Raw genomic sequence first — 72089 nt, 5'->3', positions numbered from 1 at the left:
AGCATTGCGAAGAGCTCGGGAATCGTATTGTTCATCCCTTGCATATTATAGTTCATCACGAAGCCTTTATAGCTTGGTGGCAGTGATTGAAGAACTCTGTCAATGACACTATCATCAGGAAGATTAACTCCCAGCTGAGTCAAGTGGTTATGGTACCCAGACATTCTGAATATGTGTTCACTGACAGAACTATTCTCCTCCATCTTGCAACTATAGAACTTGTTGGAGACTTCATATCTCTCAACTCGGAAATTTGCTTGAAATATTAACTTCACCTCCTGGAACATCTCATATGCTCCATGACGTTCAAAACGTCTTTGAAGTCCTGATTCTAAGTCGTAAAGCATGGCACATTAAACTATCGAGTAATCATCACCTTTAGTTGGCAAGACGTTCATAACATCCAGAGTTGCTCCTGCAGCAGGCCTTGCACATAGCGGTGCTTCAAGGATGCAATTCTTCTGCTCAACAATGAGGATAATCCTCAAGTTATGGACCCAGTCCGTGTAGTTGCTACCATCATCTTTCAACTTAGCTTTCTCTAGGAACGCATTAAAATTCAAGCGAATGGTAGCACGGGACATTGATCTACAACAACATAGATATGCAAAAAGTATCAGGACTAAGTTCATGATAAATTAAAGTTCAATTAATCATATTACTTAAGAACTCCCACTTAGATAGGCATCCCTCTAGTCATCTAAATGATCACGTGATCCATATCAACTAAACCATGTTCGATCATCACGTGAGATGGAGTAGTTTTCAATGGTGAACATCTCTATGTTGATCATATCTACTATATGATTAATGGTCAACCTTTCGGTCTCAGTGTTCCGAGGCCATATCTGCATATGCTAGGCTCGTAAAGTTTAACCCGAGTATTCTGCACATGCAAAACTGTCTTGCACCCGTTGTATGTGAACGTAGAGCTTATCACACCCAATCATCACGTGGTGTCTCGGCACAAGAAACTGTCGCAACGGTGCATACTCAGGGAGAACACTTATACCTTGAAATTTTAGTGAGGGATCATCCTATAATGCTACCGCCATACTAAAAAAATTAGATGCATAAAAGATAAACATCACAAGCAATCAAAATATGTGACATGATATGGCCATCGTCATCTTGTGCCTTTGATCTCCATCTCCAAAGCACCGTCATGATCCCCATCGTCACCGGCTTGACACCTTGATCTCCATCGTAGCATCGTTGTCGTCTCACCAACTATTGCTTCTACAACTATCGCTACCGCATAGTGATAAAGTAAAGCAATTACATGGTGATTGCATTTCATACAATAAAGCAACAACCATAAGGCTCCTGCCATTTGCCGATAACTTCTAAAAAACATGATCATCTCATACAGGAACTTATATCACATCATGTCTTGACCATATCACATCACAACATGCCCTGCAAAAACAAGTTAGATGTACTCTACTTTGTTGTTGCAAGTTTTACGTGGCTGCTACGGGCTTCTAGCAAAAACCGTTCTTACCTACGCATCGAAACCACAATGATTTTTTTCAAGTGTGTTGTTTTAACCTTCAACAAGGACCGGTCGTAGTCAAATTCGATTCAACTAAAGTTGGAGAAACAGACACCCGCCAGCCACTCTTTATGCAAAACAAGTTGCATGTCTGTCGGTGGAACCGGTCTCATGAACGTGGTCATGTAATGTTGGTCCGGGCCGCTTCATCCAACAATACCGCCGAATCAAAATAAGACATTTGTTGTAACCAGTATGACTATTATGGCCCACAACTCTTTGTGTTCTACTCGTGCATATCATCTACGCATAGACCTGGCTTGGATGCCAATGTTGGGGAACGTAGCATGCAATTTCAAAAAAAACTATGATCACGCAAGATCTATCTAGGAGATGCATAGCAACGAGAGGGGGAGAGAGTGTCCACGTACCCTCGTAGACCGAAAGCGGAAGCGTTAGGTTAACGCGGTTGATGTAGTCGAACGTCTTACCAATTCAACCCGTCTAGTACCAAATGTACGGCACCTCTGAGTTCAGCACACGTTCAGCTCGATGACGTCCCTTGAACTATTGATCCAGCAGAGGCTCGAGGGAGAGTTTCATCAGCACGACAGCGTGGTGATGGTGATGGTGATGTGATCCGCGTAGGGCTTCGCCTAAGCACTACGACGCTATGATCGGAGGAGTAAACTATGGAGGGGGACACTGCACATGGCTAAGAGAATAACTGTTGTGCTTTGGGGTGCCCCCTGCCCCCGTAAATAAAGGAGGGGCGGACGAGGCTGGCCACTAAGGGGCGCGCCAAGTGGGGGGAGTCCTAGGACTCCACTCCTAGTAGGATTCACACCCCCTTTTTTCCTTTCTCATGGAGGGGAAAGAGGGAAGGAGAGGGAGATGGAAAGAGGAAAGGGGGCCACGCCCCCTCCCCCTTGTCCAATTCAAACTCCATTGGGGGGCGCGCGCAACCCTGTCGGCTCCCCTCTCTTTCTCCCCTATGGCCCATGAAGGACCATTACTTCCCGCCGGGGTTCCGGTAACCCCTCGGTACCCAAATAAATATCGAAAACGTCCCAAAACCATTCTGGTGCCCGAATACCTTCGTCCAATATATCAATCTTTACTACTCGACTATTTCAAGACTCCTCATCATGTTCGTGATCTCATCCGAGATTCCGAACAATCTTCGGTCACCAAAACACATAACTCATAATACAAATCGTCATCAAACGTTAAGCGTGTGGACCCTACGTGTTCGAGAACTATGTAGACATGACCAAGACACATCTCCGATCAATAACCAACAGTGGAACCTGGATGCTCATATTGGTTCCTACATATTTGATGTCGCTTGAAGCTACGTTAGTATTTCCCCAAAGAGGAAGGGATGATGCAACACAGCGGCGGTAGGTATTTCCCTCAGTGATGAAACCGAGGTTATCTAACCAGTAGGAGAACCAAGCAACACAACGTAAACAACCCCTACACACAAATAACAACCACTCGCAACCCGACGTGTTAAAGGGGTTGTCAATCCCATTCGGGTAACGACGCCAGAAATTGGTGCGTGGACGGGAGAAAGTTGTAAATATTGATAGATCGAACGCCAAATAAAATAAATTGCAGCAAGGTATTTTTGTATTTTTGGTTTAATAGATCTGAAAATATATGCAAAGGAAAAGTACACTACAAGAAATATGTCAACTAGTGACCTTCTGTCAGTGACCCTGGAAGAATTGGTCATAGATCTATGACCATTTCAGACCAATTGGTCAAAAGCTGTTCGGGGGCTCCAAACCCTAAACTATAACGACCATTTTGGTCAGAAATGCCGTAATTTCCTTACATGAAATGGTCATAAAGCAGATAGCACTGGTCTGCTGCCTTATTTCTAGCTGATCATGACCAATATAGATGGTCATAACCTTGTAAATTGTGGTGGGTTGTTATGACTAGGCGCCACCTCATCAGTTTTGCCTATGTGGCATGTCCATGTGGCAGTTTTTGCCCTAGGTTGTGAAGCAACCTATATTTCTGTCATTCCCAAAATTCCCAAAAAAATCTCATAAATTCTTTGGGTCATATCTTCATCAAATATGTAAAAATCCTTCCTTGCCTAGTTCAAAACTAATTCAACAATATTCATTTTCCTATTCTATTCACAACAGCACTTTATGAAGGAAGTGCTATTTATATATTCTTGATTGCCCTTGGAATTTTTGGGCACTCTTTCCTATCCAAATCATTACCGCATGACAAAACTCAGCTCCATTTGCCTAGCAAATCTTCCTCGGCAAATTTCCAAAGTTTTTGTCCACCTAGAAGCATTGTGAAGTAAGTACCTTTTTTATATATCGAAATGACATGAAATTTATATAGTTCCTTCATATGCCCAAATTATCACCCTCCTCCAAATTGTAGCTCAGTCAAGTCATCTATGTGAGCCTAGGTTCCATTTATATTTTATGGCCAAATTGGAATGTTGCAAAGCAAGTGTTATATAGACCCCTCCTATTACCCTCAAACTTTTCTGGCACTCTTACATACCCAAATCATTGCCACATGATAATATTCAGCTCAATTTTCCTAGTAAATCTTTCTCGGGAAATTTCCAAAGTTTCTACCTCGAGAGAAGCTTTGTGAAGTAAGTACTATCTAGGCTTACCCAAATGATCTCAAAATTTACCAACTCATGACCATACCTATGTAACTTACCTACACCAATTTTTAGATCATTTCATTCATCCAATATCTCTCACTAGTTTTCGCAAGTTTCTGTCCATAGAAGAGCATTGTGAAGGAAGTACTACTCTGGCATGTCCAAATGGTATCAATTTTCTACAATGCTTTCCTATGCCCAAATAACCATCCTCCACCAAATTTCAGCTCAATCCATTCATTATTTTGAGCCCAGCTTCAACATTCATATTTTGTCCACCATGGTACTTTGCAAAGCAAGTACCACCTAGGATCCTCCTTTTGAGATAAAAATTTGTGAAGACATTCTCCTTAGTAGATGATCATCCTCAGCCAAAACTCACTCCCATTGGCCATGTGCATTTCCTATACCGCTAATCAAACACTTGGCTGCTAATTCATCTTTGAGCATAGGTCAGCCTCCTCGTGAGATTCTTCTGTTGTTGACATGCTTTCTAGGAAGCCTAGGCATGTCTGAGTGCCCAATCCACTAGACATGCCTAGCCTTCCCAGAAAGCATGTCAACAACAAGGTCACGCGGTGACCACGCGGTGGGCATGCTAGTTTACGCGCTTTGGAGTTGGGGCCCTGGGCCACATCCATACCTCGACGTATCGCCACCAAACCATGTATTTATGATTAAATAGATACTTATGTAACTAGAAATGATTTTTGGAAAAAATAAAGAGCAAACAATAAGGTAGATGCAGTTCAAAATTGACCCGCTTCCTGCTGAATTGGTAGAAATTTGTCTTTTTCACAAGTGGTGGATCAAAACTTTTGATACCAAACCATTTTGTCAATTATGCATTAAATATGGCCTAATATTTTATAAAAATGATTTGGTCCAATTTTGCAACAAATATAAGGTAGGTCCTTCACAAAAAGAACTCAATTCGGGCACTCGGAAAATGGAAAATGAATTTTCCGTGCAAAGAAAATAAAAAGTCCCTTAGGCAACATTGTTTGCCATTCGAATATGCACCCTTGTGCATAATATGAGATCATTTGAACAAACTATGCCATGAATGTCGCCATAAGATTGATCATTTGGCTTGAAAGCCATGAATCTTCACGCATGATAGCTCATTTCTGAGAACACTTTTTTAAAATAATTGCCGTATTACAAGTTTATTATTTTTCCTGGAAACTTGGTCACATATAATGACACAAATGCGAAGGTTTTCCATTTTTTTGATTTTTTTTGAATTTTTTAAGCTCGTTTCAAAATGCGGTCAAAATGGTGGGCTTGACCGTTCCTAGCTAGTGGTTGAATCTTGGAAAAAAATTGGTGTTTCTATGATTAAATAGATACTTATGTATCTAGAAATGATTTTTTCAAAAAATAAAGAGCAAACTATGAGGCAGCTGTAGTTCAAATTTGACCCGCTTCCTACTAAATCGGCGGGAATTTGTCTTTTCCACCAGAGGTGGATCAAGGCTTTTGACACCCAACCATTTGGTCAATTGTGAATCAAATATGGCCTAGTATTTTAGAAAATTTATTTGGTCCAATTTTGTAACAAATATATGGTAGGTCCTTCACAAAAAGAACTCAATTTGGGCACTCAGAAAATGGAAAATGAATTTTCTGTGCAAGGAAAATAAAAAGTCCCTTAGGCAACGTTATTTGCCATTCCAAGATGCACCCTTGTGCACAATATGAGATCATTTGAAAAAACTATGCCATGAATGTGGCCATAGGATTGATCATTTGGCTTGAAAGCCATGAATCTTCACACATGATAACTCATTTCTGCGAACATTTTTTTAAAATAATTACCGTATTACAAGTTTATTATTTTTCCTGGAAACTTGGTCACATATAATGACACTATGCGAAGGTTTTCCAATTTTTTGATTTTTTTTGAATTTTTTATGCCCGTTTCAAAATGTCGTCAAAACGGCGGGAATGACCGTTCCTAGCTAATGGTTGAATCTTGGAAAAAATTTGATGTTGGCTCTGATTAAATAGATACTTATATACCTAGAAATGATTTTTGGAAAAAATAAAGAGCAAACTATGAGGTAGCTGCAGTTCAAATTTGACCCGTTTCCTACTGAATCGGCGGGAATTTGTCATTTTCACCAGAGGTGGATCATATCTTTTGACACCTAACCATTTGGTTAATTATGCATTAAATATGGCCTACTATTTTATAAAATTGATTTGGTCCAATTTTTTGACAATTTTTTGCTAGGTTATTTAAAAAAACTCATTTTTGGCACTTGAAAAATGGAAAATGGATTTGGCATGCTGCATCCTTAGCAATGAGCAATTTGCGGTGGAGGTGCTAGAAGTGGTAAAGTAATTTGCTGGAACCGGCAAGATGGGTTGCTGGAACTGTTGATTGAGGATGCTTCATCCCCGGCGGTGAGCAGCCTCGGGAAGGTGCTAGAATCGGTGAATGCTACAACTAGAGCATGTTGGGGTGATGCCAACGTTTAAGCGACAGACTACGGTTGTGCGCGACGGTGCAATGGCGAGAGGGTCAACTATGTGTTCTATCTGATAGAGAACGAGCAAGATGGGGAGGAAAGTATAACGTGGGGGTGAATCAAATGGTTACACACGAAAAAATCATAGGGTCGTTAGGCGACCGACCCAAATTTAGGCCGATTGACCGGCACCTAACAGCCGCCTTTTGGAAAATGGTATGGTCCAATATTGCAACACACATTTGTAGGCATTTTAAAAAATGAGAGATTTGGGTCCAAAATTTTGATTTTCAAGCGTGAGCCAGCCAGCCAATGAGAAGCGAGGAACCACCTCCACGCGGATCACCAAGTTGGACACGATCCGAGCCATCCATCACGCGCCCATCCAACGGTTGATCCTCTCCTGAAAAAACCAAAACCCTAACCCACCTACCCACCCACCCTTTCTCCAAATCCGATCCATCCCCACCCTCCACTCCCTCGTCTCCTCTCCGCCTTCGTCTCCCTCATCTCCCACCGCCGCCATCCCCACCCACCACCGCCGCCATCCCGACCCACCACCGCAGCCCCCACCCACCGCCGCCCCCTCCCCTCGCCTTCATCCCTCATATCCACTAGGCTAGGCACGACCATGGCGTCCCCCTCCTCCTTCTCTTCTAGGGTTAGGATTTCCACCTAACCCTCCCCCGATCTGGCAGCCACGTTGCTCCACCGGCGACCTTCCTGCCCGTCTCCGGTCTCCCCCACCGGCAGTCCCCCCCACCCCCGATGCCCTCCCCCCGGGCGGCACCACACCCTCTTCCCCTCTCCCACCTTCTCTCTCACACCTTGCCGCCGCCACCGGGATGGGGATCTTCGACCTGCTCGACCTGGCCGATGGCACCTCGGGCAACGAGGTCGTCGCCCGCGTCGTCAAGAAGGTCATCCCGCCCGACAAGCCCACCAGGGCCAGCAAGAAGGCCGCCAAGTACAAGCACCAGGACCAGCCGCCACAGCACCACCAGCAGCAGCACTACCCCGAGCCCAGGAGGTAACGTCCCCCGATCTGACCTCCCCCTTCTTCTCCGACCTCTCTTCTCCTCAATCCCCCTCACCACCCTCGTCATTTTTTCAGGGGACGCCATGTTGATGACGGAGACCAGCCGGACTAGGGAGAGCAGGCGGACCCCCATGGCTACCAGGAGGAGACCTACGCGGATCATGAGGATTGCGATAGGTGACCATCTCATTTCCCCATCTATCTTATTAACTGATGACATCTAGGGCTCTGACATTATTATCTTCCCTATGTGAAATACATGCTCAGATGTGTGTCTATTGTTCATGTTCAAATGTGTGGCCTGCTTGTTTCTCGCAAGATAAAGATTGCCCTATGCATGCCATTATTATTCCTGAAACTTGCACGGGACAGATGGATATCCTGTGATGTTCATGTTTTTTTGAATGCATCTCTGATGTATTTTTTGATGTGCATCCTGTGACGTTTGTCTAGTATGCATGGTCACTCGAATGGCATGATCACCTTCCAAAATCTAAATCTAAATTTTGTCTAGTATCCAATGATCCTGTTAACACATGTTGATGCTCATTTTACTCATGCACATGCTCATGATCTTCTTAGTTAAGACTGTAACTACTCCATTTGATTGCATGATCTCTATTTGAATGCATGCTCATAAGATTGTAACAGGAGTTCAATATCACAGTGAACATGCTCATGAGCTCTATTTGAATGCATGTTCTTCTGTTGCTGCAAGTTCTATGATATGTGAGTTCCTTTTGTTGCTGCAAGTAGTGACACAATATGCCGTGTGCAGCGGGCTCCGCATCCAAGTCATGTCCATCCTCCGCAGCAAGGAGCTGGGCCAAGGGAGCAAACAACGACACTGGTTCCTTCAAGGATGTGTGCTGCTGGTCGAGTCTTGTGGAGAAGCAAGGCGAATCGGGCATTGTGTCAATTGTTCCGCTGTGGTAAGAACAAAACACCACTCTCACTTGATGTTCATGTATTACTACAGCAAAACATTCTTACATGGTGATTGTTAGCGACACAACAATTATCTCGCATAATAGTGTCATTCTCTTCATAGTTAACAAATGCATCTTGTCCAACTGAGTAAACTGGACCCAACTTGTACAGTAAAGTGAACTAAATGTTGTCACATTCTGTACATGTTACTTTCTATTTGGTGTCTGGTAATTATATCTATGAAAATTCTACTTTGTAAAGAATAAATATTGTGTTATGGATCACAAGCTAATTTTTGTTGACATGAATTTGTTATGCTCCTTATTTTGACTTGGTTTCACCCACGTTGCTTTTCAAAACATGAGATTGATGAGTGTTTCTTGTAGGCAACATTGATTTAGGATTGATTTAAGATTTTGTGAGTATGCCAAGGTTCTGCGAATATGCATTGGAAACATCTAGGTCTCTAAAACATCTAGTCATTAATTTGAAGTTGTTTGAATCTGTTGCTTTATCATACATTCGATCCATAAATTTGCATTTCTGTTAAATTTTGTTAAATATATATTTTCTAGATTATCTATACACTAAACCTGGAGGTTTGAATATCTACTCCAGGAATGAAGATGGTACTCTAATGCCTTTGTGTTCACCCTTTTACAGGACCTCCAGGCCTAGGAAATTTCAAGCTCGAAGCGGCATGTAGCCCTAGCAGCAAAGATTTGTTCTGTTTGACTGTAATAAACTGTAAATATTATAGTACTGTAATAGTAGGCATATCTGGGTTGTAATAGACTATGCACAGATTGTAATAGACTATGTACAGGAGCTCCAGGCCTAAGAAATTCTACATTTTTTCTGTTCTATTTAAAATATTGATTATTTGTGTGATTTGAAGACGTGTAAAATGGAAACCTGATTAGTGGGCCCATTTGTGAAAATAATCTAAACAATGCTCATATTTTTTACATGTGGGACCAATATAGGAGATTATGACAAATGGGACCCATCTGACTTGTGGGACCAGATTAAAAAATATATACTAAAAACTAAAAAGGCCATGGCCCAAAATATAAAAAAAGGCCAAATTGTTGGGCCAGGCCCATGTAGCTAGAGAAAATTAATAGAGAAAATATATAGTAAAAAGGCCGAATTGTTGGGCTAGGCCCATGTAGAAAATCAAATTGGACCGGGTTGAATCTTGTGGCACATCAGATTGCCACGCTGGATGCCTACGTGGCCTGGGGAGGTTGCTAGTGACCAAAAAGCCACAGTAGACATATTTTGGTCATAAACGTATACGACCATTCCAGAAGAAAGGTCGCTATAGTCAGTTTACGACCGCCAGCTTTTGACCTTATGTTTTTGGTCACAAAAAGGTCACAAATTGAAAACAGTGACCATTTAGTGACCAATAGTGCTGGTCACAAGTTGACATATTTCTTGTAGTGGTAGATCGCAAAGGCAAATATGTGAGAAAGACACCCGGGGGCCTTAGGTTTCACTAGTGGCTTCTCTCGAGAAAAATAGCAAACGGTGGGTGAACAAATTACTATTGGGCAATTGATAGAACTTCAAATAATCATGACGATATCCAGGCAATGATCATTATATAGGCATCACGTCCAAGATTAGTAGACCGACTCCTGCCTGCATCTACTACTATTACTCCACACATCGACCACTATTCAGCATACATCTAGTGATTAAGCTCATGGAGAAACGGAGTAATGCAATAAGAACGATGACATGATGTAGACAAGATCTATCTATGTAGAGATAGACCCCCATCGTTTTATCCTTAGTAGCAACGATGCATACGTGTCGGTTCCCCTTCTGTCACTGGGATCAAGCACCGTAAGATCGAACCCACTACAAAGCACCTATTCCCATTGAAAGATAAATAGATCTAGTTGGCCAAACAAAACCCAAATATCGGAGAAGAAATATGAGGCTATAAGAGATCATGCATAAAAGAGATCAAAGAAACTCAAATACTTTCATGGATATAAAAATATATATAACTGATCATAAACTCAAAGTTCATCAGATCCCAACTAACACACCACAAAAAGAGATACATCATATGGATCTCCAAGAGACCATTGTATTGAGAATTCGGCTACTAACTATGGACCCGAAGGTCTACAAAGAACTACTCACGCATCATTGGAGAGGCACCAATGGAGGTGGTGAACCCCATCCAAGATGGTGTCTAGATTGGATCTGGTGGTTCTAGACTCTATGGCGGCTGGATCAATATTTCGTTGACTCCCCTAAGGTTTTGGGAATATTGGGGTATTCATAGAGTAAAGAGGCGGTCCGGGGGGCACCTGAGGTGGGCACAACCCACCAGGGCGCGCCTGGGCCTCCTGGCGCGCCCTGGTGGGTTGTGCTCTCCTCGAAGCACCCCCCTCCCAGGCGTAGCCAGGGCCCATTAGGTGTCTTCTGGTCCACAAAAAATCTCCGTAAAGTTTCGTGGCATTTGGACGCCGTTTGGTATTGATTTTCTGCGATGTAAAAAACAACAACAGGCACTTGGCACTATGTCAATAGGTTAGTACCAAAAATGATATAAAATGATTATAAAATGATTATAAAAACATCCAAGATTGATAATATAACAACATGGAACAATCAAAAATTATAGATACATCGGAGACATATCAGCATCCCCAAGATTAACTCCTACTCGTCCTCGAGTAGGTAAGTGATAAAAACAGAATTTTTGATGTGGAATGCTGCCTAACATGTCATATTATATTCTTTTCTTTATAGCATGGACATTTGGACTTTTATATTGTTCAAATCAATATTCTAGTTTTCACTTGATAACTTAAGTACTCAAGCATATCAACAAGCAACCACATCTTTCAAAATACCAATGCTAAAATAAGCTATCCCTAGCCCATCATGCTCAATCATTGATCCATTCATAAAACACACTCGCATATTAACTACACCCAATACTCAAGTACGATCATATCGCCTCCTAGTTGGTGATTTAATAAGAGAAGATGGAGAATCATATTCAAAAATAAAAATTGCATAAAGTAAAAAAAGAAAGGCCCTTCGCAGAGGGAAGTAGGGATTTGTAGAGGTGCCAGAGCTCAAAGACAAAAACTTAGAGATAAAAACATTTTGGGAGGTGTGTCCTTCCCACCAACGAAAACGACTTAGAGTTCCCAACACTTTCCATGCTAGATATATCATAGGCGGTTCCCAAACAGAAAACAAAGTTTATTCCTTTTTCAACCATACTTTCACTTTCCATGGCTAACTGTATCCATAGGTGCCTTCCATACCAAAACTTTCCAAAAAAATTATTATTTGACAATATAAAGTAAATTCATTTTTCATTTCGGGACTGTGCATCCCTAATACCTTTGCCTTACTCTCGTGCAATGACAAGCGAATAAACACTCATCATGAGAATAACACATCTAGCATGGAAAATATTAACCACCCTTCACCGCTCTGCGAGCATAACGAACACAGAAAAGAGAATTTTATTTTGAAAATTAGAGATGGTGTCGTGGAATTAACACGTCAGATGTCCTTAATGTCAGGACTTAGTGATGAGGCCAACGCATCTATGTGGTAGCTTGAGAGGGGTTGAGCGGAATCGAGAGACACAACACAAGACAAGGGTTTAGACAGCTTCGGGCCCCGGGAAACATCATCCGGTAACAACCCTACATGCTGCTTGAGGCTAGATCTCATTATCATCACGAGGGAGTCGCCGTAAACCGGCTCTCCTCTAGTTGTGTCTAGCCCTAGAGATTGTTTCTTTCTTGTCCCTCTTTGGGGAGCCCTGCCCCTCCTTATATAAGTTAAAGGGGCGGGTTACATGTAGAGTCCATCTCGGACTAAGACTTAAACTATTTTGACTTCTCTTCCTGGGCTTCTTAACGTCTGCCGGTTTAACATTGTCTGCCGGTTTAACATTGTCTGCCGGTTTGACATTGTCTGCCGATTTAACATTGTATGTCGGTTTAACATTGTCTGTCAGGTTAACATTGTCTGTCGGGTTATGATTGACTCAACACCTGCCGGTGCTACCATCTGTCTTAACTCTACCGGTTTAACACCCGCCGGTTTACCGTCTTTCTTAGCCATCTGTCTTGACTCTCTATCTTAACTCTTCGCCGGTTTACCAAGTCCCAGCTGGTTTACAACTCCAGCCGGGTCATACCGCGGGGTATATCCCCGACAGATGGCACATACAAATTTGCTTAGAATGGCAAAAGAATACCACATATAGGTAGATATAGTGGACTCATGTGGCAAAACTGGTTTAAAGGTTTTTGGATGTATAAGTAGAGATCATACTTATTGCAAAATGAAGGCTAGCAAAAGATTGAGAAGCAACCAACCAAGAAACGAATAATCTCATAAGCAAGCATTAGGCATAATTAACACCGAATAATCCACCACAAGTAGGATATAATTTCATTGCATAATTATTGACTTTCGTGCTTGCATAGGGAATCAAAAACCTTAACACCAATATTCTTACTAAAGCATAATTACTCATCAACATAACTCACATATCACATTATCATATCTCAAAACTATTACTAAGAATCAAGTTTATTTTGTCCACTGATCTTCAAGAAAGTTTTTATTATATCCTTCTTGGATATCTATCACTTTGGGACTATTTTTAAGTGTTGCTTTTGATAAGCTCAAACAAATATAAGTGAAGATCATGAGCATAATCTTTTCTTTATCTCAAATTAATTTAAGTGGAGCAAGAGAGAATTTCTTGAAAATTTTATTAACTCTCAAATAAATCTAAGTGAAGCAAGAGAGCATTTATTCAAAAATACTAAAGCACACCATGCTCAAAAAGATATGAGTGAAGCACTAGGGCAAGTCCACAGCTCATAAAAGATTTAAGTAAAGCATAGAGAGCAATTCTAACAAGTCATGACATAATTTTGGTTCTCTCAAATAGGTGTGTCCGGCAAGGAATAAAGACTTAAAACAAAAGATCAAACAAGCAAAGACTCATATCATACAAGACGCTCCAAGCAAAACACATAGTATGTGACGAATAAAAATATAGCTTTGAGTAAACTACTGATGGTCGTTAGAATAAAGAGGGGATGCCACTCGGGGGCATCCCCAAGCTTAGTTGTTTGCTCTCTTTTGCATAATAGAAGGGGATGCCGGGGAATCCTCAATCTTAGGCTCTTCTTACTCCTTATTCCTTCATCCATCGTAAGATAACCCAAAACTTGAAAACTTCAATCACACAAAACTCAACAAAACCTTCATGAGATTCATTAGTGTAAGAAAAATAAATCACTACTATAAGTATTGTATCAAACCAATTCACATTTTGTTTTTATATTATATCTACAGTATTCTAAATTTTCTATGGCAAAAACTCATCAAAGAAAACCATATAGCCATCAAAACAAGCACACAATTCAAAGAAAACAGAGTCTGTCAAAACAGAACAGTCTGTAGAAATCTGGGTGTTTCGAATACTTCTAGAACTCCAAAAATTCTGAAAAATTAGGAAGACCTGAGAAATTTGTATATTAATCTACTTCAAAAAGAATTGGCATTTTATCACGCGCTGGTAAAATATGAGAATTATGTTCGTGAGAGCAAAAGTTTCTGTTTTTCTACAAGATCAAACAACTATCACCCAAGAAGATCCTAAAGTCTTTACTTGGAACAAACACTAATTAAAACACAAAAAACACAATCATGACAGTAGCATAATTGTGCAAGCACTCAAGAACAGAAATCAAAAAGCAAAAATAAATTTTATTCATTGAGTTGCTTCCCAACAAGCTCTTTCTTTTTATAGCCATTAAGATAGGCTTGGAATTTTAACGATGCTCACATGAAAGACAAGAATTGAAGCACAAAGAGAGCATCATAAAATTTGTGACAAACACATTTAATTCTAACATACTTCCTATGGATAGGCATTTTGTAGGTTAACAAATTATCAAGACAAGAAATATCTAGCATATGCACGCAAGAAGAAAGAAATAATAGCGATCTCAACATAACGAGAGGTACTTTAGTAACATGAAAATTTCTACAACCATATTTCCCCCTCTAATAATAATTACATGTAGGATCATAATCAAATTCAATAATATAGCTATCATATAAAATTTTATCTTCATGATACACATGCATGCAAAGTTGACACTTTTCCAAAATAGTGGGATTATCATCAAATAAAGTCATGACCTCCCCAAACCCACTTTTATTAAGAATTCCATAAGATTGAACACTCTCCAAATATGTGGGATTATTTTTCGCTAAAGTTGACACTCTTCCAAACCCACTTTTAATATTATCACAAGCATATTCATCATGAGGTTTAAATAAACTATCAAGATCATAAGAATCATTATCACCCCAATCATGATCATTGCAATAAGTAGTGGACATAGCAATATTAGCATCCCCAAGCTTGGGGTTTTGCATATTATTAGCACAATTGACATTAATATAATTTATAATAACATCATTGCAATAATGCTTTTAATTCAAGGAGATATCATGAATCACTTCATAAATTTCTTCGTTTAACACTTCATCACAATTTTCAGATTCATAATGCTCAAACAAAACTTCATAAAGATAATCTAGTGAATTCAATTCACTAACAGTTGGTTCATCAAAATTGGATCTTTTAAAAAGATTAGCAAGTGGATGAGCATCCATATCAATAGATTTTTATCAAGCAAAGATGCAAGCAAATAGAAGACACATGGAAGCGCAAGCAAACAAGAGATCTGACGAGAAAACGACGAACGAAAAAGAGGGCGAATAAAACGGCAATTTTTTGTGAAGTGGGGGAGATGAAAACAAGAGGCAAATGGAAAATAATGGAAATTGCGAGGAGATGAGATTTGTGATTAGGAACCTGGTATAAGTTGAAGACCTCCTCGGCAACGGCGCCAGAAATTCCTTTTGATGTCGCTTGAATCTACGTCGGTATTTCCTGAAAGAGGAAGTGATGATGCAGCACAGCGGCGGTAGGTATTTCCCTCAGTGATGAAACCAAGGTTATCGAACAAGTAGGAGAACCAAGCAACACAACGTAAACAGCCCCTGCACACAAATAACAACCACTCGCAACCCGGCGTGTTAAAGGGGTTGTCAATCCCTTTCGGGTAACGGCGCCAGAAATTGGTGCGTTGATAGGAGAAAGTTGTAAATATTGATAGATCAAACGCCAAAAAAATTGCAGCAAGGTATTTTTCTATTTTTGGTTTAATAGATCTGAAAATAAATTCAGAGGAAAAGTAGATCGGAAAGGCAAATATATGAGAAAGAGACCCGGGGGCCGTTGGTTTCACTAGTGGCTTCTCTTGAGAAAAATAGCAAACGGTGGGTGAACAAATTACTATTGGGAAATTGATAGAACTTCAAATAATCATGACGATATCCAGGGAATGATCATTATATAGGTATCACGTCCAATATTAGTAGACCGACTCCTACCTGCATCTACTACTATTACTCCACACATCGACCGCTATCCAGCATACATCTAGTGATTAAGTTCATGGAGAAATGGAGTAATGCAATAAGAACGATGACATGATGTAGACAAGATCTATCTATGTAGAGATAGACCCCCATTGTTTTATCCTTAGTAGCAACGATGCATACGTGTCAGTTCACCTTCTGTCACTGGGATCAAGCACCATAAGATCGAACCCACTACAAAGCACCTCTTCTCATTGCAAGATAAATAGATCAAGTTGGCCAAACAAAACCCAAATATCGGAGAGGAAATACAAGGCTATAAGAGATCATGCATAAAAGAGATTAAAGGAACTCAAATACTTTCATGGATATCAAAAAAATAACTAATCATAAACTCAAAGTTCATCAGATCCCAACTAACACACCGCAAAAAGAGATACATCATATGGATCTCTAAAAGACCATTGTATTGATAATCAAGAGAGAGAGAGAGATGAAGCCATCTAGCTACTAACTACGGACCCAAAGGTCTACAAAGAACTACTCATGCATCATCGGAGAGGCACCAATGGAGGTGGTGAACCCCATCCGAGATGGTGTTTAGATTGGATCTGATGGTTTTGGACTCTATGGCGGCTGGATGAATATTTTGTCGACTCCCCTAGGGTTTGGGGAATATTTGGGTATTTATAGAGCAAAGAGGCGGTCCGAGGGGCATCCGAGGTGGGCATAACCCACTAGGGCGCGCCTGGTCCTCCTGGCGCGCCCTGGTGGGTTGTCCCCTCCTCGGGACTCCCCCCAGGTGCAACCAGGACCCAACATGTTCCTTCTGGCCCATAAAAAATCTCCGTAAAGTTTTGTGACATTTTGACTCCGTCGGACATTGATTTTCTGTGATGTAAAAAACACGGAAAAAACAGAAACTAGCACTTGGCAGTATGTCAATAGGTTAGTACCAAAAAATGATATAAAATGACTATAAAATGATTATAAAACATCCAAGATTGATAATATAACAACATGGAACAATCAAAATTTATAGATAAGTTGGAGACGTATCAGCATCCCAAGTTTAACTCCTACTCGTCCTCGAGTAGGTAAGTGATAAAAACAGAATTTTTGATGTGAAGTGTTGTTTAACATGTCATATCATATTCTTTTTCTTTATTGCATTGACAATTGGACTTTTTATGTGGTTCAAAGCAATAGTCTAGTGTTGACATGATGGCTTAGATACTCATGCATATCAACAAGCAACCAGGTCTTTCGAAATATTAATGCTAAAATAAGTTATCCTACAAAATCATATAGTCTTGTCATGCTCTGTCTTTTTAACACAAAGTATTTATCATGCACAACCCTGATGACAAGCCGAGCAATTGGTTCGTATTTTTTAACGCGCTTCAGCTTTTTCAACTCTTACGCAATACATGAGCGCAAGCCATGGATATAGCACTACGGGTGGAATAGAGTATGCTGATATAGGTAAATATAAAGAAGACAAAAAAGTAAGAAAGTCTCACATCGATGCGGCTAACCAACGGGCTATGGAGATGCCCATCAATCGATATCAATGTGAGGAGTAGGGATTGACATGCAACGAATGCACTAAGAGCTATAAGTGTATGAAAGCTCAATATGAAAACTAAGTGGGTGTGCATCTAATCCTATAATGAAAAATTCCCACTAGTATGTGAAAGTGACAACATAGGAGACTCTCCATATGAAAAACATGGTGCTACTTTGAAGCACAAGTGTGGTAAAGGATACTAGCAATGCCCCTTCTCTCTTTGTTTATTTATTATTTTTTCTTTTCTTTTCTTTTCTTTTTCTCTCATTGTCCGAAGTCTCATCCTCGGGGAATCATAGTCTCCATCATCCTTTCCTCAATGGGGCATTGCTCTAAAAATGAATAATGATGATCATCACACTTGTATTTACTTATAACTCAAAAGAAATAAAAATTACAACTCGATACCTATGACAAAATACGACTATATATAAATGCATCCGGCACGTATCAGGATGTGCAATGATCTAGCGTAACATGTATGAAAAATTACGAACGGTGGCCGAGCCACAAACACTATGTCAGTTATATGATCATGCAAAGCAATATGACAGTGAATGCTCAAGTCATCAAATGGAAGCGGTGGAAGTTGCATGACAATATATCTCGACATGGCCATGGAGAAGTCATAATAGGTAGGTATGGTGGCTGTTTTGAGGAAGATATAATGAGGCTAACGTGTGATAGAGCGTATCATATCACAGGGTTTGGATACATCTGCGGAGTTTACACCACGTCTCAATGTGAGAAATGGCAATGCACGGTATCGTAGAGGCTAGAAAATTGCAAAAAGGTAAGAGTGCATATAATCGATGGACTCACATTAGTCATAAAGAATTCATATACTTATTGCAAAAGTTTATTAGCCCTCAAAGCAAAGTACTATTACGGATGCCCCTATGGGGATAGACTGGTAGGAAAAGACCATCGCAATAAGATTGAAACAAGAGAGAGGCCTCACCAACCACACAGGGTCTGATCAGGTGGACATAGTGAGTGTATCACATGCAGGAATCAAGAAGAACAATTGCAAGTCGCATCCTGGACCTAAACTAGGATGCCTTACCTTATCATTCTCCCCCACCCTATCCATGGGCATCAGGAGGTGAGGGGAGTAGGTCCAAGATGGCTCAGAGTTGAGAGAGGTGAACTCCTGGCAGTGGCCATCTTGGCTCATCTCCACCATGCCGCCCTGCCTGCCTCCCACTGTTGCCACCATCTTCACCAGCACACTCCACCTCTGCACGCACACAACAACCAGCGGCTCAGGGCATATAAAACAACACTTGACAAGTACAGCGTTAACTACACGAGACAACCAAATGAACTACCAAAATAATTATTAATAATATTATTGCAGTGGCGTTGAATCATCCAAGTTAATACAACAGCTATTAAATTTTCAAACAAGCGCAAACTGAAAATGGAAGCATGCAAGGTCCTGTTATGATATAATAACAACAGTTTAGCGATTGCATTTGTGAAATCCATCAACTAAAGCAAAACAAGGTACTTCCACAAGCGTGTGGTAGATACAATAGAAACTACACGATACGGCCGAATGAACTACCAAAAGAATAATTAATATTGTTGCAGCGGCATTGAATCCCCAAGTTAGTACAGTGGCAGTTGATTTTTCAATCAAGCTCAAACTGAAAATCTACCTCTCATTTTGTTTAGTAACTTTTACGCAAGAAAAAATTATCACTACAGGAAACAACATTTGTAGCATGCAGGCCTCAAAAGTCAGAAAAACCAAGCCAAAATTGGATCTCAAAGGCATGCATTTACATCAACAAAACTGAAAGTATTCCTACATCAATTATTATGATTCAATCGTAATAGGCAAAAATATATAACCTTTCAGCCTACAGCATCTACCAGAAAATACTTTGTTTGCACATCATAAAGCAAAATTACCTAAAGATATGTTATTATCCATTTAATTTATAACTTACAATGAGTGAATGTGGAGGTTTTCTTAAGAAGGTGTCTACTCGACTAGAGTATGAGTCCAAGTTGAAAAATAGAAGTGATGAATTGCATCACTTGAAGCGAGATACATAGCATTTTCTTTACACAAGGCAACATAGAAACAGAACATGTTGATGCAAAAGCTACACAAAACGAGCCAAACAAACCAGGATAGAAGAAAGATAAACAACTTACTTGTTTTTTTGCAGCTTTGAAAGGGAGACATTGACATCGAGTTACTTGAGACTAATCAGTTAACAGACAGGTCTTGCTAATGCAAAACGCAAAACAGCGACCTGCAGTACCACTGTGGATCAGATCAGGTGGACATAGCGAGTGCATCACATGCAGGAATCAGGAAGAAAAATTGCATATCGCATCCTGGACCTAAACTAGGATGCTTACCTTATCATTCTTCCCCACCCTATCAATGGGCATCAAGACGTGAGGGGAGTAGGTACAAGATGGCTCAGAGTTGAGAGGGGTGAGCTTCTTCCAGTGGCCATCTTGGCTCATCTCCTCCTCCATGCCGCCCTGCCTGCCTCCCACTGCTGCCACCATCTTCACCAGCACACTCCACCCCTGCACGCACACAACCACCAGCGGCTCAGGGCATAGAAAACCGCACTTGACAAGTACAGCGGAAACTACACCAAGACCACCGAATGAACTACCAAAATAAAAATTAATAATAATATTGAAGTGGCATTGAATCATCCAGCAGCTGTTGTTTTGGAAACAAGCACAAACTGAAAATGGAAGCATGCAATGGCTGTCCTCATTTTATTTGGTAACTTTTTTGCAAGACAAAATCATCGCTACAGGAATCAACATTTGTAGCATGTAGACCTGAGAAAAACCAAGGCAAATCTGGATCTCAGAGGCATGCATGTGCATCAACAAAACTGAGACGTTCTCATACATCAATGATTATGATTCAATCATAATAGGGCCAAGTATAAAAAATTTCAGTCTACAACATTCACCAGAAAATACTTTGTCTGCACATCATAGAGCAAAATAAAATTGTACTTTGTTTGCACCCAACTTAAAAAGCAGTCATATAGAAAGCCAAATCTTGCAATTTGAGGATGCAATTAAACATTAGGGTAGGCAGAACATCAAACCTCTTCTGGGAAAGGGTTTCCACTTGAGGTCAAAACCAAGGGAGACTGGGCTAGATGCCTTCATGCTTTCTACTTTGCATGCAGTCTCCCGTGCAGCTTTCTTCGCTTCAGTTGCTGTCCGCCAGTGGCAGTACACTAACTTGCCGCTGAATGCTGCCTTCACGCTCCCTATGGCGCAAAATCCAGCAGAGGCAAGAGGATTCAGATGTCAATCCCATAATAAGATTAATAAGAGAGATTAACATGCACTAGCAGTAGGTGCCAGTCTAGACAAATCAACCCATCCATCCATATGAACTATGAAGCCTAGCACTGTCAGTGACAAATCTGAACCCTGACTAAGAGGTTTAGTCATGCTATAAACTGAACCCTGATAAACCTCTATTTGGAAAGCAAAAACAATCAAAGCCATTTCACAATTTATTCATGCTATAAATAGAAGTCTAGAGCCAACAGTCTTCACGATATTTATGTTCATGGTGGATTATATCCTACTCATGCTTGCATTCGGTGTTGATTAATTTTAATGCATGTTCATGACTATTGTCACTCTCTAGCTGGTCGCTTCTCAGTCTTCTGCTAGCCTTCACCTGTACTAAGCGGGAATACTGCTTGTGCATCCAAACTCCTTAAACCCCAAAGTTATTCCACATGAGTCCACTATACCTACCTATATACGGTATCTACCTGTCGTTCCAAGTAAATTTGTATGTGCCAAACTCTAAACCTTCAAATAAATATCTTGTTTTGTATGCTCGAATAGCTCATGTATCAACTAGGGCTGCATGGATCTTCCATTTAGGCGGGTTATTCTCAAGAGAAGTGGACTCCGCTCCTCACTCACGAGATAAATGGCTGGTCACCGGGATGCCTAGTCCCATGCTTTATGCAAACTAAATCAAAAAAATTGCAAACAAAACTCCCCCTGGGACTCTTGTTAGTTGGAGGCACTCGTTGTTTCGAGCAAGCCATGGATTGATGCTTGTTGGTGGAAGGAGGAGTATAAACTTTACCATTCTATTTGGGAACCGCCTATAATGTGTGTAGCATGGAAGATATCGCCATCTCTTGGTTGTTATGTTGACAATGAAAGTATACCGCTCAAAATATTATTCACCTCTGTTTCAAAACTGAGCTCTGGCACCTCTACAAATCCCTGCTTCCCTCTGCGAAGGGCCTATCTATTTACTTTTATGCTGAGTCATCATCCTCTTATTAAAAAGCACCAGTTGGAGAGTGCCGCTGTCATTTGCATTCATTACTGTTAGTTTACATTGAGTATGACTTGACTGAATCTCTTTTACCATGAATTACAATGTCTAGTCAGTCCTTGATCTTTAAAGGTGCCCTGCATTTATGTTTTGCGGTCTCAGAAAGGGCTAGCGAGATACCATCTTGTTATATCATATTATGATTGTTTTGAGAAAGTGTTGTCATTCGAGATTTATTATTATTGTTCGCTAGTTGATTATGCCATTGATATGAGTAACTTGATACCTAAGCGTTATTGCAAATGTGGTTAGTTCATCAACCCGTACGCCTGCACGGTCTAGTGATTTTCGAAACACGAATGTACAATAATACAGTAGGGGTTCGAAATATATTAGAACTTGGACTGGAACCTCCAATATCTCCCAACTAATCATATACGCCATATATAGAAATACAATTAACATTATGAGACAATACAACTGGAAAGTGGAATTATAATATGGATTTTGAAGAAACACTTAGAAAGGACCACATACCCAGTAGAGAAAAATGAGCATCCGATATTAAAGGTCCTGAGAATTAGAACCATTAGTTTGATATCGTACATATATTCCCTAAGAAGGAAAAATGGAATCATGGATGGTTGTTACAGATGAGGAATGTAGTTACTTCTCTTCAACTTGAAGGACTTGGATAAGTCAAATCATTATCATGCTACTAAACATTTGTTATGATTATTAGGTCCAAAATTATTAGAATATACTAAAAGTTAGGTGCACGCTTTCATCGACCTAAAAGCAGAATGAAGTACCATGAATGAAATGTCTCTAAAGCCCCCTTCAGAATCCTGTTTTGGACCAAAATTTAGCTCTCTAAGTTATGTATTTTAAGTTAACACATGCATGATTGATCAATCTCACCCACCACGTATTCTGCACATCACAACTACTTTCCTACACCTGAAAGGAATATCATTGCAATATTCATGCTCTTAAAACCCTTAGTAGCAACGTATTAGAAAATTACAGAAATTCACAACTGAAAAACTAATGCGAGAAGCATATGCTGCCATAACATGATTTCTTTTCTTGCTTGTGTAGTTCTGATATGCGGACATCTTATCAGTGTAGTAGATTTGCATTGTTTCAATACTTGAACAAACTTAGATTAAAAAATGTACATCATGAGGTACCTAATATGTGATACTCATTTCTGTCGTGGTACCTAATATGTGATATTCATTCTTCTCTAACATCATTAATACCTAAAGTGGAAATGGTTGAAATTATCAAGGATTTCAAATCCTGAGTAGCGAATTATAATCTTGCGTAATCTTATTTTTCTGGTAAGTTAGTATCTGTGGGCTGCAACTAATAAATGATAAAAAAAACAATTATCTTGCAAACTGTTAACCGAGCACTCTTGTTAATATGGCGGGAGAATGTACTAAGTCATATCAGGCTATTTCTCACACAAAGTGACACACCGTGCAGCCCACAAAAAGTGCACAGGGAGAGCAAAGTATAGCTAAAACGAAAAGGAGCAGATACTTGAAACTTGAGCTGATTTTCGCCCAAACCTCCTCTTGTACTATTTGATCAGATTTTTTCTCTCTCCTTGTGTAGATCCCTCACTGCAGCCCGTGCTTGCCACAGTCATGCCTTTTTCTCCTTGAGACAGGGGCAGCCGGTGTTTGACGACCAACGGAACCAAGATTAAAATGATCAGACACCAAACGACTACGTTTGTACCTGAGAAGGAGAAACACTCTTACCCATCTGATTGAAAAGCTGCGAGCATGCACTTAGCATAAAACACCAAAGAACTATGTTTATACCTGAGAAGGAGCCGAGTACAGATCTCAGGCAACCCTACAGTTCATGGTTGCATGAGCTACGTGTTAGAGACGAAGCAAACTTCAGTGGGCGTTGCACACAATCCACACAGGCTGGGGGCCATCCTCCTTTTCCAAAACAAAAAACAAAATCCACACAATACTGATGTCATGGTTGTCCATCAGCCCAGGCAGCGCTGCAGTTGATGGCAGCATGAAGTACGTGTTGGAGACGAAGCAAATTAAACTGACTGTGGCACACAATCTAGACAACAGGGAGATGTCCTCGCTATCCATCGGCCGGTTGGAACTCGATCGTCGCTGCTAGATTGGGGGAAACTTTTTATTATTTCTTTCTTTTTTGTCTCTTTTAGAGAAATATAATAGAAGCATATCAAGAAGTCAATATAGTGGACACCCATGTTCAGAACGCCATATAACTTGGTCGGTTGAATCTTGCATCATGCATAACGAAGCATAAATTTTAGAAGTGCACTAAAATTGTATATAATTCAAGTTCTGTAGTCAGAACCAAAACAACACAACAAAAAGCAAAATAAATATTACTTACCTGCTAGTTTGTCTGCTCTTCCGATTCGATGCGGCGATCTATTTTCAATCAATATGCCTGTAGATTTTTTTGACTTGACCTAATGACCTATACCATATGAAATTGCCTGAGGCAGTGGGAGCCTCCTAAATTTGTCTCCTGGATCATGACACAAATCCTAAATACCATAACGAAAAAATATATGTGAAATCAAATCAGTACAGATTTGTTGTGCTACGGAATTTCAAGTTATCAATGAGGCATTATTAAAGGAACCAAAAGTACAAAATAAACGGAGATTGGACCTATCGGCAAAAGGTATGACAAAAACACAATATACAATGATTCTTATATTGCATGGAAAACAATACTCGGAAGAAAAATATTAACCACCCTTCACCGCTCTGCGAGCATAACGAACACAGAAAAGAGAATTTTATTTTGAAAATTAGAGATGGTGTCGTGGAATTAACACGTCAGATGTCCTTAGTGTCAGGACTTAGTGATGAGGCCAACGCATCTATGTGGTAGCTTGAGAGGGGTTGAGCGGAATCGAGAGACGCAACACAAGACAAGGGTTTAGACAGCTTCGGGCCCCGGGAAACATCATCCGGTAACAACCCTACATGCTGCTTGAGGCTAGATCTCATTATCATCACGAGGGAGTCGCCGTAAACCGGCTCTCCTCTAGTTGTGTCTAGCCCTAGAGATTGTTTCTTTCTTGTCCCTCTTTGGGGAGCCCTGCCCCTCCTTATATAAGTTAAAGGGGCGGGTTACATGTAGAGTCCATCTCGGACTAAGACTTAAACTATTTTGACTTCTCTTCCTGGGCTTCTTAACGTCTGCCGGTTTAACATTGTCTGCCGGTTTGACATTGTCTGCCGATTTAACATTGTATGTCGGTTTAACATTGTCTGTCGGGTTAACATTGTCTGTCGGGTTATGATTGACTTAACACCTGCCGGTGCTACCATCTGTCTTAACTCTGCCGGTTTAACACCCGCCGGTTTACCGTCTTTCTTAGCCATCTGTCTTGACTCTCTATCTTAACTCTTCGCCGGTTTACCAAGTCCCAGCTGGTTTACAACTCCAGCCGGGTCATACCGCGGGGTATATCCCCGACAGATGGCACATACAAATTTGCTTAGAATGGCAAAAGAATACCACATATAGGTAGATATAGTGGACTCATGTGGCAAAACTGGTTTAAAGGTTTTTGGATGTATAAGTAGAGATCATACTTATTGCAAAATGAAGGCTAGCAAAAGATTGAGAAGCAACCAACCAAGAAACGAATAATCTCATAAGCAAGCATTAGGCATAATTAACACCGAATAATGCACCACAAGTAGGATATAATTTCATTGCATAATTATTGACTTTCGTGCTTGCATAGGGAATCAAAAACCTTAACACCAATATTCTTACTAAAGCATAATTACTCGTCAACATAACTCACATATCACATTATCATATCTCAAAACTATTACTAAGAATCAAGTTTATTTTGTCCACTGATCTTCAAGAAAGTTTTTATTATATCCTTCTTGGATATCTATCACTTTGGGACTATTTTTAGTGTTGCTTTTGATAAGCTCAAACAAATATAAGTGAAGATCATGAGCATAATCTTTTCTTTATCTCAAATTAATTTAAGTGGAGCAAGAGAGAATTTCTTGAAAATTTTATTAACTCTCAAATAAATCTAAGTGAAGCAAGAAAGCATTTATTCAAAAATACTAAAGCACACCATGCTCAAAAAGATATGAGTGAAGCACTAGGGCAAGTCCACAGCTCATAAAAGATTTAAGTAAAGCATAGAGAGCAATTCTAACAAGTCATGACATAATTTTGGTTCTCTCAAATAGGTGTGTCCAGCAAGGAATAAAGACTTAAAACACAAGATCAAACAAGCAAAGACTCATATCATACAAGACGCTCCAAGCAAAACACATAGTATGTGACGAATAAAAATATAGCTTTGAGTAAAATACTGATGGTCGTTAGAATAAAGAGGGGATGCCACTCGGGGGCATCCCCAAGCTTAGTTGTTTGCTCTCTTTTGCATAATAGAAGGGGATGCCGGGGAATCCTCAATCTTAGGCTCTTCTTACTCCTTATTCCTTCATCCATCGTAAGATAACCCAAAACTTGAAAACTTCAATCACACAAAACTCAACAAAACCTTCATGAGATTCATTAGTGTAAGAAAAATAAATCACTACTATAAGTATTGTATCAAACCAATTCACATTTTGTTTTTATATTATATCTACAGTATTCCAACTTTTCTATGGCAAAAACTCATCAAAGAAAACCATATAGCCATCAAAACAAGCACACAATTCAAAGAAAACAGAGTCTGTCAAAACAGAACAGTCTGTAGAAATCTGGGTGTTTCGAATACTTCTAGAACTCCAAAAATTCTGAAACATTAGGAAGACTTGAGAAATTTGTATATTAATCTACTTCAAAAAGAATTGGCATTTTATCACGCGCTGGTAAAATATGGGAATTATGTTCGTGAGAGCAAAAGTTTCTGTTTTTCTACAAGATCAAACAACTATCACCCAAGAAGATCCTAAAGGCTTTACTTGGAACAAACACTAATTAAAACACAAAAAACACAATCATGACAGTAGCATAATTGTGCAAGCACTCAAGAACAGAAATCAAAAAGCAAAAATAAATTTTATTCATTGAGTTGCTTCCCAACAAGCTCTTTCTTTTTATAGCCATTAAGATAGGCTTGGAATTTTAACGATGCTCACATGAAAGACAAGAATTGAAGCACAAAGAGAGCATCATAAAATTTGTGACAAACACATTTAATTCTAACATACTTCCTATGGATAGGCATTTTGTAGGTTAACAAATTATCAAGACAAGAAATATCTAGCATATGCACGCAAGAAGAAAGAAATAATAGCGATCTCAACATAACGAGAGGTACTTTAGTAACATGAAAATTTCTACAACCATATTTCCCCCCTCTAATAATAATTACATGTAGGATCATAATCAAATTCAATAATATAGCTATCATATAAAATTTTATCTTCATGATACACATGCATGCAAAGTTGACACTTTTCCAAAATAGTGGGATTATCATCAAATAAAGTCATGACCTCCCCAAACCCACTTTTATTAAGAATTCCATAAGATTGAACACTCTCCAAATATGTGGGATTATTTTTCGCTAAAGTTGACACTCTTCCAAACCCACTTTTAATATTATCACAAGCATATTCATCATGAGGTTTAAATAAACTATCAAGATCATAAGAATCATTATCACCCCAATCATGATCATTGCAATAAGTAGTGGACATAGCAATATTGGCATCCCCAAGCTTGGGGTTTTGCATATTATTAGCACAATTGACATTAATATAATTTATAATAACATCATTGCAATAATGCTTTTAATTCAAGGAGATATCATGAATCACTTCATAAATTTCTTCGTTTAACACTTCATCACAATTTTCAGATTCATAATGCTCAAACAAAACTTCATAAAGATAATCTAGTGAATTCAATTCACTAACAGTTGGTTCATCAAAATTGGATCTTTTAAAAAGATTAGCAAGTGGATGAGAATCCATATCAATAGATTTTTATCAAGCAAAGATGCAAGCAAATAGAAGACACATGGAAGCGCAAGCAAACAAGAGATCTGACGAGAAAACGACGAACGAAAAAGAGGGCGAATAAAACAGCAATTTTTGTGAAGTGGGGGAGATGAAAACAAGAGGCAAATGGAAAATAATGGAAATTGCGAGGAGATGAGATTTGTGATTAGGAACCTGGTATAAGTTGAAGACCTCCTCGGCAACGGCGCCAGAAATTCCTTTTGATGTCACTTGAATCTACGTCGGTATTTCCTGAAAGAGGAAGTGATGATGCAGCACAGCGGCGGTAGGTATTTCCCTCAGTGATGAAACCAAGGTTATCGAACCAGTAGGAGAACCAAGCAACACAACGTAAACAGCCCCTGCACACAAATAACAACCACTCGCAACCCGGCGTGTTAAAGGGGTTGTCAATCCCTTTCGGGTAACGGCGCCAGAAATTGGTGCGTTGATAGGAGAAAGTTGTAAATATTGATAGATCAAACGCCAAAAAAATTGCAGCAAGGTATTTTTCTATTTTTGGTTTAATAGATCTGAAAAGAAATTCAGAGGAAAAGTAGATCGGAAAGGCAAATATATGAGAAACAGACCCGGGGGCCGTTGGTTTCACTAGTGGCTTCTCTTGAGAAAAATAGCAAACGGTGGGTGAACAAATTACTATTGGGAAATTGATAGAACTTCAAATAATCATGACGATATCCAGGGAATGATCATTATATAGGTATCACGTCCAAGATTAGTAGACCGACTCCTACCTGCATCTACTACTATTACTCCACACATCGACCGCTATCCAGCATACATCTAGTGATTAAGTTCATGGAGAAATGGAGTAATGCAATAAGAACGATGACATGATGTAGACAAGATCTATCTATGTAGAGATAGACCCCCATTGTTTTATCCTTAGTAGCAACGATGCATACGTGTCAGTTCACCTTCTGTCACTGGGATCAAGCACCATAAGATCGAACCCACTACAAAGCACCTCTTCTCATTGCAAGCTAAATAGATCAAGTTGGCCAAACAAAACCCAAATATCGGAGAGGAAATACAAGGCTATAAGAGATCATGCATAAAAGAGATTAAAGGAACTCAAATACTTTCATGGATATCAAAAAAATAACTAATCATAAACTCAAAGTTCATCAGATCCCAACTAACACACCGCAAAAAGAGATACATCATATGGATCTCTAAAAGACCATTGTATTGATAATCAACAGAGAGAGAGAGATGAAGCCATCTAGCTACTAACTACGGACCCAAAGGTCTACAAAGAACTACTCATGCATCATCGGAGAGGCACCAATGGAGGTGGTGAACCCCATCCGAGATGGTGTTTAGATTGGATCTGATGGTTTTGGACTCTATGGTGGCTGGATGAATATTTTGTCGACTCCCCTAGGGTTTGGGGAATATTTGGGTATTTATAGAGCAAAGAGGCGGTCCGAGGGGCATCCGAGGTGGGCATAACCCACTAGGGCGCGCCTGGTCCTCCTGGCGCGCCCTGGTGGGTTGTCCCCTCCTCGGGACTCCCCCCAGGTGCAACCAGGACCCAACATGTTCCTTCTGGCCCATAAAAAATCTCCGTAAAGTTTTGTGACATTTTGACTCCGTCGGACATTGATTTTCTGCGATGTAAAAAACACGGAAAAAACAGAAACTAGCACTTGGCAGTATGTCAATAGGTTAGTACCAAAAAATGATATAAAATGACTATAAAATGATTATAAAACATCCAAGATTGATAATATAACAACATGGAACAATCAAAATTTATAGATATGTTGGAGACGTATCAGCATCCCAAGTTTAACTCCTACTCGTCCTCGAGTAGGTAAGTGATAAAAACAGAATTTTTGATGTGAAGTGTTGTTTAACATGTCATATCATATTCTTTTTCTTTATTGCATTGACAATTGGACTTTTTATGTGGTTCAAAGCAATAGTCTAGTGTTGACATGATGGCTTAGATACTCAAGCATATTAACAAGCAACCAGGTCTTTCGAAATATTAATGCTAAAATAAGTTATCCTACAAAATCATATAGTCTTGTCATGCTCTGTCTTTTTAACACAAAGTATTTATCATGCACAACCCTGATGACAAGCCGAGCAATTGGTTCGTATTTTTTAACGCGCTTCGGCTTTTTCAACTCTTACGCAATACATGAGCGCAAGCCATGGATATAGCACTACGGGTGGAATAGAGTATGCTGATATAGGTAAATATAAAGAAGACAAAAAAGTAAGAAAGTCTCACATCGATGCGGCTAACCAACGGGCTATGGAGATGCCCATCAATCGATATCAATGTGAGGAGTAGGGATTGACATGCAACGAATGCACTAAGAGCTATAAGTGTATGAAAGCTCAATATGAAAACTAAGTGGGTATGCATCTAATCCTATAATGAAAAATTCCCACTAGTATGTGAAAGTGACAACATAGGAGACTCTCCATATGAAAAACATGGTGCTACTTTGAAGCACAAGTGTGGTAAAGGATACTAGCAATGCCCCTTCTCTCTTTGTTTATTTATTATTTTTTCTTTTCTTTTCTTTTCTTTTTCTCTCATTGTCCGAAGTCTCATCCTCGGGGAATCATAGTCTCCATCATCCTTTCCTCAATGGGGCATTGCTCTAAAAATGAATAATGATGATCCTCACACTTGTATTTACTTATAACTCAAAAGAAATAAAAATTACAACTCGATACCTATGACAAAATACGACTATATATAAATGCATCCGGCACGTATCAGGATGTGCAATGATCTAGCGTAACATGTATGAAAAATTACGAACGGTGGCCGAGCCACAAACACTATGTCAGTTATATGATCATGCAAAGCAATATGACAGTGAATGCTCAAGTCATCAAATGGAAGCGGTGGAAGTTGCATGACAATATATCTCGGCATGGCCATGGAGAAGTCATAATAGGTAGGTATGGTGGCTGTTTTGAGGAAGATATAATGAGGCTAACGTGTGATAGAGCGTATCATATCACAGGGTTTGGATACATCTGCGGAGTTTACACCACGTCTCAATGTGAGAAATGGCAATGCATGGTATCGTAGAGGCTAGAAAATTGCAAAAAGGTAAGAGTGCGTATAATCTATGGACTCACATTAGTCATAAAGAATTCATATACTTATTGCAAAAGTTTATTAGCCCTCGAAGCAAAGTACTATTACGGATGCCCCTATGGGGATAGACTGGTAGGAAAAGACCATCGCAATAAGATTGAAACAAGAGAGAGGCCTCACCAACCACACAGGGTCTGATCAGGTGGACATAGTGAGTGTATCACATGCAGGAATCAAGAAGAACAATTGCAAGTCGCATCCTGGACCTAAACTAGGATGCCTTACCTTATCATTCTCCCCCACCCTATCCATGGGCATCAGGAGGTGAGGGGAGTAGGTCCAAGATGGCTCAGAGTTGAGAGAGGTGAACTCCTGGCAGTGGCCATCTTGGCTCATCTCCACCAAGCCGCCCTGCCTGCCTCCCACTGTTGCTACCATCTTCACCAGCACACTCCACCTCTGCACGCACACAACAACCAGCGGCTCAGGGCATATAAAACAACACTTGACAAGTACAGCGTTAACTACACGAGACAACCAAATGAACTACCAAAATAATTATTAATAATATTATTGCAGTGGCGTTGAATCATCCAAGTTAATACAACAGCTGTTAAATTTTCAAACAAGCGCAAACTGAAAATGGAAGCATGCAAGGTCCTGTTATGATATAATAACAACAGTTTAGCGATTGCATTTGTGAAATCCATCAACTAAAGCAAAACAAGGTACTTCCACCAGCGTGTGGTAGATACAATAGAAACTACACGATATGGCCGAATGAACTACCAAAAGAATAATTAATATTGTTGCAGCGGCATTGAATCCCCAAGTTAGTACAGTGGCAGTTGATTTTTCAATCAAGCTCAAACTGAAAATCTACCTCTCATTTTGTTTAGTAACTTTTACGCAAGAAAAAATTATCACTACAGGAAACAACATTTGTAGCATGCAGGCCTCAAAAGTCAGAAAAACCAAGCCAAAATTGGATCTCAAAGGCATGCATTTACATCAACAAAACTGAAAGTATTCCTACATCAATTATTATGATTCAATCGTAATAGGCAAAAATATATAACCTTTCAGCCTATAGCATCTACCAGAAAATACTTTGTTTGCACATCATAAAGCAAAATTACCTAAAGATATGTTATTATCCATTTAATTTATAACTTACAATGAGTGAATGTGGAGGTTTTCTTAAGAAGGTGTCTACTCGACTAGAGTATGAGTCCAAGTTGAAAAATAAAAGTGATGAATTGCATCACTTGAAGCGAGATACATAGCATTTTCTTTACACAAGGCAACATAGAAACAGAACATGTTGATGCAAAAGCTACACAAAACGAGCCAAACAAACCAGGATAGAAGAAAGATAAACAACTTACTTGTTTTTTTTGCAGCTTTGAAAGGGAGACATTGACATCGAGTTACTTGAGACTAATCAGTTAACAGACAGGTCTTGCTAATGCAAAACGCAAAACAGCGACCTGCAGTACCACTGTGGATCTGATCAGGTGGACATAGCGAGTGCATCACATGCAGGAATCAGGAAGAACAATTGCATATCGCATCCTGGACCTAAACTAGGATGCTTACCTTATCATTCTTCCCCACCCTATCAATGGGCATCAAGACGTGAGGGGAGTAGGTACAAGATGGCTCAGAGTTGAGAGAGGTGAGCTTCTTCCAGTGGCCATCTTGGCTCATCTCCTCCTCCATGCCGCCCTGCCTGCCTCCCACTGCTGCCACCATCTTCACCAGCACACTCCACCCCTGCACGCACACAACCACCAGCGGCTCAGGGCATAGAAAACCGCACTTGACAAGTACAGCGGAAACTACACCAAGACCACCGAATGAACTACCAAAATAAAAATTAATAATAATATTGAAGTGGCATTGGATCATCCAGCAGCTGTTGTTTTGGAAACAAGCACAAACTGAAAATGGAAGCATGCAATGGCTGTCCTCATTTTATTTGGTAACTTTTTTGCAAGACAAAATCATCGCTACAGGAATCAACATTTGTAGCATGTAGACCTGAGAAAAACCAAGGCAAATCTGGATCTCAGAGGCATGCATGTGCATCAACAAAACTGAGACGTTCTCATACATCAATGATTATGATTCAATCATAATAGGGCCAAGTATAAAAAATTTCAGTCTACAACATTCACCAGAAAATACTTTGTCTGCACATCATAGAGCAAAATAAAATTGTACTTTGTTTGCACCCAACTTAAAAAGCAGTCATATAGAAAGCCAAATCTTGCAATTTGAGGATGCAATTAAACATTAGGGTAGGCAGAACATCAAACCTCTTCTGGGAAAGGGTTTCCACTTGAGGTCGAAACCAAGGGAGACTGGGCTAGATGCCTTCATGCTTTCTACTTTGCATGCAGTCTCCCGTGCAGCTTTCTTCGCTTCAGTTGCTGTCCGCCAGTGGCAGTACACTAACTTGCCGCTGAATGCTGCCTTCACGCTCCCTATGGCGCAAAATCCAGCAGAGGCAAGAGGATTCAGATGTCAATCCCATAATAAGATTAATAAGAGAGATTAACATGCACTAGCAGTAGGTGCCAGTCTAGACAAATCAACCCATCCATCCATATGAACTATGAAGCCTAGCACTGTCAGTGACAAATCTGAACCCTGACTAAGAGGTTTAGTCATGCTATAAACTGAACCCTGATAAACCTCTATTTGGAAAGCAAAAACAATCAAAGCCATTTCACAATTTATTCATGCTATAAATAGAAGTCTAGAGCCAACAGTCTTCACGATATTTATGTTCATGGTGGATTATATCCTACTCATGCTTGCATTCGGTGTTGATTAATTTTAATGCATGTTCATGACTGTTGTCACTCTCTAGCTGGTCGCTTCTCAGTCTTCTGCTAGCCTTCACCTGTACTAAGCGGGAATACTGCTTGTGCATCCAAACTCCTTAAACCCCAAAGTTATTCCACATGAGTCCACTATACCTACCTATATACGGTATCTACCTGTCGTTCCAAGTAAATTTGTATGTGCCAAACTCTAAACCTTCAAATAAATATCTTGTTTTGTATGCTCGAATAGCTCATGTATCAACTAGGGCTGCATGCATCTTCCATTTAGGCGGGTTATTCTCAAGAGAAGTGGACTCCGCTCCTCACTCACGAGATAAATGGCTGGTCACCGGGATGCCTAGTCCCATGCTTTATGCAAACTAAATCAAAAAAATTGCAAACAAAACTCCCCCTGGGACTCTTGTTAGTTGGAGGCACTCGTTGTTTCGAGCAAGCCATGGATTGATGCTTGTTGGTGGAAGGAGGAGTATAAACTTTACCATTCTATTTGGGAACCGCCTATAATGTGTGTAGCATGGAAGATATCGCCATCTCTTGGTTGTTATGTTGACAATGAAAGTATACCGCTCAAAATATTATTCACCTCTGTTTCAAAACTGAGCTCTGGCACCTCTACAAATCCCTGCTTCCCTCTGCGAAGGGCCTATCTATTTACTTTTATGTTGAGTCATCATCCTCTTATTAAAAAGCACCGGTTGGAGAGTGCCGCTGTCATTTGCATTCATTACTGTTAGTTTACATTGAGTATGACTTGACTGAATCTCTTTTACCATGAATTACAATGTCTAGTCAGTCCTTGATCTTTAAAGGTGCCCTGCATTTATGTTTTGCGGTCTCAGAAAGGGCTAGCGAGATACCATCTTGTTATATCATATTATGATTGTTTTGAGAAAGTGTTGTCATTCGAGATTTATTATTATTGTTCGCTAGTTGATTATGCCATTGATATGAGTAACTTGATACCTAAGCGTTATTGCAAATGTGGTTAGTTCATCAACCCGTACGCCTGCACGGTCTAGTGATTTTCGAAACACGAATGTACAATAATACAGTAGGGGTTCGAAATATATTAGAACTTGGACTGGAACCTCCAATATCTCCCAACTAATCATATATGCCATATATAGAAATACAATTAACATTATGAGACAATACAACTGGAAAGTGGAATTATAATATGGATTTTGAAGAAACACTTAGAAAGGACCACATACCCAGTAGAGAAAAATGAGCATCCGATATTAAAGGTCCTGAGAATTAGAACCGTTAGTTTGATATCGTACATATATTCCCTAAGAAGGAAAAATGGAATCATGGATGGTTGTTACAGATGAGGAATGTAGTTACTTCTCTTCAACTTGAAGGACTTGGATAAGTCAAATCATTATCATGCTACTAAACATTTGTTATGATTATTAGGTCCAAAATTATTAGAATATACTAAAAGTTAGGTGCACGCTTTCATCGACCTAAAAGCAGAATGAAGTACCATGAATGAAATGTCTCTAAAGCCCCCTTCAGAATCCTGTTTTGGACCAAAATTTAGCTCTCTAAGTTATGTATTTTAAGTTAACACATGCATGATTGATCAATCTCACCCACCACGTATTCTGCACATCACAACTACTTTCCTACACCTGAAAGGAATATCATTGCAATATTCATGCTCTTAAAACCCTTAGTAGCAACGTATTAGAAAATTACAGAAATTCACAACTGAAAAACTAATGCGAGAAGCATATGCTGCCATAACATGATTTCTTTTCTTGCTTGTGTAGTTCTGATATGCGGACATCTTATCAGTGTAGTAGATTTGCATTGTTTCAATACTTGAACAAACTTAGATTAAAAAATGTACATCATGAGGTACCTAATATGTGATACTCATTTCTGTCGTGGTACCTAATATGTGATATTCATTCTTCTCTAACATCATTAATACCTAAAGTGGAAATGGTTGAAATTATCAAGGATTTCAAATCCTGAGTAGCGAATTATAATCTTGCGTAATCTTATTTTTCTGGTAAGTTAGTATCTGTGGGCTGCAACTAATAAATGATAAAAAAACAATTATCTTGCAAACTGTTAACTGAGCACTCTTGTTAATATGGCGGGAGAATGTACTAAGTCATATCAGGCTATTTCTCACACAAAGTGACACACCGTGCAGCCCACAAAAAGTGCACAGGGAGAGCAAAGTATAGCTAAAACGAAAAGGAGCAGATACTTGAAACTTGAGCTGATTTTCGCCCAAACCTCCTCTTGTACTATTTGATCAGATTTTTTCTCTCTCCTTGTGTAGATCCCTCACTGCAGCCCGTGCTTGCCACAGTCATGCCTTTTTCTCCTTGAGACAGGGGCAGCCGGTGTTTGACGACCAACGGAACCAAGATTAAAATGATCAGACACCAAACGACTATGTTTGTACCTGAGAAGGAGAAACACTCTTACCCATCTGATTGAAAAGCTGCGAGCATGCACTTAGCATAAAACACCAAAGAACTATGTTTATACCTGAGAAGGAGCCGAGTACAGATCTCAGGCAACCCTACAGTTCATGGTTGCATGAGCTACGTGTTAGAGACGAAGCAAACTTCAGTGGGCGTTGCACACAATCCACACAGGCTGGGGGCCATCCTCCTTTTCCAAAACAAAAAACAAAATCCACACAATACTGATGTCATGGTTGTCCATCAGCCCAGGCAGCGCTGCAGTTGATGGCAGCATGAAGTACGTGTTGGAGACGAAGCAAATTAAACTGACTGTGGCACACAATCTAGACAACAGGGAGATGTCCTCGCTATCCATCGGCCGGTTGGAACTCGATCGTCGCCGCTAGATTGGGGGAAACTTTTTATTATTTCTTTCTTTTTTGTCTCTTTTAGAGAAATATAATAGAAGCATATCAAGAAGTCAATATAGTGGACACCCATGTTCAGAACGCCATATAACTTGGTCGGTTGAATCTTGCATCATGCATAACGAAGCATAAATTTTAGAAGTGCACTAAAATTGTATATAATTCAAGTTCTGTAGTCAGAACCAAAACAACACAACAAAAAGCAAAATAAATATTACTTACCTGCTAGTTTGTCTGCTCTTCCGATTCGATGCGGCGATCTATTTTCAATCAATATGCCTGTAGATTTTTTTGACTTGACCTAATGACCTATACCATATGAAATTGCCTGAGGCAGTGGGAACCTCCTAAATTTATCTCCTGGATCGTGACACAAATCCTAAATACCATAACGAAAAAATATATGTGAAATCAAATCAGTACAGATTTGTTGTGCTACGGAATTTCAAGTTATCAATGAGGCATTATTAAAGGAACCAAAAGTACAAAATAAACGGAGATTGGACCTATCGGCGAAAGGTATGACAAAAACACAATATACAATGATTCTTATATTGCATGGAAAACAATACTCGGAAGAAAAATTCCAACTATTTAAGCATATATAAAAACTTCTCAGAAAACAAATCCAGGGTCTTGAAATATTTTAATATGTTTTCCCTGCAATGACAGGGCAACAGCTTTGCAGAACAGAAGAGCAAGCTTAAATATTTAATAAGCAATAGTAGGTGCAAAGGTGTTACGTTCTCTGCTATTTTTACAGAATTGATATGTTCTAAAACAGAGAATAGCAACAACTTCTGAAGAACTATGAGATCATCTAACCTCCTATGCTTATCTAATCTAGTTTGCAACTAACATTTGATTACCTCCAAATATATGTGATTTACGCTCAGAATTATCATGAATCAGAGATCATATAAATTGGTTGCTTAGAGACCTTTGGACCTTTACGCTTTCAGCTTGGCGTAGAAACTCTAAACAATCTACAATGTAAGACAGGCCGAAACATGATCTGAACAGCATCAAGCAAACCTTAATCATATAGATCTCTAAGAAGAAAAATAAAGGCTCTCTTTGTTAGGAGAATCCTCCTACTACTACAGCAGTTTATTTACGTGAGAAACAAAGTACCAACCACTAATTTGATCTGTTAGAGACGGAAGAAACAGTAACAGTTAGCACTTGTTACATAATATAGACATAAATAAGAAGACATGAAGATGAAAAAATGTGGCATTTTTATTTTCCACACAGAGCTACATTTCAACAGTGTTGAGGAGGTGAACAGACCATGAGGTTACCTTGAGCATCTTTTTAGATCTCTCGTGTTGCTTCAAATAGATACTGCTAAGGTGTCATCTTCTTGACCTCTTGAACGCATGAACATTCCATGTCTACAAATAACATATAAATAGGCATGCAGACGGCACTATAGATAAATAAAAAGCACCAGAACGGAGTATCGTTTGTGCTTCTATGATGGACATGGCCTTAATTAGGGAAGCATAAAATTGAAAGTACAGATCCAAATCAAACCTGTAGTTTTTCCCAATAAGAAGCAGAGATGAGTAGACCAAAGAAAGATCCAAAACAACTCATCCTGTTTCTAACAACACATCAGATGTGCTTGAGTTTGTTGTGCGAAAGTACGGCCACATCTTCGATGAATAATCCCTTAACTGGATTGTATGGCACCTTAGCCAAGATGAACCACAGGTCGGCATCCTTCTTGTGGCAGTTGAAATTTCTGCAGCAAGAGGCTCATTGAATCGTTTTACTTGAAGACTGCAGATAGGAAGCAGTGGGGCGATCTGAAAGAGCTGCGCTAGGGATCTGACGATCTGTAGAAACATCTTTGATGAACTGAATCCCTAATTGGATTGTATGGCTCCTACAAATCTTATCAGTCCTAGTTATATGTATCTAGAATTCTAGATAGGTCTGTAACTAAACGCACAATATCAAAATCTTACAAAACTAACCCTAATGTTGCACGTGTTCTTTGAGATCAAGTCCCACTACATAAAAAATCCTAATAACAAAAATCTACTGGATGGTTGCTAGCTCCTTAATTACCTGCAATCCGTCTACCATAGTTCTGCGACTCTGCAGCTTCCCAACAATGGCATATGCCCGATCAGATTTAGGTAGTGCCTCCTTCTCAACAGCATCGATTATCATGGGTTGTGGTTTGGTTGGGGCATGTCATCTGTGGAGATTGAAAGGACCTTCTCCTTGTCCAAGTTGGACCACAGGTCTGCAGTGTGGTTGGGAGAGTTCAGATTTTCTGCTTGAAGATGAAGAGGGTCGCAAGGATCTCACGGAATCATTTTGCATTAAGACTGCAGAAGATAGGAAGGAGGAGGACGATCTGGAAGAGCAGCGCTATGGATTTCTGGATGATGCGCAGGTGCCTCACGGGATAGATCGTGGGAGGAAGAATTTGGCCAGGGAGATGATTTTTTTAACATTACATGGAGCATGGCGTGGGATAGTAAGCCAGGACTCTTGAGTTTTCTCATGGACGGCTCTAGATAATTAATACGGAGATCGGAATTTGGCCAGGGAGATGTTTTTTTTACATTACATGGAGCATGATGTGGGACAGTAAGCCAGGACTCTTGTTTTTCTTCGACGGCTGTAGATACTTAATACGGAGATCGGATGGATAATATTCTTAGTTTTTGAGAATTAACATGGTCGCTTGTTTGGTGCCTCCAATTAGTAAATATAAGATCTTTGCTGAAAACATGAATGCTGGCTTTACATATTTACAACAATAAGAGCAAACAGAGTTTGTAAAAGTTTTTCTTTATCACTTTCAGTTTATCAAGTGAATTGCTTGAGGACAAGCAAAGATTTAATCTTGGGGGAGTTGATACATCTCCAACGTATCTACTTTTCCAAACACTTTTGCCCTTGTTTTGGACTCTAACTTGCATGATTTGAATGGAATTAACACGGACTGACGTTGTTTTCAGCAGAATTACCATGGTGTTATTTATGTGCAGAAACAAACATTCTCGGAATGACCTAAAACTTCACGGAGCCACTTTTCAGAAAATAAGAAAAATACCGGAAAAAGATGAAGTCCAGGGGGGCCACCACCTCTCCACGAGGGTGGGTGTTGGTGTCAAAACCGGCGGATCTCGGGTAGGGGGTCCCAAACTATGCGTCTAAGGCGGATGGTAACAGGAGGCAGGGGACACGATGTTTTACCCAGGTTCGGGCCCTCTTGATGGAGGTAAAACCCTACATCCTGCTTGATTAATATTGATGATATGGGTAGTACAAGAGTAGATCTACCACGAAATCAGAGAGGCTAAACCCTGGAAGCTAGCCTATGGTATGATTGTATGTATATGATCTATCGACTAGCCTGGCCTCGGTTTATATAATGCACCAAAGGCCTAGGATAACAAGAGTCCTAGCCGAATACGCCGGTGAGGAGAAGTCCTTGTCTTGATCGCCAAGTATTGTGGAATCTTCCTTGTATGCGGCAGCTATCCGAACTGGCCCATGAGTCTACGGCCATGGGGGTCCTTGGCCCAATCTAAAAGATCGGGAGATGACGTGGTGAGTACCCCCTAGTCCAGGACACCGTTAGTAGCCCCTGAACCGGTCTTCAAGTTAGGGACGCTCCTCGATTCTTCCGAACCGTTCTTCATCTTCGGTCGTCGGTCTTGAAAACTGGTTCAACAAATCTTCTCATCTTCGATCTTGAGGATTGCCGAAATGCATTCGACGAGTTTACATGTCGGGTATCCGAGGAGCCCCTTTAAGTTTCCGGCCTTTATCAATGCCTTGTTATTTTTATGCCACACCTCGGGTTTGAAGTTGTTCCCTGGTGGCAGCGTCCTCTTGCATCCGAGCTCTAACGCCGGACTGCATTCGAGGTATCTTTTGCAGCCGAGCACCAACGCCGGACCGCTTCCGAGCTCTAATGCCGGAATGTATCCGAGCTCCAATCGCCGGACTATCTATCCGAGCTCCAACGCCGGACTGTAGCCGAGCTCCAACGCCGGACTATATCCGAGGTGTCGTAAATCACCTTGGTTCAAAGAAGTTTAAAGGAGTTTAGCCGAGCTTAATGCCGGAAATGCCCTCTATGGAGCCAGCCACTAGCGCCCGAGCTTTATGCCAGACTGCTTCCGAGGTGGTGCACCACCCCGAATGTGGGCCGATTTTTGTCAATATTTTTGATTGGTGCAATTTATTACCTGCCGAGATATATAGCCAGTAGCCCTCAAGGTGGGTATCGGTCTAAAACCCGAGATGCACATGAAGGATGACATAAGACCGCTGATCCCAGTAGCCGCTGAGACTCAGGTTGATTTGCAAAATCGGTCTGAGGATCAAGTCCTAGCTCGGCAGAATACTTCGGGACACAAAAAGCGGCATGCTCAGTCCTCGAGACTCAGGTTGGGTGCGGCCGACCAACCTGAGGATCAAAATCTCCTCAGAAAATGTATTACACTTAAAAAAATTGCATTGGACAGGCAATGCAGTAGCCCCCGAGACACTGGTCGGGTGGCAACGCCATATCAGGGGATCGATGTGCCCCTTTAATATTTGTAAATAATAAGCCCGAAGCCCAGTAGCCCCCGAGCCTTAATGCGGGCACGGGTGGCCGAATTAAGGATTGATATCCATAGTAAAATCACAAATTATGTGTAATGACTCTATGTATCCAAGTACTTTACGTCATTAATGCTCGGATCCGCATTGTACAAAACTTTGTTGACCGACCATCGGCTTCCACCTCCTCGGCCAATAGCCGAGGAGTGTTTGTCCTACTTTATAAAGCCTTTATGAGGGCAAAGATTTACAACAAACAAGGCAATCTGGCCATACGGTTTTATAAACAAAGGTACGCAGAGAGATATGTTATATTACTGTTTAACAGAAGAAATGTCTTCCAAATAAAATAGTCCAGCTATCGGTTCCTTTCTTTGGGTTGTCATGCTAAGCATGATCATGAAACCTCATCTCCAATGTAAGAGCAAAATATCGAGGATTTAGTTTGGGAGGCCAGTTAATAGCCCCCGGTAGTGTTCGGCGACAGTCGAGGTTAAGTCGTAAACACTTCGGCCACTGTTATGAATGGCCTGTCAATTAACGCCGTCATCGGATCGCTGACCAGTTTACGCCTATTGTGACAGTCAGTTTTCGGCTTTCTCCACTGAGGTGCTTGACCATGCGAGCTAGAAGCACAATCACAGTGGTTCTCCCTTTGCATACCTAGCCGAACAAAGCGGAACATAGGAGGCAAGCACAGGAGCCGGGTAACCCAACTATTGACCGAAGACACAATTCGAAACCGATGCATATATAGCAATATCCGAGAATGTTTTTTCCCAAATCCCTAAAGGTGTCCGGCGTTGCACTGCGAGACTAATGCTGGAAACGCACAAATAGTTTAAAAGTGCCATAGGCTCGATAAGCCAAAAAACTTATTCAAAAGTTTAATGTCCGAACTAGATCAAGTGTTCGATGCCAATCCGAAAATTGGACTTGAAAAAAGGTGCTTCTGTCGTGCTTTAACATGACACATCCTATCTCAAGACTTCAAGTGGGTCAGCCTACGGCTTCAACCTCCTATCCCGAAGGCGGAGTACTTCTCATTGTGCCAGTTTAGCAAACTAAACCCTAGCGGTTTCGAGAGAGAAATTAGGCTCCTCGGCTAGTGACCACATACTTGTGTCGAAAAAGGGAATGATAAATAATAACAATAATAATAAAACTTTGCAACGACTAAGAAGAAGAATGGCTCATATAAATTTAAGAGCCCCCAAGTGACTTGGGTAAAAGACTGATTGCATGTACCGAAGTACTTATATCATATCTATGTTCAACCGAACTTTAAACGCGTCTTAACCGACCGTCGGCTTCTCCCTCTTCGGTCAAGGACCGAAAAGTGTTATGTACTCCATCTGTCGAGAATATCGACGGTGTTTCCAATAACCAAGCAATCGGGCCATAAGGCTGTAACAGACAAAGCGCGCTCAGGGAACTTATGCTATATTACTGCGAAGTGTAAGAAGCATCTTCGAAGAAAATAGTACCCCCACCGATACCTTTCTTCGATGCTCATTGTTATGATGAGACTTGTGCAATAGATTTTTTGTACTCATGAGTTCCGTTGTGTGCCGACCATCATTGAAAACTATAAGGGCGCTAGCTTTCGGCTTCACCCAGTCTGAGGTCCGGCTCGGATGACCCGATCGTGACAATCGCAGAGGTGCTCCCTTTACTCCCTAGCCGAACAATCGGGAACGTAGGGGTAAACACAGGAGCGAGGCAACCCAGCTTGCAAATCTCTTAAGTCAATATGGTGCATATTGTGGCGTAGTACACGAACAAGGAAAAGCTTCATAAAGGAAGCCCCAAATGAATTGGGTATTTGAATTTATGCGTCACAAACAAAGTTTGGACAAGGAAATTTTTTACAAGCAAATTTTTTCCAAAAAAATATAATGCTTGATCGAACCGAACACAAGTTAGAAATTAAAGCTTTGAGCATGAAAGCGACTTAGCTGGTTAATGTGTTCGGTATTGATGACGCGGTCCGAGCTTGATGCGGGACAAGGTTCCATCCCCCAAGCCGGTCCCGAGGTGGCGGAGCGGTGAGCTCGACACGCCGAAGTGGTGACATAGCACGGTCAATGCAGACCGGCAGAGTGATGCCGAAGTCCCCGGATCATTTTCCTATGCACAAAAAATAGTGCAAACCGGAGATAATAGTAATAATGATAATTAAAAAAATCGTTGCATAATAAATAATTTATGCAAAGTGAGTAATAAAAGAAATATGGCCTGGCGTCGAAGTCAATGTCGATGCAGGGCGTCGGCGTGATGCGGTAAAGGCGTGGCAAAGCCTGAATTCACAGGTCGGTCCGAGCTCCGGATGCGGCGTTCGCCGAACTATGTACGGAAACTGACCGAACCACCATGCGACTGTCGTTAATGCGGCTACCATTTGATAGACCTGTGTACATATGATGGACGAACTAGAGTAATAATTCCTTGGGAAAAATGAACCCAAACAAGCAAGAAATACTGGGATTAATAGCACCTTGTTTATTTGTTGTAGCAATCCGAAGCAAGGTTATTCCCAAAATTGGGACTCGATCCGCACACCCATTGTCTGATGGGCGATAAAACGACGGCACGGCAATGCTGGCAAAGGTTGGCTCGCCGAGGCAAAGCCCTCGGTCCAGCTAACGTGACGGAGTTGGTCGGCTAGTGATGCCGAAGTGTCCGGAGTAGGTTGATGATGAGATGGCGAAGCCCCCGGTACCGCCGAGATGTCGAAGTCTCGATGTCAGCCGATGAGTCGAAGTAGGTCGGCGTGATGGACACCAGCTTGAAGAAGCAATAGTGCGGCCCTGCCGATGCAGGTCATGACGTGGTCGATGTCGGCTTGATGAAGCGACCGTGCGGCGATGCCGGTATGCCCGCTCCGTGTAATCCGTGGGGTGGCGATGTTGGTGATGGTTTATCCTTTGCGATGCCGGACTCTTGTTCGGCTTGCCGAGATGATGATGCGAAGAAGTTGAGCTCGGCTCAACAAAGTGATGACGTGTCTAGCGCAGGTCGGCAGCCGTGGAGCAATATTGCCGGACTGGTTTGACACCAGCATGATGTTGAAGATCATGTTCAAAAGATCTTAAATTTAGTCGGATGTGTTCGGGAACAGAACACAATACCCCATACAAAACTTCCTTCAAAAGGGATGTCCGAAATCCCGTTCCTAAAAAAGACGAACTCGGGTCGGATTCGTTTTCGCGCAGAAAACAGATCCAAAAAGTGATGCACTAATCGAAAGTTTCCCGGAGTTTGGACGGTCGAATCGAGCTGAAATTTTGAGAGGTGGTAGATATAGGGATTCCGCAGCCAGTCAACGGTTGGGTCTTCCAAAGGACGTCCGAGCTAGAAGCTGGACACCACGCCCTAAACTCATCCAGATTCCCGTCCAGATTTGACAGGGCTCCGGTATATCGTGGATTGCCAGAGATTCCTCCATCGGAACTCGACGAAATTTTTCCAGGGTTGTTGTAGACTCAATTCCGCACAATTCCACCAAAGCGATTGTTAAAAGGACACTTGAGGAGGCGGTGGCGGCGGACACAAGTTTGATGTCCAGTAAAACACCACGGTCGCCCGACGGCAATGTTGACGTTGAGCCCCCCGGCTCCCTGGATGATTCCTCCATGATCTTGATAGATATGGGAGTTGATGGTTATAAAGGCCCTCATCCGAACATGACTATCGGAGGTAGGGCGCGGTCCTTGGTCAAACCAAGGTGACTAGTCGAGCTGGTGACGAAGATGCCGAAGTCGCAGTTGATCTGTAGGCGAACCATCAACCTTTTGCCGAACACACAGCGGAACTCTCAATGAAAGCACCAATGTCGGTGTCAAAACTGGCGGATCTCGGGTAGGGGGTCCCGAACTGTGCGTCTAAGGCGGATGGTAACATGACGCAGGGGACACGATGTTTTACCCAGGTTTGGGCCCTCTTGATGGAGGTAAAACCCTACGTCCTGCTTGATTAATATTGATGATATTGGTAGTACAAGAGTAGATCTACCATGAGATCAGAGAGGCTAAACCCTAGAAGCTAGCCTATGGTATGATTGTATGTATATGATCTATCGACTAGCCTGGCCTCGGTTTATATAATGCACCAGAGGCCTAGGATAACAAGAGTCCTAGCCGAATACGCCGGTGGGGAGAAGTCCTTGTCTTGATCGCCAAGTCTTGTGGAATCTTCCTTGTATGCGGCAGCTGTCCGAACTGGCCCATGAGTATACAGCCATGGGGGTCCTCGGCCCAATCTAACAGATCGGGAGATGACGTGGTGAGTACCCCCTAGTCCAGGACACCGTCAGTAGGGGGTGCGCCTGCCCCCCTAGGGCGCGCCCCCCTACCTCATGGGCCCCCTTTTGCCTCTTCGACTCCAACTCCAACTCCATATATTCAGTTTCGGGGAGAAAAAATCAGAGAGAAGAAATCATTGCATTTTACGATATGGGGCCACCTCCAAGCTCTAAAGCCTCTTGGGAGGGCTGATCTGGAGTCTGTTCGGGGCTCCGGAGAGGGGAATCCGTCGCCATCGTCATCATCAACCATCCTCCATCACCAATTTCATGATGCTCACCACCGTGCGTGAGTAATTCCATCATAGGCTTGCTGGACGGTGATGGGTTGGATGGGATCTATCATGTAATCGAGTTAGTTTTGTTAGGGTTTGATCCCTAGTGTCCACTATGTTCTAAGATTGATGTTGCTATGACTTTGCTATGCTTAATGCTTGTCACTAGGGCCCGAGTGCCATGATTTCAGATCTGAACCTATTATGTTTTCATCAATATATGAGTGTTCTTGATCCTATCTTGCAAGTCTATAGTCACCTATTATGTGTTATGATCCGTTAACCCCGAAGTGACAATAATCGGGATACTTACCGGTGATGACCGTAGTTTGAGGAGTTCATGTATTCACTATGTGGTAATGCTTTGTTCTGGTTCTCTATTAAAAGGAGGCCTTAATATCCCTTAGTTTCCGTAAGGACCCCGCTGCCACGGGAGGGTAGGACAAAAGATGTCATGCAAGTTCTTTTTCATAAGCACGTATGACTATATTCGGAATACATACCTACATTACATTGACGAACTAGAGCTAGTTCTGTGTCACCCTAGGTTATGACTGTTACATGATGAACCGCATCCGGCATAATTCTCCATCACCGATCCATTGCCTACGAGCTTTCCATATATTGTTCTTCGCTTATTTACTTTTCCTTTGCTATTGCTATCATCACTAGAAAATACCAAAAACATTACTTTTACTACTGTTACCTTTTGCTACCGTTATCACTACTATCATATTACTTTGCTACTAAATACTTTGCTGCAGATATTAAGTTTCCAGGTGTGGTTGAATTGACAACTCAGCTGCTAATAATTGAGATTATTCTTTGAATCCCCTTGTGTTGAATCAATAAATTTGGGTTGAATACTTTACCCTCGAAAACTGTTGCGATCCCCTATACTTGCGGATTATCAAAGCCCACTTGGCCAGCAACCCAATCTTGGTCGTGCCAAATATCGGTGAACCAATGTTGTTATATATAGCGGCAACACACCAGGTTGTAAGCGCAGTGCTCGTCGTCGAACGAGAGACGGACGGACATAAGTTCCCGCTTCAAAAGCCGGTATACTACGTATCCACTGTCCTCACTCCATGCAAATCACGGTACCCACATTATCAAAAGATAGCATACGCGGTCTTCATGGCATCCCGGAAACTACGACACTACTTTCAAGAATGTTCAATCACGGTGGCCTCTGAAGTACCACTCAACTACATAATAAATAACAGTGATGCCACGGGCCGGATTCCTAATGGGCTATTGAGCTCCTCCTGTTCGACATAACATACAAGCCACGGCGAGCCATTAAGTTGCAAGTACTGGCTGATTTTGTCACCGAATGGACAGAAGCCGAACTCCCTAAAGAGTACGGCGTGTACTCCAATTGGATCATGCACTTTGACGGCTCTAAGATGCTGGCTGGTCTGGGGGTGGGCGTCGTCCTGACATCCCCCACTGGAGATACAGTCCAATACGTACTCCAAATATTATACACAGACTCCAACAATGCAGCAGAATATGAGGCCCTGTTGCATGGTCTCCGGATGGCAGTCTCCATGGGCATTCAACGCCTAGAGGTGTGTGGGGATTCGAGCCTCACAATATCTCAAATAAATGGCGACTTTGACGCCAAGGACCCAAAAATGGCGGCTTACGGCAATGTCGTCCTCAAAATGTCAACTCGGTTCGAGGGGCTCGAATTCCACCATGTGGTCCGAGAAAACAATCAAGCGGTGGATATCCTCGCCCGCATCGGCGCTAAGCGTGACCCTGTCCCACTTAAGATCTTCTTGGAAAGGCTATGTAAGCCATCCGTGGTGTGGGAAGGGAGACCGGCAACAATAGTCCGGACCCGGCCACAACACCAGATTCTGAACACTGACGTAATCGGAGGCTCCGCCACCGAAATAACACCTTCAGCCCACGTGATTATGGTTGTCATCGCCCCGTGGACAGAACCCTTCTTAGCTTACCTAAATAGGCAAGAACTCCCTAAGGACCCAAACGAGGCACGTTGGATTGTGCGGCGGTCTAAAGCCTACAAGGTCCACAAGGGAGTGCTTTATAAGGAAAGCGCTACTGGAGTACTTCAAAGGTGCATCTCCGAAGAGGAAGGACGGCAACTTTTGGAAGAAATTCATGCTGGACTCGGCAGCCATCACGCCGCAGCTCGGGCCCTTATAAGCAAGGCCTTCCATACAGGTTTCTACTGGCCGACAGCCCGAGCAGACGCACACCTCGTCCAACATTGCGTTGGTTGCCAGCTTTTTGCAAACCAAAGCCATATGCCACCTACCGCTCTCCAAACAATCCCCATTACTTGGCCCTTTGCGGTCTGGGGGCTTGATATGGTCTGACCCCTTAAAGGAGGAAGCCATAAGAAAAAGTACCTATTGGTCATGGTGGATAAATTCACCAACTGGATAGAAGCCAAACTAGTTAAAACGGCCGAGTCCCGACCAGTGATAGACTTCATATCCGGGGTTGTACACCATTATGGTGTCCCCCACAGCATCATCACCGATAACGGCTTGAACTTCACAGCTGACGAGGTAAAAACTTGGTGCAGCAACATGGGCATTAAGCTCGATTATGCCTCCGTCTATCACCCCTAAACAAACGGTCAAGTCGAACGAGCAAATGGTCTTATTATGAGCGGCATTAAACCAAGATTAGTGTGATCCTTGAAGGAATCAGATACGCACTGGGTTGAGGAGCTTGACTCCGTACTATGGGGGCAGCGGACCATGCCGAATCGCACTAGCTACTGGATACACACTGTTTTTTATGGTGTACGGCGCAGAGGCGGTACTGCCCTGCGACATCATTCATGACTCACCTCGAGTGCGCATGTATGAAGAGAAATAAGCTGAGCTTGATTGGCAGGACAGTTTAGACGCCCTGGAGCAGGAGCGTGACGTTGCAAAAGCCCGCTCCGCATTCTATCAGCAACAGGCTCAACAGTATTAAAGCAGAGAAGTACGGGCCAAAACTTATAACGTTGGCGAACTCATTCTACGCCTACCAGAGAAGAAGAAGGACAAGCTCAAGCCCAAATGGGAAGGTCCCTTCATCATCGACAAAGTTCTAACCGGTGGAGCATACCGTCTGCGTGATGTATCGGACAATTGACTCGAGCCAAACCCATGGAACGCGGCCAGACTCCGAAGGTTCTATGCCTAGTGCCGGACTCTGTGTTCGTCTCCTTACCTCCGCCTTTTTTATATATATCCAATATCTTTCTTTCTTTGTTTCTTCCCTTTTTTCTTCATGGCCTTAAAAGGTTAAAATGTGTCTTGACTACACAATCTTGACGCGCCATGCGTGCTCATTATACCTGGGGGCTTCTTATTCAGAAGCTTAATATAATTATGTTCCGGGCTCTATGCCCCCTGGACATGTGTTACTTTTCCAAATGTACCTTTTCTTCGCCATTATATGCATCGATATGACTTAAGTTTTGGCCAAGCTGGGTTGCCTGGCTCTTGTGTTTATGACATACATTCCTGTTAATTCGGCTAGGGCATAAGGGGAGCACCTCTGTGATTGTTACTGCCGGGTCAGCCAGATGTGTACCTCGGACTGGGTGAAGCCGAAAGCTAGCGTTCTTAAGGGAATATTCGGTCGGTGAACAAAAGATGACTTTTACTTATTGAAATACATGCCCCTAGATGTTTATATCATGTGTCTCTTTTCGCAGTTCGGACATGCACATTAATGCATGCATACCCAGGGAAAGGAACCCTTAACGGAACTATTCTCCCTGGAAGATGTTTCTTACTATCCATGTAATATAACATAGCTAGTTGGGTACTTGTTTGTTCAAGCACTTATGACCCCTACGCCTGGTTTCCACGCATACCCCGGTTTTTACATAACTGAGCGGGTATTCGGATACACTCTGGACTGTCGAGTCCGGAGGTCGAAGCGAAAAGGTCCGCCATGACAAATGATTTACAATCCGTCTAGGGAAAAAATATGTCACTTGAAGTACACAGTCACTTAGACTGACTAAATTCTTCTTCTATACCATCCAACAGGATGTCTAGCCTACAATCCTGTTGGGAATACTTTGCGGCTAATTTTACCTGATCATATACCAGACTAACGGGGATCTCTTTCCCATCAGACCCTACAGGTCTGACCTCGGCCATGTGGTTCGGGTCAGCCTTGGTATATCGCGTCTTCACCATGGCCCAGGCTTCCCTTGCACCTTGTCGGTAGGCAGATATCTTCCATAATCGGAAGTGCCGCCGCGCTCCCTTGAGCATCTGTGAGAGCTCCCCCATGCCTCCTGGCAGGGAGGCGGATGGCCACAAGGCCTAGGCAATGCCCTGCATCACCTGCCAAACTTGTTCGTGCAGTTGTGAGAGCTCTGGCAGAAGATCGCCCGCAGATCCGGGCATCTCCTCTTCGGGACGACCCGTCAGCATACCTACAGATATAACTCTGTTAACCAGTTTCTTCGCCAAACTCTATAAAAGTTCGTTCAAGAACTTACTAAAATGTCGCGTCGAAGCCTCTTATTCTCCTTTACGGAGTCAACTAGCTGGACCCGAACATCTTTCAGTTCAATGCCCAGCCGGGTATTGGCATCTTGGAGATCGTTTTTCTCCCTCCTAACCCGCGTAAGCACACGCTCGCCAGCCTCTAGCTGTCGTTGAGCATGTTGCTCATCCCCTCGCACGATCCTCGGATTCACTCCGGGATCATCTGCAAAATCTATTGTTAGATTTGCATGCATGCCGAATACTAACTGGTACATGTCATTTCATTCTTTTCGATCAGGACAAGTATTACCAGATGGGGCCTTCTTGGACTCCTCCATTCCGACAATTGCGGCCTGTAGCTGGGCTTTGCACTCCTCCAGATCTTGAGACAACTGGGTATTCTTCTCCGTAAGAACCTACGCATATAATGATCCTTAAATCAATTGTGCCAACTGTTTCAAGTCTCAGGGCTACTGATATACATAATTATCAGATTTTCTTACCCGTATATCATTTACATACTGGTCTGTGGCTCTGGCAAGGCCATTTTGAGCAGCTCGGATGTACGCGCCTCCTGAGTTGAAGGCATCAAATGCCTCTTCGGATAAACCAGGGTCGTGGAGTATGGCCCGGCGACGCCTGTGATTCATGGCACTCTCCACTTCAGAATTTGTAGCGGACAGCCTATCCGGATCCTCTGTAGGAGGAACATCCGGTGTTGTCCCCACATTAGCATATGCCCCTAGGTCCGGCTCTAGAGTCCGGCTAGTGAAGGCGTGGCCGGCAGGCTCTCCTGACACGGTCCGGCCAACGTTTTTTCTACCAGGAACCATGGATGTTATTATATTTTAAAGATGACAACCATGGAGCAGGGTTTTTTTCATACCTCTACGATGGCGTCTCAGTCCTGACCGCCTTGCTTTTAACCCAACCCGGCTTCGGTGCCCCTTGTTGATGAGTCACCACGGGTTCGGCATAGCGCCCCGAGTGCCTTCCCTGTAAGACGCAATACGTGTGCGGTGGGTGAGGTGCAAAAAAGGGATCCTTCTCGGAAGTTGGGACTCCGGCTTTACTTACATGCGATGCAGGGAGCAGGCCAGGATAATCGGCTATGATGGCCACCAAGGCACCGTCGCAGCTTAACTGATAGAACGTCATGTCGACGAGCTCCACAAACATGTCCGGATCTTCTTCGAGTCCGAGGTCAAGGGCCCGGTCAGGGTCCTTTGGCTGTACAGATGGGCTGTGGACCTCCCCCACAGCTTTTCGCAGTTCTTGCTATGAAATAGCAAGGTAAATATTTATGATGAAGAATGCGGGAAGGTCTGGAGTAAAAGGTAGCAGCTCACCCAGTTTGGGGGGTTGTACATGGAGAATCCATCCCGTGGCTTAATGCGGATGAACTCCTCTTCCTCTCCTCTGTACAAATCAGACAGTATTTTCGCTAGAGAAGTGGCGGAGTCCGGACCTTTACGACCGCAACGGGTGGCATCGTCTTCTCCATTGAAGTGCCACATGGGTTTCCCCCGATACTGAACTGGCTGCACCCCCCGCATTATACATATTGACATAACCTTGACTATTGTGAGTCCTGATTTGGCCAGTGTTTTTATCCTGCCCATCAGGTAAAGGACCTCTATGTTATCTTCCTCCTGGGGACTCCGAGGGCGCCAGCTGCGGCGTTTCTTCAAAGGGGCATTGTTAAACTCAGGAAGGCCCATCCGAATAGGGTCCAGAAGGGGGACGTCCTCCATATAAAACCACTCCGAAGGCCAGTCTTCGGATGTCTTCTTCGGAGTACCGGCCAGGTGTCCGGTCCCCGCGATGCGCCATATTTCGGCTCTGCCCACTAGATATATTGGCCCCTCCTGTATGGGGTACAAGGCAGAATAGCCTCTTCCATAGCTCGAAATGAGCTTCGCAGCCCAGAAACAGCTCGCAAAAGGCAACGTAGCCGGAGATGTGTAATATGGAGGCAGGAGTAAAGTTATGTAGCTGGAGGCCGTAGAACTCCAGGAGCCCGCAGAGGAACGGATGGATTGGAAATCCGAGTCTCCTCAATAAGTAAGGGACAAGGCATACCCGCTCCCCCCTGGATGGGTTGGGAAAGCTCTCCGCTTGCTCCCCGCCATTATAAGTGGCTAGTCCGGCTCGGACGGGGGCCATATACGCAGGAGGGAGAAAACCCTGGGTCTGTAACTCTACTAATTGGCTGTGGGGGACGGAACACTTCTCCCAATTGCCTGGCTTAGTGCTACGGGGGCGAGAGGAGGAGCTGCGATGGTCGGCCATGATGGGATGGACTTTTCCAGGCACGCTCCGATGGATACTCGCTGTGGGAGGATGGTGTGATATGGATCTGAGGATCCCCGACTCTTTAAATAGACGATTTACTTACATGGTTAAGGTGGAAAATGTAAAAATGCCCCGACTTCTCACATTCGCTCGACACGTGGAAGATAGCCATTATTAAAGCACAGAAGCCGAGGAGAGCAACATTCATGGGAAGCCGGACACTACTCGTTACGACAGGTACTCGGGATTTGGAGAAGAACCCGCCTTGCAATGCCGAAGACAATCTGCGCGCTGGACTCATCGTCATTGAAGCCTGGTTCAGGGGCTACTGAGGGAGTCCTGGATTAGGGGGTCCTCGGACAGCCGGACTATATACTTTGGCCGGACTGTTGGACTATGAAGATACAAGATTGAAGACTTCGTCCCGTGTCCGGGTGGGACTCTCCTTTGCGTGGAAGGCAAGCTTGGCAATTCCGATATGTAGATCTCCTCCCTTATAACCGACTCTGTGTAACCCTAGACCCCTCCGGTGTCTATATAAACCGAAGGGTTTAGTCTGTAGGACAACAATAATCATAATCATAGGCTAGCTTCTAGGGTTTAGCCTCTACGATCTCGTGGTAGATCAACTCTTGTAATACTCATATCATCAAGATTAATCAAGTAGGAAGTGGGGTATTACCTCCATCAAGAGGGCTCGAACCTAGGTAAACATTGTGTCCACCGCCTCCTGTTACCATCAGCCTTAGACGCACAGTTCGGGACCCCCTACCCGAGATCCGCTGGTTTTGACACTGACAACGCACACATAGACACGTTGCACCAACACACCTGAATATTAACAATTTTTCCAATCATGATTTTTCAGAAGTAGAACTGGTATGTTTCCTCAAAGTGTTCATCATCACAGCCATGGTCAAAACAGAACACACAGTTCTAAAAGAAGACCATTGAATCTCACGGCAACCAAACTAAAATGACAAAGCACCACTAGTGCAGCCCATGTGCTTTTTAATTATCTAAACTGCTCAATATCATCACTGCAGCATTATTTCAGCTCATATGTTTTTCAATTAGCAAAATTTCAAGACTAGAAAAACAATTTAGAAGGAAATGAATGGCACCAGAGGAAAAATTTGCATCTTAGAAAAACTTTACAGATTCGTCTTCAAAGGCCACACGCACACATGGTCCTTACAAAAAGAACTAAAAAGGAATAAGATGCACACAAGCAATGGTAGTTTAGCTTTCCCGCACATTTGCAGCGGTGATAGCTCACTGTATTTATTCATTAACTAGAAACTAGAATTTCTAGTTAATCGAAGAGATATATGTGCATGATACTACTGGATTGACCGGTCAGCCATGCAAGATAAAATAGTTCAGAAATCAACATACAACACTCCCTTCTCTCCCATCAGATGTGCATCCTATGGGTATTCAGTCATATTTTATATGAACTATAAAAGGTGGCGGCTTTTTTATGGCTCAATGAAAGCTAGGAAGACCATCAACATGATATACAGGTGACATATCCTCACGAATAAATGGAAGCCATTTAATCCGTACAAACTTGAGCAATCTATTTCAATAACACATTCCTATTACTACAATAAAAGTGTGTAATTAAGATGTTTTCTGGACGATGATTTCCCGCATATTTCCAGCAGCAGTATTTTCCCACATAATTCTCAAGGAAATAGATTTCCCACACATTTGCAACGGTGATAGCTTGTTGCATTTGTTCATTACCCAGAAATTGGAAATTCTAATTCACTAGCAATATATGGAGGATACCACTAGATTGACCCTGTCAACTGTTGATTAGCTCAAGAAGGGGAGAGAAGTCTGGAACATTGAGGATTGACCTTATCCTTCCATCCCTCTATGGGAGTAGTATATACAAGGTGAGTTTTACATTTTCGTCCCTCTATTCTTGTTCATGTCACTAGTAGGTCCTCTCAACACTCCCCCTCAAGATGGGGCAAATATGTCTATGAGCCCCATCTTGTTACATAATTTCATATAATTTACAACACTAATAACTTTGGTTAATACATCAGCAAGCTGATCACCTGTGTTGACAAAGCTAACTTGAAGAGTTCCCTCATCTAGCTTCTCTTTGATGAAATGCCTATCTATTTCAATATATTTCGTCCTATCATGCTGGACTGGATTATTTACTATATTTATTGTGGCTTGATTATCACAGTAGATCTGAAGAGGGCCCCCTTTGTACAATTGTAGTTCAGTAAGTAGTAAGCGTAGCCATACTAATTCACATATTCCAGAGACCATGGACCGTAACTCTGCTTCAGCAGTAGACCTGGCCACTACACTTTGTTTTTTGCTCCTCCAGCTAACCAAATTTCCTCCAACAAAGATGCAGTAGCTAGAAGTGGACCTTCTATCATCACCCAGCCCAGTCAGCATCTGTGTAACACTCTATACTGAGATGTCCAGAATTTGAGAATAGAATTCCTTTCCCAGGGCATCCCTTTAAGTATCTCAAGATTCTATATGCAGCATTTAAATGTGTAGATCTTGGGTCATGCATATATCTGCTCACAATACTCACAGCATATGCAATATCTGGCCTAGTATGGGACAAATAGATTAGTCTCCCTACCAGCCGTTGATACTGACCTTTATCAACAGGATCACCCATATCTGCCTTAATTCGATGGTTTGCCTCAATTGGTGTAGAGGCAGGTTTACAGTCTAGCATTCCGGTCTCAACAAGTAAATCAAGAACATATTTCCGCTATGAGAGATATATACCTTGTGATGAATATGCAGCTTCAATTCCTAGAAAGTAATTTAGATGCCCAAGATCTTTTACTTCAAATGCTTTTGCTAGCATTTTTTCAACCTTCTTATCTCCTCATCATCATTACCTGTAATAACAATGTCATCAACATAAACCACAAGAATTGTAAGTTTACCATGATTACTCCTGAAAAACAGTGTATGATCAGCATTGCTTTGCTGATAGCCAAGTGAGCGGATCTCCTTGCAAAACTTCCCAAACCAGGCCCTTGGTGATTGCTTGAGTCCATATAATGATTTTTTAGTCTGCACACCTTACCCTCTGTCTCCTTACTATTAAACCCCTATGGGATTTCCATATATACTTCCTCTTGCAAGTCACCATGTAGAAAAGCATTCTTAACATCCATCTGAAAAAGATTCCACTTATAATTCGCTGCTACTAAGATCAGGGTTCTAATAGTATTCATCTTAGCCAGTGGGGCAAAAGTCTCATCGTAATCCACTCCGTATGTTTGACTATACCCTTTTGCCACTAGTCTGGCTTTATATTTCTCTATTTTGCCCTCAGGTGTTTGCTTTATGGTGAACACCCACTTATAACCCACAACTTTCTTACCTACAGGAAGTATAGAGAGTTCCCAAGTATTATTCTTATCGAGTGCACTCATTTCTTCAACCATTGCTGCTCTCCACCTTGGGTCCCTTACTGCCTCCTGCCAATCATGTGGTAGTGGTGCCATCAAATCTAGAGCAACTATAAATGAATTGTATTGATGACCCATAGAGGAATATGAAACATAATTGGAGACATTGTAGGGTGACATTCTTGATGGAAATTTCCCAGCAGTTAATCGAGGTTGTTTTCGGTGGGCAATGGGTATATCTAGATCGTCCAATGTAAGAGCATTATCATCACATGACGGAGTTACCTGTGGAGCCTGAGATGGTAATGGTGGGTCTAGTGTTGAGTCATTCGCATCAGGCTGCTCCACTCTGGATGGTGTTCTTTCTGGTTCATAGGCTTCATGGTGAGGCTCCAAAGAATTTACTTCCTCCCCATGCATCTGTTTCTCTTTTGATTGTCGCCTTCTTGTATACACTTGGCATTCCCTTTCTTCGTTTGGTTTTCGCCATTGTTGTACCTCATTTGGTGTATCTTGTTCCCTTCCTTCAGCAGGTATCACTCCAATAATCATCTTTTGTGATGTAGCATCAGTGTTCTCCACTTCTATATCTCCCCCTGTCTCATAGTCTGCATCTAAAAGGTCATCAGTAAACGAATCGGGAAATACATCAGATAAGTCAACTGATTCCCCATAAAATGGTTCATGTTCACGAAACACCACATCCATACTCACAAACATTCTCTTCTCGGATGGGCACCAACATTTATAGCCCTTCTGTTTACCAGAATACCCCACAAATATACACTTTACTGCTCTTGGATCTAGCTTCCCAACCGAAGGCCTATAGTCCTTTACAAAACATGTACACCCGAACACCTTTGGTGGAACTACATATGTAGTTCTCCCAGTGAGACACTCTATTGGTGTCTTGTAGCCAAGCACCCGAGAAGGCATCCTATTCATCAAATAAGCTGCAGTCATCACTGCTTAACTCCACAAGTACTTTGGAATATTCATGGCAAACATTATGCACCTTGCAATTTCTAAAATATGTCTGTTCTTCCTTTCTGCCAAACCATTTTGTTCTGAAGTACCTGGCAACTGGTTTGATGGATAATTCCAAAGTTTGACAAATATTCATCAAAGTCCCCATTCACATATTATGTGCCATTATCAGTTTGTAACACTTTCACACAAGCACTATATTGAGTCCTAATCAGATTATGGAAATCTCTAAAGCATTCAAATGTTTCACTTTTATGGCGTAACACATAAACCTAGGTAGTTCTAGTGCAACAGTCAATGAAAGTGACAAAGTAGCGATAACCATTATTAGATGTCACTTTGCTAGGGCCCCACACATCTGAATGTATAGTTTGCAAAGGCACATCACTTCTATTATTAGATGATAAATAAGAGCTCCTAACTTGCTTTCCATACTGACAAGCATCACACATTAGTTGTTCTTTACTAATTTTACAATAGAAATTAGGGTAAATCTGACCCAAAATAGCAAAAGAAAGATGTCCCAACCGACGATGTTGAAGTAGGAATTCTTCTAGTGACGAGGGAGACACTGTAGCAGCCACTGCAGGAAATATATTACTATCCAAGTAATATAACCCATCGCGCATGCTCCCTATCCCAATCTCTTTTCCAGTTCCAAGTTCCTGAAAAATACACCAAGTGGGGAAGAATATTGCAGCATAATTTAGCTCTCTAGTGATGCAGCTTATAGATAGAAGATTAATTGGGAATGCTGGAACATGTAAAACTGAACATAATGACATATTTGGGCTGCATTTGACAATTCCAGACCCAACAATGGCTTGGGTTGAACCATCAACCAATTTCACATTTTCCTTTTTAAAAACAGGAATATAGTTGGACAACTCCCTAATAGAACCAGCCATATGTCTCGAAGCCCCTGAGTCAATTAACCATTGTGCACCAGCTGCAAGATAATCAGTACACATTACAGTATGAGAATTATTACCAAAAAAATTTGCTGATGAAGAGGATGATGCATGTGACTCCTGAGGCTGTTCAACACCAAGATTTAGGTTCTTGAATTGACGCCACTTCTCTAGCTCATCGGGGGTTATCTCAATGCTCAATTTCTGAGACACTTCCTCGGCATTTGAAGTGTTTGCTCTTCTGGGAAACAACATGCCTCTTCCACGGCCACCACATGAATCAAATAATCTGCCTCTGGCTCTACCTCGCCAGTCCTGGCCTCTACCACGACCTCCTCCCATCAATTTAGGGCAGCCTGCCACAAGATGTCCTGGTGATCCACATTCAAAACATTTTCTTTCACTGTTACCTGCTCCTGTTCTTTGGTATCTTCCACCTCCTGCAGCCAAGAAAGCTGAGCGCCTTTCCGTTACTCCCTGTGAAGTCGATCCTGCTGTCTCCAACCTTAGCCGAGTTTCTTCACTCACTATTGCAGAAATTGCTTGCTCAAGACTTGGTAGCTTCCCACAGCCATATAGAGCTGCTCTCCTATTTTCAAACATGGGATGGAGCCCATTTAGGAAGTCTCTAACACGTCTCCTCTCAGTCCACTTACTATGCTTCTCAATACATTTCCCACACTCCATTTCAACTGGATCATAGTAGTCCAGGTCACTCCACAACCTTTTAAGTTCAGACACATATTCCACCACTGTTCTCTCACCTTGGCTCAGCTCCTGCAACTCCTTTTGAATTTTGCATGCTAACATCTCATTTCCCACTCCTGGATATGTGCCTTTCAGGAGCCTCCAAATCTCTGAAGCATCTTTGATTCTCTCAACCTGCTTTGCAATCTGAGAAGACATCGAACTCAGAAGCCATGCCCTGACCAAAGCATTGGTTGCTCTCCATTTTTGGCCTTCTTTTGAATCTTCTTCCTCAGGTTTCTCTACTGTCCCAAGGATGTATCCTTCCAATTTCCTTGAAACCAGGATGGTTTCAGCATGCTCAGCCCAGCTTACATAGTTCTCAGGACCCTCTAACTTCACATGTGGCATCTGTAAGGGATGTATCTCCTCCTTTATTTCAACCTCTGATTTGGAGCTGCTAACTTGCTTGCTGATTGCATCAAATAGAGCCCTGTATTTCTCATCCATCGCTCGCAATACAGCCGCAAGCTCACCGGAAGTAACTGCTGGGGCATCACTGATTTCAGCCATCTCCTCTACACGCTGCACTTCCACTTCTCAGATTCAAGCCTCTGCACGCCGCACTAGCTAGCCATCGGCTCCTTTCTCCTCCCTAATCACACCACCAGCCTGGGCAACCTCCACACGCAACCACACAAACAGCGAACTCACCCGTGGTAAATCAGACCATTGCTCCTCGCCGCCTTGTTCCTCCCAGCACCTCCTTCACCGCCGCAGCACTCTACTCAGTTCCGCCACTGCACTGAGTCGCCTCACGGGCCCAGGTCGCCCTCCTTCACAGCGCCGTTGACCACCAGCACCACCACCAACTTCCACCGCCTCCGAACCCACTCAACGCCGTTCCATGGCCGCCACTGCCTCGCCGGAGACGGGTGGCTCTGATGCCATGTTGATTAGCTCAAGAAGGGGAGAGAAGTCTGGAACATTGAGGATTGACCTTATCCTTCCATCCCTCCACGGGAGTAGTATATACAAGGTGAGTTTTACATTTTCATCCCTCTATTCTTGTTCATGTCACTAGTAGGTCCTCTCAACATCAACCATATAAAACAAAACAATTCACAACCTTCTCTCCCATCAGATGTGCATCCTGCTCGTAACCGGTCATACTTTAATTAGAGTACAAAAGGTAGCGACTTTTTTATGGTTCTATGAATGCAAGGCAGATCACCGACAAGATATACAAGTGACATATCCTCATGAATCAATGTAAATCAGTTGATCCATTCGAATTTGACCAATTTACTTCAATAAAACATTCCTATTTTACAGTAATACAAATGTGCTATTAAGATAAAACTGGAGTTCTCAAATGATGCTTTCCCATTTCCAGCATCGATAGTTTTCCCGGGTAATTCTGGCGGTGGTAGCTTTCCTGCACATTTCCGTCAGTGACAGCTCACTGCATTGCATTGTTCAACGTTCACTGCCCAGAGATTACAATCCACTGGAGATATATGCAGGACACTAATGCCTGGTCAGCCATGCAAACAAAACAATTCACGAATCAACATACAAGACTCCCCTACAAATAACCTTTTTCTAGTGTCAGATGTGTATCCTATCTGTAATCACTCATTTCAAAATAAACTGCAAAAGGTGGTGGTTTTTTATGGCTCAATGCATGGAAGGCAGATCACCAACAGGATGTACATACACTTTTGCTTCGGTACACCCCCCCTAAACACAAGGACGGTTCAGATTAGCCCATACCTCTTCATAAGTAGGGGCATGATAGCCATTTTTTATAAACTCTTCACGTATACGCTGTACTTTTTTTTAAATCACGTGTACGCTGTACTTTTTTTTAAATCACGTATACGCTGTACATTAACGGACGTGCACACACTGCCGTGCTGGGCTGGCCCATTCAGCACATTCATCATTTCTTTTTTCTGAAACCGCACCGTGCTGGGCTGGCCCATTCAGCACATTCATCATTTCTTTTTTCTGAAACCGCAAAAAAAGGTGCTTGCTGCAGGTTTCGAACCTAGGCCCTTCAACAATTTCTGGTTGTTTTTTCTTTTCTTTTTTTGTTTCTTAAATGCTACGTAAGTTTTTTTATACTTAAAATACAACACTGGAAAAGCACAACATTTTCTGGTTGTTTTTTCTTTTCTTTTTTTGTTTCTTAAATGCGTGAAGTTCTTATAATTCGTGATTTTTTTAATCGAAAATGACGAAAAAGTTTCAAATTCTTGAATTTTTCTTTCAAATCAGTGAACTTTGTCCCCCAAAATTGATCAGTTTTCTTCACAAATTCGTGAACTATTTCGCAAGTTGGCAATTTGTTTTTGAAAATTGTTGGTCTTTTTTATAAATTGATGGACTTTGTTTCTAAATCAATGGATTTTTTTAAAATTTTGTTAATTTTTTTTCCAAATCAATGAACTTAATTTGAATTATTGATGAACTTTTTTCAAAATCAATAAAAGAAAAGAAAAACAAAATAATATAGAAACCCATGTAAAAACTGAAGAAAAAACCAGCCCGGTTGAAAAGGAAAACCACAATCTTTCTTTTTAGCGTTATATTTGATGCACTACAAAAGATGGAAAAAGGAAACTTAGACCATGATCAACGGAGGTGTTCGAGTAGGCGAGATGGCTCCGTCTAAGAGCACGTCGTTTCCCGACATGCTTGAAATGGCCCAAAAAATTTCATGCCTTGTATGACCAATTCAAGGCACCATGCCAAGTTGTTTTGGTTTTCGACAAGTTTTGTATTTTCCGTAGTTTTCTCAGTAAAAAAAATGCTTGATAATGGGCGGCCGTGTCGCAACTTGCATACGTTGTCAGAAATCGTACAAACCTGGCATGGATGACTGCCATGGTCATGCCCACCTGCTTAAAAAGGTTGGGGTCATTTTAAGAATCTCCAAAAGTAGACCATGTTTAATGAAGGGTGTACGGGTTGGCTAGAAGGCTCTACCTGAGGGTGCGTTGTTTCTCAACATCCTTCGAAAGGCCTAATTTTTTCCACCTCCTTCTATGATCAAATCATGGCACCATGTCAAGTTGTTTAAGTTTTCTACAATTCTTTCGTTTTCTAGAGTCCTCTCGATGAAAACAAGCTGATAAATGGCCGGACGTGACACAACATGCATACGTTGTGGGAAATTCATTCAAACCCGGGATGGATGCCTACCATGGGCATGCCCGCCTACTGGAAAAGGTTGGGATGATTTCATGCATGTTCAAAAATAGATCATGTTCAACAGAGGGTGTTCGGGTAGGCGAGAAGGGTCCATTTGAGAGCATGTTTTTGCGGCATCCATTAACTCACCCCAAATCTTCCCATGATCTTATATTACCGGTTAAACGCACCATGCCAAGTTGTTTTGGTTTCGACAAATTTGACTTTTCCGGGGTTCTCTCGGTTAAAAAAGGTAGATAAATGGCTGGACGTGTCGCAACTTGCATATTTTCTCGGAAATCATTCAAACCTGGCATGGATCCTTACCACAGGCATGCCCCTTGCCTGCAAAAGTTGGTGTCACTTAAAAAATGTTCAAAACTAGACCATGTTCAATGGAGGATGCACCCGGATGGGAATGGCCATGGTAGGCAACCATGCTAGGTTAAACAATTTTCGACACCGTATGCAAGTTGCAACATGTTCGACCATTTTATCGGTCTTCTTCTACAAAGGAAACTCCAGAAAATGCAGAATTTGTCGAAAACCAAATGAACTTGGCATGGTGCCTTGAATTGCTCGTAAAAGGCCATGAAAAAAATCGGATCCATTTCTTCATCATTTTTGGTGGGGAAATTGGGGCCATTTCAAAGATGTTGAAAAATAAAGTGCTCTCAGATGAACCGTTCTAACCTTACCGAATAATCTCCGTTCAACATGGTGTTTTTTGGACATCCTTGAAATGATCCCAACTAATAAATACAAAGGGATAAAATTGAAAACAGTAAGTGTTTTTTAAAACATTTAATAAATATTTTATATTTTTTTAAATCACTAGTTTAAAAAGTTAGTTAAAACTTGTATTTTGGTATTCAAAAAAAGAGATAAATGAATTAAAAAAAATAAGAAATCAAATGAAAAAATAGAAAAGAAAATAAAACGCTTAGGCCTTGGCCCAACTAGGCGACGACATTGCTCTCGTCGGGCACGTGTTGGGCCGGTCCAAGAGCTCGTGGATTTGAAAAGTTCATCAATTGTTTTAAAAATATTCATGGATTTGAATATTTTCACAAAAATTCAAAACAAAGTTCACTATGAAATTTGCAAAAAAGTTTTCTCGGTCTTGGGAACCTCGGGTTCCCAGCTATTTTTTTCCTGTTTTGGGACCTTCTCAAAGGTCGTGAACCATGTTTTTCTTTTTCTTTTTCTTTTTATCTTCTCTCCTGTTTATTTTTTTGTCTTCTTTGACTTTTTGTTTATTTTTTAAAAACTGTTCGTATTTTGACATTCTGAGCATGTTTGAAAGGCATGGACATTTGTTTTGAAATTTATGTACAAATTTAAAAAATACAAATATTACTATTTTATGAACAAAACAGGAAAACTAGATACCCTAAAGAAAACCGTGCAAAAAAAAAGAGAGACGTAAACTAAAGAGTGGAGGTGCTGTGTTTTTTTCATGGTGTTATGTCTCCCGCACAAGAAGTGGAAAACAAGCCAAGAAAGCAAAAGTGATGTGCTGTCTAGGATGGTTTGTGTTGTTACAAGTAGTGCGTGAGGGCGCTGGTTCGAATCCAGCCGAGGGCATCCATTTTTAAAAAATTAAAACTAAAAGAACGTAAATGGGCTGAGCCCATAAGGGAGGGCTGTTCGCCGGGTATCGTACGAACCTACAGCGTATATACTTTTCTATGTAGAAAAGTGAATACAATTTGTGAAAAGTCCATACTACCCTTTATACGTTTTGTGAGGGGGGGTGTACCGAAGCACTTCTCACATACATATGAGCTATCCCGAGAAATCAATGGAAGGCAGATCTCCCACCAGGTGCATCCTACTCGAAATCAGTCATATTACCGAAGATAGGGGGCTTTTTTTTGGTTCAGTGAATGCTTTCAAAGTAGATCATGAACAGGATGTACATGTGACGTATCCCCACGAATCAATGGAAATCAGTTAATAATCCGTACAAGCAAGACCAATCTAATTTTTTAATGAAGATTTCCCACGTATTTCCAGCAGCTATATCTTTCCCACGTAATTCCGGCTGTGTTAACTTTCCCTCGCATTTCCAGCGGTGATAGCTTACTGCATTTTTCAATATTCATTATATGTAAACATGTGAACCAAGTGTTCGAGTGTTTTAGCCAGTTCATCAGTTTTCAAGCGCCGCGAGAAAGCCTGATTTCTATCCTAGAATTTGTATGTACTAATAATGTGCTAAGGTAATCAATGGACCCTAGAAGTGTTCAAAATATATAGATACCCGTGTGGCAGGAGGAGAGAGAGAGAGAGAGAGAGAGAGAGAGAGACTCACAGTGGAAGAGAGAGGGGGGGTGTCCTTGCATAGTTAGATAAGCCAGAATCATCACAGCAGCCTCCAGTTCCACTGTGAGCAGTAAGAGATTGTTTGGTCCACGCCAATAATTTGGCACAGGGTTTCGCCGCCAGCAACTCGCCAACGCGCGGGCATCCAAAGTGCACAGGGCGGTTCTCCTGCAAATCCATGCCAATTGTTGTTCCGTCAGATTTGATCATTTGCGAGCGTCAACTTAAAAAGCAGTCGTCTAGAACACCATATCTTGCAGTTTGAGGATGCAATTGAAAATTAGGGTGGGCAGAACAGCAAACCTCTTCCAGGAAAGGGTTTCCACTCCAGGTCGAAAACAAGGAAGACCATCTGAAACAATTTTCTGTCCCGGCGTTGGCTTCCAGAGAAAGGGTTTGATTGATCTGTTAGTTCGGTTTCAGTTTCTTCATGGACAGTCATCTGCGGAGAATCTGATTGATCGAACCAAGTCTAGCATGTAGACCTCGGAAAAACCAAGGCAAATCTGGATCACGAATGCATGCATGTGCATCAACAAAACTGAGAAGTACTCATACATCAACGATTATGACTCAATCATAATAGGGAAAAATATAACATCTTTCAATCTACAGCATCTACCTAGAAAAAAAACTTTATTCGCACATCATAGAGCAAAACAACACATATACTTTGTTTGCACCCAACTTAAAAAGCAGTCGTCTAGAAAGCATCCACATGTAGCAGTTTGAGAATGCAATTAATCATTAGGCTAGGCAGAGCAGCAAACCTCTTTTGGGGAAGGGAGACCGGACCAGATGCCTTGATGCTTTTTAGTTTGCATACAATCTCCATTAGCCTCTTGTACTGACACATCAATGAAATCAAGGGTGGAAGCCCGAGAGTAGATCCTTACCTCCTTCTTCCAGACTAAGAGCAGTCCACCCTTTCTTCCATCTATGCTTGGTTCCACAATCATCTCATCCATACCTAATTTCCTCTTCAACGCTTCTGCCTTAGAGTCATCCAGATGCATTTCGGATAGGAAGAACGCATCGGGGCTATGCCGCCTCTGGATATCTAGAAGCGACCGAATTGTTGGGGCACCGAGAAGACCCTAGCAATTCCAGCTAATCAGTTTCATTGCTGTCAATTACTTCAACAAAATTCTCCCGATCATCCAAAAAACAGCAGACGAACAAGCCAAACAGACGTACATCCAAACCCTAACTCACAAGGAGCACAATTGACGGAGAGCAAGACTGCACGAACCTTGCCAAGAGATCGGCCAGCACTGCATGATAGGAAACCGATCGCTGTTGACACCAGCGCCGAGACAAAACACCGATCGTTGCCAAAGCCAATGCCAGGACAGAAAATTGAACAAACTCCAAATTGTCTCCCAGTCCGATTAACAGCCAAGTCCCTGATGCATAAACACCAGGGAAACTGTAGGCAGCAACGCCCTGGAAACTTAGCAGCAACTCACGGGAAGTTATAGCCGGCCGCGCCGCCGCCAAGAGGCGGACGGCAGCCAATGTTTGCAAATCACGCAATGAATTAATGCTTTCCAAATTCAATCACTTTCCAAGTTGGTCAGGGCTGTACAAATTTCCTCCAAGTTTTTTTTTTTTGAACGAAGACGCACGAAGCGTCCGGCTTTAAATTAATAAAATCACAAGGCAGCATCCAACCAGGAATAATCCTCACATATCTAAGATCATAAGTTCAGTGAGCTCGCAGTCCCGGCAAAGTAGATACTAATAGTTCACATAGGCGAGGATAGATCATAGCAAAGTAGAAGCTAAACGCAAAATGCTCAAGCGTGCGGCTCTTGAAGTCTTGATCTCGACGTGCACAGCTTGATCTGTTCCATAATCTCGTTCATGCGTCCCTCATACCGCTGCTTTCCCAATGGCGCCCAAGCCTGTAAGAAAATATGACATTTGAAAAGAATCTCAGCGGGGTGAGCAGGGAACTTGTGTTCGATAGTAATTTTGTTCCTCACAGTCCAAATGGACCAAAACATCGCCCCAACGCTGCGCCACGCCACTCGCGCATTCGCACCCCTCTGTGTGGTTAACAATGTAAGCAGGTCCGAGCTATTTTGCGGGTTCCAATTCTGGTTGAAAGTATCCCTGACCGGGCTCCACGCGAATCTAGCTAGGCAGCACTTGAAGAAGACGTGATTAGCGTCCTCCCCAAAACCGCAGATGGCGCATGTTCCGTTCGCCGGCCCGTTGTGTTTGGCCACATTATCCGAGATAGGTAAGCGATTGCAGAACGTTTGGTCAAATTTCCTCCAAGTCGGTCAGGTCAAGTTGCGAGCATTTTTCTGGTTCTCGGAGTGGCACAAATTTCCTCGAGAGAATTGGATTACCATGTCAAACAGAATCTGATGGAAGCAACGGCCTTTCTCGGGCACCTGCTCTCCTCGCTCGCTCGCTCGTTGACGGCGGCAAATGAGGCCGGTTCCGAGTCCAAGCTTAAACTGAAATCGTCCCTCATGCTTTTTCCCCTTCCTCTCTGCAACAACAAACAAGGGGAGGAAGCCACCCAACCTGCCATGTCTTAGCCGCTGATGCCATCCACGAAGAAATTGCACGCCGGAAAATCGGCAACGGTGTCAACAGAGCACTCACCGGCGACGAACAGCTGTCCACACGATCAGACACCATGCAAGCTAGTACAATATGTGTTGGTTGATTATCTCCTATATCTTTTTGTCTGAAACAAGACACGTCGGTGCTCCTCAACTTTGGAAGCACGTACGTGTACCCACATTGCTACGTAGTATACATGCACCGCCGCTTAAGCACGCGGCGTCTGACAGTGGCACTGACTAAACTGAACCAATGATAGGCTCAACTAGTGATAACATCAGCTTTATTAGGTAGGTTTGTGGACGAGCAGATTCTGCTGCAGTGGCACGCTAGTCTATTCGGCTTATTCTTGTAGTACAATTATTCCGTTCCCTTCCGTTCCGTCCGTCCATCCGTCCAGAGAAGAAGAAAAACACGCGGTAGCGGTAGGCTGCGTCCTTGGAGGCTTCTTCTGACCTGCTAGCTCGTGCTGCCACAGGAACGGAATCATCTTAATAGTAGTTCTTGCGAGTATTTTCATTTTTTATTATGCTCGGAGTAGCACAAATTAGTCTGGGAGGAACTGCTAGAGAAAACAGTATATTAAAACCCAGATCCGATACTCCCTCTGTTCACTTTTATAGGACATTTTAGACATTTAGGACAGCACCTAAAATAGTTCAATTCCAGCTGTCTAAATCGACTTACAAGAGTAAACAGAGGGAGTATTTACTATACCATGCAACTGAAAACAATTGTTTTTAAAATAAACCGGAAAACAAACTTTACCAACCTTCAAACTGAAGACAAAAAAAGAGAACCAGATACGACTTCCATTTGGCCTCAAATCGTGCTTTGTCTGACTGAATTGTTGGAAATATTAGCACTTTTCCGATTAGACTTATCCACAAGTAAATAGTAAGCATGGCATAAAAGGTATGCATCTCATAGCGATACCTAAACATACTAGCATGTACAGAACATAGAATCGAATCATCTATGAGCAGCACATATACGCCTAGCATAAGTACGAGTAAACGAGGGATGAATAGATCATACCCTCCTCAAGATGGCAATGGGGCCCCGAAACCCGCGTCCCCGCGGGTTTTTACCCTATTAGGGGACGGGGATGGGCGTCTTTTCATCCCCGTGGGGCTGTTGTTGGGCGCATTATACAACCCGATACGTTTCGTGGGTTTACACCCGTTTTCATAGTCCCCGAACCCGAAACCCGACAAAACCCGGCCAAATACACATGCATTGATCTGGCCCAGCCCAAAGCCACGCAGCCGAGCGGCCGAACCCCCCAGCGACCAGCCTCAAAGCCAAACCAACCCCTCAAAAGAAAGGATGCATGGAAATCACCGGCCATTTCATTGATGACTCTTGGAAACTTAGGAGTGTTATCGTGAGGTATATGAATATTTTCTGTTGTAGTACATTGTTTGAAGTTGTTTGTATCAATATTTGCTGTTGTAGTACATATTTTCATGCTATTTTTATCAATATTTGTTGCTGTAGTACATTGTTTCATGTTGTTTTTATCAATATTTGCTGCTGTAGTATGTCGATTTTTTCTGCTGAAATTCTATTCTATTTTGCTACAATGTTTGCCTTAATATGTCGATTTTCCCGTGGGTTCCCCGTGGGTTTACAAAACCCGATGGGTTTAGGGGACGGGCAAAAAGCTAGCCCCGCGCACGATGATGGAGACGGGGACGGGCTTGTGATTTTCTCGTGGGGATGGGTTTGGGAAGGCAAAACCCGGTGGGTTTCATCCCCGTTGCCATCTTGATACCCTCTGGTTGGCCAGGCCAACGCGGCGGCGGCGGCAGCAGCCTCGGCGTCGTCTGTGGCCTTCTTTTTGGAGGCGGCGTCGTCGGCCATGGTGTCGATGCAGGGGAAGTAGTGGAAGCAGAGGCTGACGAAGTTGGGGACGGATCGGGAGCAGTCGCGTCGAGACGCTCCCCAAAAACCTTATTGCGGTTCTCCCGGGCAGGATCTCGAACGACAGGGTTCCGGAGGCACCTGCTCTCCCAACCAACCGTGCACGCGGTCGTCGGGATGGGATCGCCGGAAGCAGCATAGAGAGAGGAACAGTAGCTGACGGCTAGGGTTGTACGAGAACTGAGTTAGGGTTCACTCCACTGGCCAGTGCCTTCTTATAGAGGCCGTCAGGTAGATGGGCCTGGGCCAGGCCCACGACCGAGTCCGCGAACAACCCACGGTCCAACGTCTCAAACAGTGGCGCTTCCGTAAGCGACTCGTTAATTAACTAACAATTAATTAAACATTCCTGAGCGGCAAAAATAAGCTTCGGCTCGGCTCATTCCCGCAACCCGCGGCGCACGCGCGCGCGTCGTGACGAGGCGAGGCGAGGCGAGGCGGGCGGCGGAGGAGGAGGAGCGCGCGTGTACAGCTCCTATTCCCAAGCTCCCAATAGCAAGTGGTAGAGCAGCCCTTATAAAGAGGTCTCACTCTTCTTACTGTAGCAGTATAGGACTAAACTTCCCACACTTCCCACCACTTACTGTACACATGCATGGGCCTTAGAGATTAACCAGGGATTAGTGCCTTATATGGGCCTAAGCCCATCCATAATCCAACAATCCCCCACCAGATCTCGAGGCACATAAGTTTGTCAACTGTTCCAAACAATGTTTGATATACCAGAATTTTCAGTGGAGACTGTTAAGTTAAACTTCCACCTAGAGCAACAGAATTAGACTTCTTCACAACTGAACAATGGACTATGCCTTGAATTGTCAGTTTGGCGTGCAGAAGTTTCGCCTATTGTCAGCTGATACATGGTTGCCAAAGTCTAAACCCCACGGGTGGAGCCTATTAGTCATACTCCATACCTTCTCATGAGCTTACTAGAGATTATCCAATCTCATAGACTGTGACCAGCACTCGGGCTCACATAGGTGTGTTCCTCCAAAGAATGCTCTGTAGGTTAGCATCTTGCTTACATAAGCTTTGGAACACATTAAGACAAAAGTCAGCCTCCCTTACAGAATTGAGAGTATTACTGCATCTCCAACGGAGTGGGTTTATTAAGGATACTCTCCTCAGTTGACCGCTGAATTGTTTTCCCAGGTCCTAATTCACGGGATCTCCGATCACATAGGTTGGGTTACCCCCATGGCAACTTACGTGGGTCTCATGCCCATCTCCCTCGATGCATTTTCTATCACAATCCGTGATAGCCCTTTCATAAAAGGGTCAGCCAGATTCTTAGCCATCTGGATATAATCCAACGCTATTACTCCGGAGTTTCTTGATTTTCTGACAGATTTCAATCTTCTTCTTATGTGCTTTGTGGATTTCATGTTGTCCTTTGAACTCTTAGCCTTGGCAATCACTGTTTGATTGTCACAGTTCATAAGGACAGCCGGCACTGGTTTATCAACCACCGGCAAATCCATCAAAATCTCTCGAAGCCATTCTGTTTCGACGCATGATGTGTCTAATGCTGTGAGTTCTGCTTCCATAGTCGATCTGGTTAAAATCGTCTGCTTGCAAGACTTCCAGGAAACAGCACCACCACCAAGTGTGAAGACATGTCCACTTGTGGCTTTCATCTCATCAGCATCAGATATCCAATTCGAATCACTATACCCCTCAAGTACCGTCGGGTACCCAGAATAGTGAATTCCATAGTTTGGAGTACCTTGCAAATAATGCATCACTCGCTCAACAGCATGCCAATGCACATCTCCCGGATTGGAAACAAACCGGCTCAGTTTGCACACAGCAAACGAGATGTCAAGACGAGTAGCACATGCTAGGTACATCAGTGAACCAACCACTTGAGAATATCTCAATTGATCTACAGCCGTGCCTTCGAACTTTCGAATCCGCACGCTAGGATCATATGGTGTTGCAGAAGGTTTGCAGTCCGAATATCCAAAACGGCTCAAAATCTTCTCAACATAGTGGGATTGCAAAAGTGTAATTCCACCCTCAGAATTTCTCAATAGCTTGATGTTCAGGATAACATTAGCCACACCCAGGTCCTTCATCTCAAAGTTGTGAGATAGAAAAGACTTGACCTCCTCAATGACCTTGAGGTGGGTCCCAAATATCAGTATGTCATCGACATACAGACACAGTATAACTCCTTCGCTCCCACCATAGCGATAGTATACACATTTGTCAGCTTCGTTCACAACAAAGCCAGAAGATATCAGAGTAGTGTTGAATTTCTCATGTCATTGCTTGGGCGCTTGTTTCAGGCCATACAAAGATTTCACTAGCTTACACACCTTTCCTTCCTAACCATTTACTACAAAGCCATCAGGCTCTTACATGTAAATTTCCTCGTCTAGCTCTCCGTTAAGGAAAGCCGTCTTAACGTCCATCTGATGAACGAGAAGACCATGCGAGGCAGCCAAAGCGAGTAACACTCGAATGGTTGTCAGTCTAGCCACAGGTGAATAAGTGTCAAAGAAATCCTCTTCTTCTTTCTGGGTATAACCCTTGGCCACAAGCCTAGCCTTGTACTTCTCAACAGTACCATCGGGCCTAAGCTTCCTTTTGAACACCCACTTACATCCTAATGGTCGACAACTATAAGGACGATCAGTGATCTCCCATGTCCCGTTAGCCAAGATGGAATCCATCTCACTACGGACCGCATCCTTCCAGTAGTCTGCATCCGGAGATGCATAAGCTTCTGAAATGGAGCTGGGAGTATCATCATCCACGAGGTACACGAGGAAATCATCACCAAAGGACTTTGTAGTCCTCTGTCTCTTGCTCCTAACAGGAGCTTCCTCGTCATCCTCCATGGAACTCTTATCACTTTTATGTTCATAATATTCCATCGGAATAGCAGGTTCAGGAGTCTCATCAGATTCCATTCTAGAATTGCTTTGCATATCTCTCATGGGGAAAATATCCTCAAAGAATGTAGCATCCCTAGACTATAATTGTACCGACCTTCTGGTCAGGTACCTCAGATTTCACCACTAGAAATATATAGCCAACGCTATGCTTGGCATAGCCAAGAAAAACACAGTCCACGGTCTTTGGTCCCAACTTGCGCTTTTTGATTATCGGCACATTGACTTTCGCCAAACAGCTCCAAGTGCGCAAGTAAGAGAGTGTAGTTCTTTTCTTTTCCCATTGCTCATAGGGAGTAGTCTCACTATCCTTTGTGGGAACTTTATTCAGGACATGACAAGATGTCAATATAGCCTCCCCCCACCATGCCTGGGATAAACCCGATGTATCTAACATGGCGTTAACCAAAACAGTTAGAGTACGG

At 42.3% G+C, this 72089-nt stretch overlaps 1 protein-coding gene across 1 annotated transcript; it reads right to left on the bottom strand.

The window, feature by feature from the left end:
• Positions 1-18597: 18597 nt before the first annotated feature.
• Positions 18598-59302, bottom strand: LOC147974339 (uncharacterized). Its single transcript, XM_087520015.1, has 8 exons — positions 58123-59302; positions 57750-57796; positions 56643-56900; positions 32669-32845; positions 31355-31528; positions 20020-20196; positions 18707-18880; positions 18598-18615 (listed from the first exon to the last, which is right to left on the bottom strand). Exons 1-8 carry the CDS (start codon positions 59300-59302, stop codon positions 18598-18600), a joined length of 2205 nt encoding a protein of 734 aa, XP_087376141.1.
• Between the last annotated feature and the right edge of the window lie 12787 nt (positions 59303-72089).

This window comes from Triticum urartu, chromosome 4A (assembly GCF_056163025.1).
Source record: "Triticum urartu cultivar PI428250 chromosome 4A, HENAU_Tu73, whole genome shotgun sequence".
NCBI classification, from domain to species: Eukaryota; Viridiplantae; Streptophyta; class Magnoliopsida; order Poales; family Poaceae; genus Triticum; species Triticum urartu.
Note: the sequence above shows the minus strand (reverse complement) of the source record. Positions and strands in the feature narration are given on the sequence as shown.

Coding starts and splice junctions, on each gene's coding strand:
- LOC147974339 (XM_087520015.1), bottom strand. CDS start 59,302: ATGGCTGAAATCAGTGATGCCCCAGCAGTTACTTCCGGTGAGCTTGCG. Junction 20,197..31,354: donor GGGTGGGGGAGAATGATAAG/GTAAGGCATCCT, acceptor GTGTGCGTGCAG/GGGTGGAGTGTGCTGGTGAA. Junction 18,881..20,019: donor GGGTGGGGAAGAATGATAAG/GTAAGCATCCTA, acceptor GTGTGCGTGCAG/AGGTGGAGTGTGCTGGTGAA.